Source organism: Pseudopodoces humilis, chromosome 2 (assembly GCF_049639895.1).
Source record: "Pseudopodoces humilis isolate 2021_Gansu_Grassland_sample_001 chromosome 2, ASM4963989v1, whole genome shotgun sequence".
NCBI lineage: Eukaryota > Metazoa > Chordata > Aves > Passeriformes > Paridae > Pseudopodoces > Pseudopodoces humilis.
In genome coordinates this window covers 89,726,489-89,798,084 of record NC_142201.1, presented here as the reverse complement: position 1 = coordinate 89,798,084, position 71,596 = coordinate 89,726,489, and the positions used below count along the sequence as shown (strand labels likewise).

The following is a 71,596-nucleotide window of genomic DNA, read 5'->3' as shown; positions in this document are numbered from 1 at the left end:
AAATCCATTTTCCTTCCCGTCTTCCCCTCTGGCTGCCCGTTATCCCAGAAGGACTTTCTGCATCCTGTGTGCAGCGACGCTGGCTTCATCCTCCGAGTCAGACTCACTCTGGGAAGTGGAGCTCTGGGAGGCAGAGCTGAAGGGAGTGGAGCACTCTGGGGAGCACAGGTAGTGCATCAGCGGGAGCCGATACTTCCCACAGAAGTCAACAAACTTGATCTGTCTGACGCAGCTGTCAAAGTACACACCTGTGAGGGAGAGGGAACGGAAAAACATGAGACCCTGTGCCCAGAGACCTGCAAACTACAGGGCTCTTGTGCCTGGAGCATATGGCTTGAATTAGAATTTAGCTGGCACTGCACTGGATGGAAGAGCACGAGGGCTATTGGTGGAAGGGACCAGGATACTTCTGAAAATGTGCAATTTCTTTTTCAGTAAAAAACTCCCGTGAAACTGTATTTGGTAGGTGATTCATAACAGCACACTCTTCACGTGAAGACACAGGGCAGTTACTTCCAAATAACACGGCAATTTCTTCTAACCATTAGGGAGAATGGCTGGGAATTTGCAAACTTCTTAAATGTCAAATGAATTAATGCACTCTATTTTCAAACTTGTAAAACCTCTTCTACCAGCTAGTAAAAACGCATTCACAAATAGACCTTCACAGCTCTACTTTTCTTCTGCTTGAGTGAAGCCACCATGCTGAGCTTGGATGCTACTTTCCATGGCAACAGTCTTGCTGTAACACACAATTATGTTCTCTTCCTGTCACAGCAAGTGATTTTAGATGCTGACATTTTCAGAAGTTTCCAGCAGTGTTTTAAGTCCTAGCTGGTCAGGAGTAAGCTTTTCTCCTGCAGTGCTAGAGCAATGCTGCAGTACTGTGCGAGTTCCTAAGGCATAGTGAAAAAGCAGAAAACCAATCCACTGTTATCCAAACTGTGCAATACTCTTAAAAAAAGAAACTTTTCTTTCCCTCCAAATCTATGTCCCAACCCTTCCATCTTTGTTTATGGAGAATGCTTTGATACTGTCCTGTAAGAAGGTAACAGCTTGCGTTATGACTACAGGGTAGATACTAATTAATAATTTTTTTTCCTCCTTAATCTTCTAAATGCTAAATGTGCAGGTAATTTACACTGGTTAAAGATTAAGCATTGAGCCAAATTAAACCCTATATATTCCAGGCTGTTTATTATAAAGTCCTCTCCTTCCAAGAACTACAGGCTAGTGGTCCCAAGCTAGAGCTAAACAAGTTGCTGTTGGTAACTGCTAAGCACTAGAGCCACTCACCTTTTTTCCACCCAGAAATGATGCTCACCATTTCAGCAAGAGTGTGGGCAAAAGTTCTGCTGTCCATTACTTGCTCTGAGCTATTTCAGGGCAAATGGATCGGAAACTTCAGATGATAAAACCACAGTGGAGTGCTGGGATGAGCTACAAAGACTCTGACACAAGTGCTGTCTTACATTCCCATGCAAATCCAGTAAACCAGTGCTACAACTCTGAATACTGTTCCTAACTGAACAAGGCTCCTTAAAGACAAGTTTCCAGGAGACCTGGAGCCAGGACAATACAGCCAGAATGTGGCTGCAGTAAATAACACTTTGAACCTGAGTGAGCTTATAAAGTCAGGGCAAGTCGGAGGGAAAGGAATCCATCAGGTAAGAGCAGGAAGCAGAGCTGTAAAGGTGAACTTACCCCCGCATTTAGGATTGGGGCAGTTGCTGGCCAAGCTCAGGTACCGGACAAGACTGTCTGGGAGATCGCTGGGAGCGTAGGGAACATTGCGAGTTTTCACTGTGCGTCCAGCCAGCTCCTGAAGGCTCGGGGGATTGTAGGTCAGGTCACGCACAAAGCGCACCACCAGCGGGTTCCCACGCAAGCTCAGCTCTTCGAGGTGAACCAAGTTAAGGATCTCTCGGGGAAGGTAAGTCAGCAGGTTATTGTGCAGGCTAAGGGAACGCAGGGAATGCAGCCTAAGGATGGAGATGGAGATCCTGTCAAGATGTGCGAGCAAAATTGCCCCACAGCTGCATTAAGCGGTACTCTCCCTGCTCCCACCAATTTTTTTTTCTTTGGCTTTTCTCCCTTTTAAAACATAAATTGATGATAAAAGAACTGCTCTTACTCCAGTACACACAATGCACTAAAAGTCAGCTCAGCACCAGAATACCTGCTAAAGAAACATAGTCTCAAACATGCCGCTATCCCTCCCGGTATTCCCCACACAGACCCCCCAAAAAAAGGTAGAACAAAAGTGTATAAAAACTGAGTGCTTTCAGGGGACATCACGTTTCCTTGTACGGAGGGCATGCATCAGGAACAGTCCCATGCAGTACTCTGAATAAGTCACCTGCTCTGCCTCATGCATTATAGATGATTGCTGGGAGGCAGCCAGCCCTGGAAAGCCCCATGTTTTCATTGCTTGCGGCTGCACCACCTCGCGCTGATACCACCAGATCTGAGTGAGGTCAGGCTAGGCCAGCAGCGGCACAGGGGACAAGCAATTTTTGCTTTTGGACGAGGCTTTCCCCTCTCAGGAAGCACAAAGAAATGCTCCAGCACAGCATCCAGGGCTGCTCCCAAACTTGTAAAAGTTACAAGACAACGTACTTTAAGAATAATCCCACTACACCATCAAATTCCAGCTTGGAGAACTCCATGCTCAGTTGTTTTTAGGGTTACAGCTACACCTCCCATGTTCCTTAGGTTACACATACAAAACTGCAGTGTCCTCTTTCCCCCCATTACGAACAGGTAAAGCAATAACCTAGCCATTAACACTGTACTGTAGGATCACACAAATACTCTGAGATCCTAAGGTAAGGAATGCCAAGGGAACGGTACCAGACAAAAGTACACATAAAAAGGTTTTGGGTGAAAGGCAAAACCCACCAAGCACTCATTACTAATAAAACAGTACCATTCTCACCTCTTAAGGTAGCAATTTATCTTTTCTGAGTTGCCCAGGTACTTTTCAGGGTCCTCTATACAAATCTAATAATTCACTCTAAGGTGCAATCTTAGTGATGGTTTTTAACATAACCCTTTCATTGAGTTTTCCAGATCATATATTCATGGTCTGCCTGCAGTGCACCATGCCAAGGACATTCTTTTTCAAATCCAGACACATTAACAAACTAAAGGACAAATAAGTCCTCCCTATTTTCTTCACAGAAGGAAAAGTTCAAAGAGTTAATTACAGCTGGTGGTTGATGACAGTAAATACTCACTGTGCCAGCTGAGGTGGAATGCTCTGGATCTTGTTGTCACACAGAACTAGATACCTTAGAGAAGGCAGTTTGGCTAATTCAGGTGGAATTGCTGTAATGAAATTCCCTCCAAGGTACAGAAACTCTAAACTGAAAAACAGAAGAGGAAAGAGTGCATTATTTCATTAATTTCAAGTTTCATTTAATACCTAGGTTTTCACAGCTGCTATATTTCTTAAAGGAAACTGACAGATGATTACCTATGAGATAATTTGCTGAGAGCAAGAAAAAAAAAGCTGAGTTGCACATCAAAATTACAACAGAGCTGCTGTTTCACAATAGATAATGTTGAGATTTTACCTCCAGACTCCTGCAGTCACCATTCCACCTGCAGGTAGGCACCAGACAACTGTGTATTCCTACACCAACCCCTTATGCAAAGCTCCTGCTCCTATTTCCAAGGATGTGCAGCCTGCACACACAGAGTCTGCCACAGATCCTGTTGCAGCCAGTGGAAGCTCTCAGTTTCAGCAGGAGTGAAGCACGAGCGCAGTGTTTCTCCCTGGAAATCCTGGCCCTGCACCAGCACTAGTCGCTCTTTGTGGAATCACCTGACTCCTCGGTGACTAACTGGAACCTTTCAGCATTAGTCAGAGGCAGCCAGTCCCCCTTTGATACAATTCACACACCAACACCACAGCTGCAACAGCACCGAGTGCACCTAAGTCACACGGGTACACACTTTCTCAAAGAGATTGATTTCACTGCTCTGAAGTCATGAAGCCCAAAGCTACCAGAAACCATAGCTGGGCTTCACTGCAGTTTGGGCCCAAATAAAAGAATCGCTGGATGTCCTGTGAAAAATCAGTGGATCGGAGGCAGGAACAGAGAGAGGCGCTAGATCCCTTCTGGCAGGTGGATGCTGTGCATCTCTGCCCTTCTAGGAAGAAAAATTGGCAAGCATTTGTCTCTGACATAATAGCCTCAAGTCCCCATTCCATAGATTCAAGTAGCTTTCTTTCCCTGTTCTCAGATGTTGTCTGAAAGAGGAACAAAGGCAGGCTCAGTTTGGGTACTTCTTGCTAATCACAGCCCAGCCAAGACGTTTTCCCATGTTTGAAAAAGGTGGATCCCATAGTCCTGGTTCAGTATCTCCAACACACTCTCAGGTTACCTAACTATAATGCACCTTGGCCTTCTCTAATCCAGCAAGCATTGCCCACAGGCCAGGGAAAGTGAACTCATCCAGGCTCCATCAGCCTTTCTTTAAGTATAGGTTATAACTTCCTTGGAGTAGGAGACACCTTCATCTCACCCCAGCAATGAGAAATGCCATGGATACAACTGGCACAGAAACACAGGAACAGAGCACCCAAGGGACACGGTGGTCCACCCAGACAAGGTCTGAGCCCTGAAACTGTGCCACAGCATACGTGGAGCACAGAGTAGTTCCCCCGAGACTTCCCCTGGGATGGAGCAGAACAGCAGAGAGAGTCTATTTCACTCAGTTCTTGAAAGAAACTTGAACCCCAGAGATCCAATGACAGCAACTGCTTGGGCTACAGAGGCCACTACTGCAGCACAAATGCACGTGCCCAACAGCAAAGGACAGAATGACAGACCTTTGCAACACACATGCTTGCAGGCTCAGCTTTCCCTGGATTCCCTTGTATTTCTGGAGTATGTCAAAGGCAAGCTAAATAATCGAAATTGGGCAAAGTGGACAGAAAATTAAGCCTTAAACTGAATTTGATTATATGGAAGGCAGTAACTACAGACCAAGTGGGACAGCACATTTGGAGGTTGCTCTGAATGTGCAAGAAAATGCACAGTGAAAAACCACCACAAATTGCCACAGCTTCAAAGTAACCTTAACCTCTCTTCTACTCAGACAACCTGTATGTTGAGGAGTGGGGGGAGGAGGAAGGCTGCTGTGCAGAGACCATGTCAAGGAGAGATTATTTTTAATTAACTTTTGATCCACTAACAAAGCCCTGAGTTTTTTAAATTCCTCCTTCAAACGTCCATTGTCTCCTGAGGTGGATTTAGGCTGCTTGGCTCTCCCTAGGGACTTAACTGCTAAGTATACAGTTCCATACAATTCCTAACTCCATACCATTGCTGGAGCCCACACCAAAAGCTGTTGGGCAAGGGAATTCTAGCAATGTGGATTTCAGTATTTAAACAAGGTTTAGATGTGTACAAGTTTGCACTTCTAGGAAAAGCGAGTAATTACCTCCTCATCCTTTGTGTTTGAGGACACTAATGCCTGCAAAGTGACATGGCATAAAAACACCTCCTAACATGGAAGAAGAGGGCAGGTGTTATACAGTAAAAATGTTTTGCAGTATCATTTCAAGCCATAAAATGCATATGTTTCAAGAGCAGCCTACTGTTCAAACTGTGTGTGCAAAAAAACTGCCTACAAACTTCTTACAGCTTCAAATCAGTTCTTTGTAAAGCCCATAATGAGAACACTTAGTCATACCAGGAAGGATATAAAGACCTAACATCAGAATACAAACTGTCTCTAACTAAAAACCCACTAAATAAGATAACTCCTTCACTGGCAACAAAATGCTTCTTAAAAAATGTTTTCTTTTTACTCATCTTCTGAATCACCTTTTTGGGGTCAGTAGACTAAAAATTCATGGGGCCCAGTCTAGTATAGCAAATTCAGAATTTACACATCAACTTATGGTATTAATTAGATGATTAATTTATTAAAAAACTACAGGGAGGAGGTTCTGAAGCTACAAAGGAACTTATTTAAAACATAGGCAAGATATTCTTATAGCTTCCACTGAAACATTGCTCAGCAGGAAAACAAAATCCGTAACTCCCATCCCTCAAAGTACAATTTGCTAGGAAGAAGGATCTAGCCTAGTCTTGGCTAAGCAAGGTGAAGAAATTAACAGCAGCCATTTCTGCATCAAAATAAAGCGCCAAGAACGGTATGAACAAAGCTAATCACAGTACAGGAAAGGATTTTCAAGAGGCACAACCCTTTTATCAAGAGCTCTGAGCACAGCACTGGGATGCAGTTTGCTCCCAGCTCATCTGCTGCTGGCCTGATTCTCATGTCACACTCATACTAAGCCTGTATCTGAAGGCAAAGCTGATGCTGGCTCTCGAGTTGTCCTACTCAGGGCAGGGCAGTTTGCTGCTTGGTAAGACAAGCAAAGGCACTGCTCAGCTCTGCCCTCTTCACACAAGAGCCTGCAAGTAAGGCAATCAACATTCACCCAGCACGAGGATCACAGCAAGGATGGCACTGAGCTTAGTGAATGCTTCTAACTAACCTTTCACACTTAGACCTAGTCCTTCTGACAATCATTAATCTGTACAGTCATTTTGATTGATCAGCTAAGGTCTTGTGAACTGCTGTGTACACAGAGGTAGAAGAGGATTTTTTTCCACACTTGCAAAAGTCCAGAATCTTCAAAAAGCCAGAGATCAACTATCATCAAACATAAGCTCAGTTCCAATTTTTTGAGTTAGAATGAGTGATTTACTTTCAACCTGCCACACAGACTCCAGCTGACTGAATTTCAAGAGGGGAAAAACACTAACAAAATCAATCTCAACAGAATCTGAAAAAAACCCCAACAACCATGTGACAGAGTTAATAATGAGGGTTGACACTTTCTTTCCTGCCTTTTAGCAATGTTGACAAATACACCTGTAAAAGGCCAGAACCCCTTTCAGCCTCACAACTAGCAGTCCTCTGCTCAGCATGACCAGTCTTAATCGCTGAGCCCATCATGTGGTGCTCCTCTCTCACACCACTGGGCTGTAGGGTGGCAATGAAAATAGGCAATACTTTTACGTACTAGGAAAGGAGTGGAGAAATGCTCAAACAACTATGATCAATTCAGGGAGTGGCAGCAAAGTTTAATATGCAAAGAGACTGTACCTTCTTGCTTGAGTATGTCCTTGATGTTTTCAGGTCATCATCTAGCACAAACCAAATCCAAAGCCCCCAAACACTGAGTAAATAAGAAGAGCCACTCTAAGCAGTAGAGGTACTTTTCATACCCTATCAATTACCACAGCACTGCTGCAGTCATATTTCAAGAGGATAATATCTTCAGGCATAGGAGATACTCAAATTTTCAATCCACCCTGTTTCCCCACAGATGCTTCTTTGGATAAAATTTAACAGCTGACATCAAACAGATGCATCTAAATAGGTAATATAAAAAAACCCAAACCAAAACGGTGCCTGAAATAGCTCCGGGTCTTTTTAAGATAAACTTTTTAGCAAGAAATTTCCAGGGCAGTTTTGAGGCTCATGCAAGGGAGGAATTTCAAAGCAGCCCACAATACACTCCTGTTAACCCTGTTCTACGATTTGCTAATTCCTGAGAGAACTGCATAGCCTTTGCTGACACGCAAATTTAAGATCAAACAGTCGTCTGAACACTATTTGCAAAACGTTTGAAGAGGGGAAGAAGAAGGGAGACAGCAAGCAGATTTCCTAATGCTGTATCTTTATCAAAGCTCTGCTTGCCCTTTTTCCCACACTAACAGCTGTCCTTAAGCGTATGCTTGTCTAACATGCTTAATACTACCCACGAATGAAAGCAATTGCTCTGGTTTTCAACACATCTAAGCCTTTACACAAACCTTGCATGAATCCAGTTAGTCGTTTGAGGTCTTTGATCCCAGCCCTCGTACAACCGGGCTTTATTAGAGGAATACCTGTAAGAAGGAAAGGAATACACACGGGTCTTTTCCAAGCTCTGCCTGCTCCTGGTGCTCTACAGAGCATGAGAGTATTCACTTAGGAGAGTATGACTAAACTCAAAATTCCCATGGGAAACTTGAAGTATCAGCTGCATTTAGTTAAGCCCTTGAGAATTATTCATTTTGCAGGACACTTACAGGACCTTTCCCCAGGCCTGCACACTGATCAGGGCAAACCTTGCACCCTTTAAGCCAAAACTCAGCTGAACTATGAAGATCAGAGCAATGTTCTACCAGATTTACACTAGAGATTTTGTGCCAGGATGGGCACAAGTAGATGGCCACATTTCTGGCTCACCAGCTGTAACACACCTTGCCCCACAGTGCATCCCCAGTTGGATCAGCAGAGGGAGGATATACAGAACCAATGCAGCAGTGGGATCTCTATGCAGATCACAGCTCAGGAGCTGCTGAGGGCTGTGAATTGAGTCTGAGAGAGAGTGACCGACCATAACATCTCCCACTGAAAACACAGCAAGGTCAGCAGGGAGAACTACAGAGAAGATAACACCTGTGTCTGCCTATGCTAAACTCGCATTTTATCTGGCAACAAACAGGAAAGCAATGCAAAGAAGGCTGCTCTCACACATCTGGTGCTTTCCTCACTCTAAATTCACAGCAAGAGCCAATGCTCAGGTCTTGCACTGTACTGACACACCAGCTGACAGGAACTGGGCATGTTGAGCATACAGAAGCACCTGGCACGGCCTCAACATGATCAAGAAAAAGCCCTCAGCATGGTCAATACATGCATTTCTCAGAAACACACGAGGCTATTGATGGTCACACTCGATGCTTACAGTGGAACTACAATGAAAGAGCACTGACTTTTCCTAATGGAAAACATGAAGCAAAAGCTATTCATCCCTGGTGCCAGCTTGCTATGATCAGCATCATCCTACTGCCATCACCAGAGCAATCAGGATCACACACTTATGAAGCCATGCAAAGGAAATGTCAAGTATATTAGTGGTCCTTCCACAGCAACAGCAGATAACAAATAAACAGGAACACAGCATTCACTTTTCACGCAGGATCTTACACTGCACACAAAACACTTGTGTGGGCAAGGATGGGGCAAATGGCTGAAGCCAGAAGGAGGAAGACAAGACTTCTTATCACCAAGTTCATTAACTTGCCACGTCACCAGGTACATGCCAGGGAAAAGTTTCTGCATAATATGCTTGACCCAAATACTGCCTGTGTGAAGTGGTGGATTTATTATATTCCTGTGAGTAACAACACATGGCACACACCTCCGGTTCCAGGACCTTTGCATTCGTAGTCACCAGCATGTTCCTTTCCCTTTGGCAGCACAGACCCATCAGCTTTTTATACTTTATAAAAAGCTATATACTATATACTGCTGAATTCCTGGCCTTCACTAAAATTGACATGCTGTCCCTTCAAAAACTAAACCAGGAAACTAAGGGGTGCAGAGGAAAGACATAAAGGTTAGTTATCAAGAGTATTTAAAAAAAAATAAATAAAATCTCATCACAGTTCAGACATTCCCTGGAAATCTAATAAGCATTTCTAGATTTCTGCTACTCTGGTCTGCTCTATAATCAGTGACTGGAGCAAATGGGAAGCTGCCAGGGTCACGTGAAGAGAACTGCTGGTCTCAGGAACTCTAGTAGCAGCAGGAGGAACTTGACCAGTCAGAGTGCTGTCTGCACTCCCCTGTGATCTCAGAGCCCCTAAGATAAAATTATTTTTATGAGATATTGTACATGGAAAAAGGGTCTTGGCTTGTCAGCAACAGCAAGACTGGCATTTGCAGACTGAGCTGTGAGGTCAATAGAAGCCACAACACCAGGTCCCACCTCCAACTTCTAGAGCTCAGAAACTAACAGAGGTCTCTGTGCTGCTGTGCTGTAACAGCTGGCTCTGCTCTGTCCTTGCTCAGGCTCATTTTACCCACTTCCACAATAAGCACACTCACACTGAGGACACCTCTCTCGTCAGCAGGTAGAAGCAGAGTCTGGCAGCAATTTCTCTCCAGAATGCACCTTCTATGTTTTTGGCAAGGGTCACTGCTTATCTGGGTCCCAATGAACAGATTCAGGATTCCCTCTGGAGGAACAACACATTATAAAGTGTTGTTTTCTCCCAGTGCTGGCAAAGCTGTGTGCAGTTCCCTTTTATTACTTAAGCAGACACAGATACAGAAGTCACTGAAGGCAGAGTGGTAAAGAAGCTGACATTCCTGGTGGGGCACAGATTTGCTATCTTGAGCTAAAGTTCAATTATATCATGTTGACATGTTAGCAGAAGTTCAGTGAGGTAGCAGTGGTGATGTAGGCAGCAGACAGAAGCTGTGTCAAAGTGTAACTTTTCCACCCAACACATCACTTCGCAATGAGGAACAGAGAGTTCGACAGCTTTGACTACATTTGCTCTCTCCAAATTCTCCCTCTGGGGGTTCGGGAATGACCAGTCCAAAAAAAGCTGCAGGACAGGACAACAAGGAGCCCTGCTTCAGGCCAGGTCAGAGGAACAAAGCAAGTGATAGAGATGCAGCATGGAGCACAGGTCACAGCCTGCTCAGGCACCATGCATGGTGCCACACAGCCCAGTACCTTCCTAGGGACATCACAGAAGACAAGCAGGGCTGAGGTTTGCTTTCTTGGGGAAAAATGAAAGAAAAGAGAGAGAAAAAACCACACAACCCACAGAGACCATATAAACAGCAGCAGGGAGCCTCTGACTAAGAGGTGGGAGCAATAATCAGATCCCAAACACATCCTGGATGCTATCAGACATGCTATGGAGACAGTGTGGATCATCTTCCTCATGCAACTACCCTCCTCCACTGGCCTCCTCTCCCTTGCCTCATTTCCTTTTTCATTCCTGAAGCATCTGTTCCCAGACAGAAAAAACCCTGAGCTTCCTCTTCCTTATGACAGCCCCAACCCAGGATATATCTCAACTCTGCCAAGAAGGATATGGACATTCTCCATCACTCAAAATGTCTCCTAGCATCTCTCAGCCCAGAGAGCTTAACCCAGCTTAACCCAGAATTGCTCCAAATCCTTAACAGGTACATGCTATGCCACCTGGACAAAAGCTGCAAACCCAACTGTATTATACTGCAGCAGACAAAACCGTTCCCCACCAGCACTCAAACTGTTCTGGTACCTTCCACCTACCCCCACGGGAGACATCACTCCACACAGAACTTGTGCTCTCCTCTGTGCTTCCACTGGATAGAGCTCTGCTGAGCCATCAGAGTGAATTCAGGTATTTAGGGTCAAGGGTGCTGGAATTTGCATAAGAGAGGCTCTCTGGCAAATCGCTTGGCAAAGAGCTGGAGCAAACAATGTTTAGATGTCTTAGCAGAGAGCCACACAGAGGCCAGCCTGAGGCTTGGGAATCCAGCAGAACACACTGAGGTGCCTGTGTCACTTCCTGCTTGCTCAGGAAGACAACAGGCCTCAGGAGTACCCAGCCCATGCAGGCAGCCAATACCCAGTGCTGTCTAGGGCCTGTTCCCACCTCATCACTGCTCCCCGTTGCTGTGATTGAGACCTAAGTTTCTGTATGACCGGCCCACGGTGGCCAGATACAGCCCCAGAGCCAGATGTACCACTGTACCTGAACACAGCCTGGGGATCCATGCTTCGGGTCTGTCGGTACCTGTCAAATCTACACGGGTCGGTGGGCTGAGAGAAACACCACAAAACCTCATCCACGACAGCAAGCCTCCAGTGAGACCACAGCTGTATGGGCAGAAAGGCCTTGTTGTTTGCACAAGCCACAAACACATCTTTTATCCTCCTGACCAACCCATGGCGCAGCCGTGAGCTGCAGGACACAGGGGGTTTATCTCGCTGTCACCCGGAGATGTGCATGAGAGGAAAACCATGGAGAGCCTTCCTCATGCCAACACTCAGACCAACCACACCACCACCAGGAGAGCAGCTCTGCACTAGGTGCACAGGGGCTGCCAGGGCAGTCCAGGGACTGGGCAGTGCCAAGAGTCACCCAGTTTGTGAGCACAGCAGGCCCGTCGTCACCTGAACAATACACCGGATTGGTTGGGTTGGAAGGGACCACAGCAGGGCCTCTGTTCCAACCTCCCTGCTCAAGCAGGGTCATCCTAGAGCACATGGCACAGAATTGTGCCCACTGGAACACCTCTGGTTAGGGAGACTCCACAACCACTCTGGGCAAGTCTGTTCCAGTGGTTGGTCACCTCCACAGAAAAGTTCTCCCTCCTGTTTAGGAGGAACTTCCTGTGCATCATCATTTTCTGCCTGCTGCCTCTTGTCCTATTGCGTGGCACCACCAAGAGCCTGCCTTTATCCTCAACACCCACCCTTTAGATATTTTTATATATGTGGATGAGGTAAATAGCATCCTGGAGTTTTGGTAACTCAACATGACGAAGAGGAAGAGCCACATTCGCGGCAGCAGTGCTTGGAGACTACCTGAGGCTGGAGAGAACTGACCCCCCGAGGAGGAACGTGGCAGAAAACCCTGCTGGGCTTGCCGGGGCGGTCCCTGTTCCCGCGGGGCCCGTCCCTCACCTGCGGAGCTCCTGGATGTCGGGCGGGATGCTGTGGAGCCGGTTGCCGCCGAGGCTGAGGCTGCGCAGCCCGCGGACCTGCAGCAGCTCGGGCGGCACCTCGGAGAAGTGGTTCCCGCTGAGGTTGAGGACGCGGAGGGAGCGGGCGAGCGGCGCCTGCCCCAACCCCTTGGGCAGCGAGCCGGGCCCGCCGAGCCGATTGTTCTTGGCCAGCAACGTGTGGAGGCACGGCAGGGACAGCAGCTCCGCGCCCATCTCCGCCAGCCCCGTCCCGCTCACGTCCAGCACCTCCAGCGCCGGGAACCACTGCGACAGCCCGGCGGGCAGCGGGCCCGACAGCCGCCGCGGCGACAGCACCAGCCGCCGGGCCTCCGCGCTGCGCCGCGCCGACAGCTCCGCCGCCAGCGCCGGCTCGGACTCGGGCTCCGGCTCGGGCTCCGGCTCGGGCTCCATCGCCAGCTCCGGTCCCGGCTCCAGCTCGGGGCCCTCCCCGCTCGCCGCCGCCGCCATCCCGCCCGCACGGACTGACGGCCCCGCGCGTCACCCCCAGCCCTGCGCGCCTCGCCCCGCCCCGGAACCTGCATAGCCCCGCCGCCCCCCGCGTCATGCTCGATCCCGGGCGCGCCCCCGGCCGAGGCCACAGCGGCCGGAGAGAGGCGAGCGCTTATGCAGGTTGCGGGGCTCCTGCGGGTGGGCGGCGGAGGGAGAGGGGGCGTTCGGCGGCCCCTGAACGAGCACGGGAGGGCGGCGTGCAGGCGGGGCTGGAGGCGGCCCCGCGGCTGCCCCGGTCCCGCTGCTCGCCCCGGGTACCGCCACAGTCCGAACCCGGTGGGCCTGATGCGGAACCGCCGGCTGGAAGTGCCACCTGCTCCGTGCCAAGTGTATTACACCGAGCTCGGGACACCGGAGCTGCTAAGTGTTAAATTAAACCATATCCTTTCCTCTGCCCCTTTTGGTCATCCTCGGAGCCCGAAGGAGGGGTGCTGCCTGAGCCCGTGTGCCCCATGGCTCTCTGTGGTTGGCAGCTGCTGGGCGAGCGTGGCCCAGCATCCCCTGTCAGCGGGTGTTTTGTCCAAGGGTTGATCTGCTTTGGTCCCTGCAGAACAGGGAGGCTGGAACTGAGCGATCTCTGAGGTCCCTTCCAACCCGAGCCGTGGAGCACCAGGACGGAGATATTCCCAGAAGTACCTCAGTGCGTGTCCTTGCCTGGGTGTGAAAAGACAGCCTTGGTCTCGAGCCAGGGCACTGGCAGGAGTTAATCAGTAAGGCACAAATACGTCAGGCAAAGCGGTCTGATGTCGGTCATTGATCGACATGGAGCTGACCCCTGTTGTGCCGTACATAGACAAACAGGCAAGTCAGGATCTGTGATTTCAGTTCATTGCTCTTTGAACATAGGTTAACATCAGTGTAGTCAGTAAGCATCAGAAGAAGCAGCAGCTATGTGTGATGTAACAATGAGAAGATTCACAACCCAAGGGAACTTCTGCCTTGACTAAGTCCAGGCTTAAGAAGCAGACTTGCTTCCTTATGATGCATAGAGAAGCCAAAAATAAGGGAATAGCAACCTCACACCTGTTTAAAACACTTCATGTACACAAAAGTCTCTGGTCATCTTAGACTGGAAGAAACACAAACAAAATCAGTTTGCGTGTACCAGCCAAGAGTTTAAAACAATGTGTGAAGTAGCAGCAGTGCTGAGTACAAAGGTGTCCAGAATACTGTGGACAAAACCCATGCTCCACATGTCCTTCCTTTGGCGCTCTTACAAACTCTGGATTTTAGCACCACAAATAACTTGAAGTGACAGCTCCCGTTGCTGAGAGGAAGAAGTTGTCAGGGCTATGCCCAGCCTTCAAGAAAGTGTGTTATAGTGGGTAGGAATGAACAGGTCAGTTTCCATCGGACTTGTTTAATTTGTTTTCCAAGAGTCTGTGGATACACAAATATAAGCCCTGATGTGAACCCAGAGATAGCTGCAGAACAGACACTGCACCAGTATCGTCAACTTCTTATCAACGTAATTTTTCCCACTCTACAAACATTGTGCTGTTCCAGAACAGTTTTAGGAGAGTTTATGTAAGCACAAGAGTAAGGTCACCTGGATTTTGCTTGTCTTCTGTAGTGCTTTAAGCTTGGTTCTCATTGGTGTGTCCTGTGACATGGTTCAGGAACCAAGTCTTATAGATCAGTCTGCTCCTGTCTTCAGAACTGAAGTTAATAAATACCTTACAAATGCAGTTCAGAGTCCTGATCAACCACTTAAATAGCCTACTTCTCAATCTGAAGCTTAACAGCACTGAAGAATTGTGATTAAGGTTGTGTAACTATAGTACAGCAATACCCAGATGTGCTTGACTCCATAAACAGGTCAGAGCTTTTCCCAGGCCTCTACATGCAGAGGGCAAAAGAAGTTTTGCATTTCCTCTTTCCCACCTCAAAACCACTTTGCTTCAGTAAATATGCATGGAGCACAAGGCAAAGTATTTGTAGTGCCACCTAGCAAAATTTGTGGCTGCCACTTCCATTAATTTCTTCTCAAAATCCTGAGAAATTCTAGCAGTAGAAATTGCAGTAATAAAGCAGCCTCACTTCGCAGTTAAGCAGTGAATGGGCAGGGAATTCCACAAAAAAGACTGCATGTGCAGCAGCTGGTACATGCTAAAGAGGCCATTTGGTGTGAAAAATAACATGGAAGAGTCAATGTTTGTGAGTCGTTTGGGGTTTTTTTAAAACAGCTTTGGAAGGAGCACAAAACATGGAGCAAAGCAAGGCCGCTTTCTCTTCTGTCAGACCATTTTCTGCACAGAAGCACTCACTGTAGTGGCATTACATTTACAGGGGAGATGAATAGTAGGATATTTCCTCCTGTCATCCAACACCATTGAACGCTATTTCACCATTCAGTCACATTTGCAAGGCCTTTAGTTATTGTTTTTACTTGCCTATGGGCTCTTTCCACCTGATTCCCCAGATATAAAACAGAAACAGTCATGCCTCACATTTGTCCAACACACTGAAATTTGTGTATGAACATGCAAAGACAGATGATTTTTTTGAAAACAAGTTGTGTGGCTTGTGAAAAATAAACCAAGCAAGCGTTATTTTTTAAATTTTGTTTCATTTATTTGGCAGTAATATCCAAAACCCCCTGCTTCAAAAAAAAATATTACAAAATCAAGTAAAATAAGTGCACTAAGGAAACCTACAGAATACTGATAAATTTCACACACGTACAGGAGGGAATATAAAGGGAGGAGTGGGACATTTTTCTTTGTTGCTTAAATTTGTTTTTTTGGGAAAAACAAAACAAAACAAAACACCTTCCCTGCCCCTTGTAGTCTGTACAGCAATCATCCCAGAGGGCAATGGCTGAAATTCAGCCCTTCCTTCCCCAGCAGCCAGGCCACCCTGCAGGAGTTACTGACTGACCAGCCTACAGAAGCCTGAGCATTGCTCAGTGTGGGCTGCCCTTCCCCTCTGTGCAGGGAGCCGAGATATTTTGGTCCCCTTTGAGAACTGCTGCCCTTAGAAAGGGCCCTGCCTTCCACCGGGTCCCTTAGTGGGAGCACAAGGAGAAGAGGCTCCGCAGGCAGCAGCCCTGTCCAGAGGCACTGTTGCTGCACTCCCAGCCTGCTGCCTGAGGCTACCCTGGGATCTGTTGTATGGCTTCTCGGAGAGCTCAGCTTGCCGGAGACCGCAGCCCGTCCCTCCGCCTTCAGTGCAAGAGCAAGCTCTGTAAACCTCAGCTGCCAGCACGCGTCTCTGGCTGCCCCAGCAGCCACCCCATCCACACGGCTGCACAGCCTCAGCAGGCAGGAGAGGACAGAGAACACATCACAGTGCAGCCTACAGAAGCCCTGAAGCTGTGCATTTGCCTCCCATTCCTGCACGTGCTCTGGTTTCCACAATTGGAGATATTCCTGACTGAACAAGATGTTATCCCCACCCAGGGAAAGCCTTTAAGGCAAGCTGTTGTGTTTTCTCTAAGGCACTTTAATAATCCAAGCTGTAAGGATTGATCACTATCTGGGAGGCACTAACTACCTTTTAGAGCAGGGCTGGAATAAAGCAAAACCTTTATTAACAATGTTCCTGTGACTCCAGATCCAGCACATGAAGCCCTTTCTCTCATACTCTTGGGAAGGAGCAAGCCTGTATCTAATGGGTTCTCCTATTTCACCAACCACTTCTTCCAGTGCCACCAGAACACAGACAATGACTCTGTCCCAGTGTAGCATTGTCCACATTAGTCTCAGCTCCTGTGGACTCATTCCTCTCACCTTCACAGGTGACAGCTGCTCAAATCCAGGCCCTCATGAGAAAAAACTGCCCAGTCTCCTTCTGTATTTATGATGCCAAAAGCTCCATGGCAGGGTACACTATAGTTGTCACTGGAAAAGTGGCACTATGCCAAAGTCAATGGAAATCCTCTGGCTTCACATCAGGAAAACAGCTCAAAGACTAAACAGCCTCTCACACATCTGGCTCATGGGGAAGAGCACAGGAGGGACCAAGCTTTCTTCTTTTCCTATACTTCTAGGTACCAGCTCATTCCTCTTCTGCAGGGAAAGCACTGTGCAAAAAGGGGAAGGTTGGGACAAAAGTACTGCTGATCTTCACTCAAACTGGACACACTTTTGCAGATGCAAGTGGAATTTTGCTTGAGTAAGCAATAGGGACTGCAAGATACACAGCAACAACTGCTAAAGTTGCTCACAAACAGAAAGATGGAAGTCACAAGCAGTCAATCAGGGCACATGCAACTGCTTGGGAAGCACAGCACAGGCATGAAGGGAACATGGATATTCAGGGGTACATGAAGTACATTTGACAACTGCATGAGAAAATCAGCTGGGCTTCAGGCTACAGAGGTGACTATCAAAAAAACAGCATTTCATTTATATCTAGGACCAGTGCTCTGAGAAATGTGTGGGATGAAACTGGCCCATGAAGGAATGTGAGAGTGGTCAAAGGTGGTCTGATCAATGACACTGAGGAATGTGTCAGTAATGAGGCTTCCAGCCTTGGCTCCAAATTCAGACCTGGAATCAAAGAATAATGCTGCTGCCTCACCCCAGAGGAAGATGAAAAGCCCAAGATGATGCCAACAGCTACAACAACTAAACAGTTTTCTACATAGTTAAGCTTTTTAAGATAATGTACTAATAGGATTGCCTGGTCCCTCTGTCTCTAGACAGCTTTGAGCAATTTAGAGAGACACGAGCACAGACTTTGAGCACATGGTCAATGCTAGCTAAGGGAGCGAGAGCTAGAGAGCTGCAGTGGCAATCTGTGTCTGGTGAAACTAATTACATCCAGCCCTGTCTCTTCTTCCCACGAGGGACACTGCTATCCCCAGCTGGGAAATACCCTGTAGTGCAAGGCTCACAATTCGCCTGTGGTGTTTGTGGCGGCTGAGTGCAGTGCGATACAAACTGTGCATGGGCATTACAGCACTGTCAACAACAAAAACCCACGCGCTGGGTTTTTTTGAAATATCTAGAGCTACAAAACATACAAAAGCTGAATCACTACCATAGGAAATAAAATAATAAAAAACCCAAAACAAAAAAAAAAAAAAAAGGGGGAGTCAGCATGTGAATGTGATAAGAAAAAAATACGATAGCACCTCTAAGGAGGGGGCAGGGAGAGTAAGAGTGAGACGAGGTCAAAAGGAACCATGTTGTGTTGGAGCCCACAATGTACTGGAGGAGCTGCTGGGGACAGTCTGGTGGAAAGCAAGGAGGAATGTGCTGGACTCATGCCAGCAGCATGGCACCGCATCTCCCAGGTGTCACACCAGGCAGACCAGCTTTGAGGAGCTCGAAGCAAAGGGTAAAGTCCTTGGATAATGATGCCCTGCAGCACACGTGTTCAGCCACAAAACTGCCAGGCCTGTATTTCTGCAGCCAAGGCTGGTGCTGACAACTGTATTTACTGAAGACCCCCTTTTCTATCCAGCATTGACCTCCATCCTTTCCCCAGATCCAGGGGAACGAGAAATCCCTGTTAGTTCTTGGAGGGAGCAGTGGTCTGCTCTGGGAAAGGGTCCCAGAGGCTGCTCTAAGTCCCTCCCAGCCTTCCAAGGTCCCAGCAATGAAGCTCCCTGAACGGTGGGCTCTGCTCCCCTATCCTGGCCCCATTCTTTGTGTATTACAAAACAAATAACCCATCGCTATACATGTAAATATCTGTGACTGGGCAACTGTAGCAGACACTTGTGCATACTGAGATCAGCACTGGAGGACAGGGTGGCAGGTTGGGCCCGTCCTCCTGGGCTCCTCCTCTGTGGAGGCCCCTTACATCTCCTTGGCGCTCATTCTCTTGGTCTTCTCAGCCGTCTCCTGGAGAAAGAGAGCACAGAAGTCAATCTCTGTGCTGACACAGAAATTGGTAGCACTCTGAAGTCTTTGGTCCATCCACAGGAAGTGCCAACACTGGCTTATATCTTAAAACCCCACAGCTGTATTTGTCCCCACAGTCAAGAGATTTCTACCTTCTCCCCCTTCTACCAGAAGTCTCCAAGTGACAGAAACAGAAGGAACCCATCTGGCAAGAGGAGGCTTAGTGCAAGCAGACCTTCCCAGCCTCATGCTAACCTGATGCTTCTGCAGTTCTTCAACATATCTGGCCATCTCCTCCTCAGTCAAATCTTGATCAGGTCGGTGTCTCTGAGCAGGCACCTTTTCATTCCTCCCTGGAAGCAGAAGTGGAGTTTAGTGTTTCACAAATAGGGGATGCCAATTCCAGATGCTGAACCATGAAGAACAAAGAGAGGCAGGTCAGTCACAGCATCCCTCAAGCTTAGGAAGCCTTTGCTGGATGATGGTATGGGTTGGCCTCTTAGAAAGAGAACAGGCCTTGTGGCTGCCTGGGACTTCACAACTTGGGTTTGGGTGTGTAGTCTGTCCCTGTCTCTCCCTCCCATGTGACTGATAATAAAGGCACATGGAAGAGGCTGCATATTATTCAAAAGAAACACCTATAATTAGTTCAAATATCTTGGCCTCTTGTAGGGAATAAATGGAAGCTCAGTGCTACCCAAGTAAATAACTGATATCTAATGAAGAGGTAATTTCGCTCAATGAAGCTGTAACTTGCTGATGTGTTTGATCTGATTCTTCAGTTTCATTATTCCTCTAACAATAGCCTCTAACCCCTCTGCTGCTCTGACATGGGCAGAAAGTCAAGCAATTGTGATCTTCTGTCATGGATGCAGGGAACAAAGTAGGCAGCAAGAAAAGGTGTTGCATAGCAACTTTGAAGGTTGTTTCTGGAGAGGCAACAAAAAGAGTCTCTCATTCTGTTGCTTAATCTATGACACCTACACACAGCTCCTCTGGCAGCTCTATTAATACTACAGTTCTCTTTTCTAAGGTGAGTTCCTGCTGCTACAGCTAAGTCTGAGCTGAGGTGATCCTGAAGCCTCTGCTGCAAAAGATCAGATAAACATGAAAAGCTCTGTACACACTGCTGCCGTTTCCCTCTCTCCTACTCTGCCCAAGCTACTGACTATAGATCTGAACCAGTGTACTCCTGGCAGGTCCCCCACAGCATTGAAACAAAGCTCCTGCAAGGGCCTGGTTTCTAGGGGAGAAGGATATAAGAATGCAGAAAGGGCTGGGTTTCTAGGGACAAAGGCCAGAAAAATGCAGCACCATGCTGGGAGGATGGATGTGGCTCCTTGGAAGAGCCCATACATTTGCTAGGACAGGGAAAAGGTGGCATTCCACTGGCCCTGGACTATGTGTGAGAAGATGAAACAGAGAGCTGTTGTTCACAACTGCACCATGACTTCTCACAATTGGCTGTGCGAGTTTAAGGGCCTTCCAAAGGAGGAACAAACAACCCTGCCTTACTATGAGCACCACCTCCCTTCATCACTATTATTCTGCAGTTTTGTGGCAAGAAGCTGAAGTGCTTTCTTGGCATTGGATGAAGGTTCTTATATCCCCTCTTGATCAAAACAGGATCCTAGATCCTGTTTTACAAATTCCATAAACACACATACAGTGAGGATATGGACACATATACAGAAAGCTGACTTGCTCACACCTACCCATACAGTAGCAGCCAGTGACCTATTTGGTCTGCACCAGCTGGATGCAGAGTAGATCTGGTCTGGAAGATTTAGTGCTGAATTTTCATGACACCAGATCCAAACTGCAAACCCCAGAAGTACTGCCCTGGGCCCAGTTACACACTTTCTGAATACTGGAACAGTACCAGCTTGGGTTTCGCTAACATGGAACATGTGAGGGTTATGCAGAAACTGCCCGTGAAGAAGCTGAGAAAAAGCTGGAGAGAGAAGAACCCTGGATAGCTGGTGCCTTTGGAATGACAAAGAGTGAGAATTCCTTTTGTCCAAACCCAAAGAGTAATTTTGTGGAGAGCATACGGACCCTCGCATGTCATTGCGGTGCACACCCAGTTTCCACAGGCACAGACGCAGCGGTTGCACTCCACCTCAGTCTCTGCTCCGTCCTCATAGGTCTCATCTTCCAGGGCACACTCTGAAGAGGCACAAAACAAGGGCAGTGCTTGTGAGAGAGAGAGAGAGCAGGCTAAAGACAACATACTTTGGAGATGCCTTGAGAGAGAATATGAGGTTTAAGGGGAAGCCTTCGTTCCCCCAACCACCAGAAGTTTCCTTATGACTAAAATATTAATGCTGAATTTGGTGAATGAAATCAGCCAAAAAATAATTTGGGAAAGTCAAATCCTTTGTTTTTCTTCCTCAGAAGAACACATTTCAATTTCTCAATTCCAAATGAAATCTCAATGTAGGATTTGTTTGAATTTTCTTATCTGTTATGCAAAGAAAAGAACCCCTGAAATGAAAGCTTGGGTAACTCTGATCCAGGTGGGGATAAACTGGGGAAACGATTTGGAAGGATAGTGAGATGGTAATCAGGCAGGCTCTCTGTGTGAAAGGCAGAACATAGCAGGACTTTGGTCTGGTCTGACTTTCGTAAGTTATCTGGCCATGAACTCCTCACATGATTGACCTCTGCACTGTTAAATACATGCCTTGACCTTACAAGCATACCATATCCATTCAACCTACGTCCTTGCTTCTAAAATCCAAACCTTTCTCATCACAAGAGCTGCAGGAGCTCTGAAACAGTAAAAGCAGTACTTTCAACAGTGCAGGGACAAAGGGTGCTGTTGGATGAGAGGCATGCATGTATTAAAATTATCTCTGGCAGTGGAGTTACAGCACCCAATGTCTGGCCTGAAGCTGATCTCTTTTCTTTCCTCCCTTCCCAGGACCCCTCTTGTTCCCCAAGATGAGTGAGGAGTTCCTACTTTTCTCAGGTGGGTTGAAGGATGGGCTGAGGCACTTGAGAAATTCATTGAAGCTGAGCTTCCAGTCAGCATTTTCATCTGACAGCTCGATGAGGGCATCTACGCAGAGTCCCCTGAAAGGAAACACAGAGGCTTGTTCGGCACAGGGCTGTGCTAGGCCAGTCCCTGCTCTACTGTCTTCAGAGTGCAGGTGAGTAAAACCAGTGATAACTAGGGAAACTCCAAGATGTCTGGCAGAGGTGGCTTCTCTAAGGAACCTCATGGGATACAGAGAAAAGAAAAACAGACACAAAATACTCTCTGTCTGGCAATGGGCTCGGCAGTGGGGGGATATTCACAACATCAGGAATGGGACATCCACATTTGTTGACATCTACATGCTGATAGAGATGCAAGGTAGAGATGCAAGCACAGCATAACCACAAACAGCCTTTTTTCACACAGTGGCAGACAAAGAAAGAGGGAAACCTCTCAAATTATGGACTGTGTATAGATGGTGTTTTCCCACCATCTTCCTTGCTCTGGATCTATTAGGAAAAAGGTGAGGGGAGTCCCCAGGCAAGCTAATTTATTAGGAAATAGAAGATAACAAACCTTCTATTACCCAACTCCCCTCTGGCTGCACAAGTGCTAGATTTAAGGCAAAAGAGGATTGGAATACATGCCTAACATGAAAAGTAGAGATAGGACTGCTCCTTTTGTGGTGTTCACACCTATTTAAGTAAGAAGCCACTTCATACACAGTTAACTCTGACACTGCAAGCCCTAACTGATACTTGCCATGAGTGAATTTCCATGTTCCAGTCTACCACATCTGCCCCCATGGCCCTCCCTCTTGCATCATGTCCAGTGCCCACCTGAGCAACTTGTTTGTCTCCTGGTCCATGTAGGTGGTGATGTTGATGGCAGTCTCATTCTGCTCCACAAATTTCAGGAATTCAGTGGAGTCCAAGCGAGAATCACCATCATCAAAGCTCTGTAGGGGAAGATGGGAAAATGTGAGAGGCTCTCATTTATCGGTTCAAAGTACGCCTTCCTTCTTCTTCTTCCATATGTACATAGCATTTTGAAACTTTAGTAAGACAAGTTCCATTATCCCTGTTTTTCACAAAGAAAGAGGCTCAGAGAAAAGCAGCAACATACCCACATTAGCCTCAGAGTGAGAGAGATATGATCCTAGCCTTGTTCTCACAGATAAGCTACACTGACTCTCATTCACCTCCTGCTGCTTGATTTATGGCTCTAACCCTATTTCTTCTCTTTGTTTCAGCCAGCTCTTAGCTTTCTTATATACCTCCTGCCAGAGGAGACCATATACCAGACTTATATACCAGACCAGCTGCATTCAAAGAGGTGTCAGCTTTCCAATATGTGTAAATCCAAAGCTGTGCCTGGACTCTGAGAGTGGCAAAAGGGAAAAATCACAGGAAGTAATTTTCTGCTGATACCAGGGAAAAAATTTAATGCAATAGCACAACATCTCACCATCAACTTCTTAAGTCCTGACAGGACTCCTGGCACTGAAGAGCAGCATTTTTAGCCCCAAAATCCTGGCTGTACTCCCAAAGAAGTAATTGCATTTTGCTTTTCTGTTTGGAGCTGTGACACCGTAGTGCTGGGCACTCAGCAGGAACTGCTGTGCCCCCTCAGAGACAGCTGCATTGCTGTGAGTGGAAAATTAATCCTGCACACAGACTGCTGCCACCTAATTTTTGCTGTGTGATTGAGGCAGGTCGCTGTGGCTCCTCGTGTAGTGCTCTCAGGAATGCTGGAATAGACACTGCCAGTTGTTACCTCTATGTGTTTCAGGAGAAACATCTAGGGCTAGGGAAATTATCCTGCACAACTGCTCCACATGTCAACTTCCACAAGACTTTGAAGCCTCTTGTCCTGCATTTTTTTGTGAAAATGACTGCAGTTCTCTTAATGGCCTAGTCTGTTAAGTGAGTTTTCTTGCCTATCAAAGCTATGGTCTATATTAAGGCACTCCCACAGAGATCCTCCAAAATGGAGCAGCTTCCCACTGCTGGCCTTGTTCCTCTTGATAAAATGTCCTTCAATGTCATGGCCTGCCTGATGAACAATGCACATCTCAGTGAGCCCCACAAGTCAAGCTTCCAGGAGGGAAATAGCTTAAAGCCACATCTACAAACCTCCCCATCAAGGAGAAAAGGGAAAAGCTTAATTTCAGCTATGCCTCCAGTGTTTCCTACATGCAGGACAGGAATCAGGCCATTTGCATGAATGCAGGGCATGAAGAGCACCACATCTTGGCATGACAAAATGCCTCCGGTGACAACAGACACTTGTTGCTGACACAAGTCTCTGTGTGTCTGAAGCCATTTAGTTTGCTTTGCCTTGATTTATCCCAAGTTGTTTCAAACTCTGAATTCTGCTTAAAAATGTTCCAAGGCTTTAAGAATAAGGTATTTTAAAAGGTGGATTACCACCTGACAGAGAATCACAGAATCATTAAGGTTGGAAAAGACCTCCAGGATCATCGAGTACAACCTCTGATGGAACACCACCTTAATCAACTAAACCACAGCACCAAGTGTCACATCTAGTTGTTTCTTGAACCCTTCCAGGCATAGTGACTCCACCACCTCCCTTGGCAGCCACTCCTTCCCCAGCCTGTAGCACTGCCTGGGATTGTTGTGACCCAAATGCAGGACCTGGCACTTGGCCTTACTGAACCTCATACTGTTGACCTTTGCCATGGAAATTCTCCTTTTGGTACAAGCAGAGGTACTTCTTTGCCATAAGAACTCTCACCCAGTGGCTGGAATCAGTGCTCCAGAAAAAGTGGGACAGTAAAGAGAACATGAGGCTGCCTGCATCTGAGCTGCAGCCTCAGGACATCACCAGCACACTGACAGGCGTGGGGACAGCAGGTGTGAATGGCTTGTGCTGTGACAGTGGAACAAGCTTGTGGCTGGCTCATGCATTTCACCAAAGCCCATGACCTGGGGAGACCCTGCAAAAGTGGCTGGGGACAGCACATTTGCAGGGAGAGGGACTGACACAGGACACTGCTACTTTTGGGTGCTGGAAGGCACTGACAGGAGTGCCCAGGGCAGTGGATTTTCACAGACAGAGCAGCATTAAAGGCTGCAAATGTGAGGATGCTCTGTGGAGAGAGGGGACCAGCTCCTCTGTCTCACCAGGGGGTGCCATTGCCATGGCAAATCTGCTTGCAGTGCTAACTCCTGTCAGGCACCATTAATCTCTTGCTGTCAACAGCTCATGATTTAAACACTCTCCCCTCTTCCCCACCTGCTCCTCCAGCTCTATCCTGAATGCTTTGAAGTCTCTGTCAGGAGCCAGGCATGAGGGGGAGGAACACAGCAGTGCATGTGGCAGGAGCATGGGAGAAGCTTGGGATCTGTTGATTACAGAAGGTGGTGTGGATGGGCTGAGCGACAGACTGGAACAGGATTATTTCAAGGCCCAAGACTCAAGTGGCTCCTTTCACTCTGCAGAGTACTAGGGAACTGCCAGCTCTCAGCCACAACTGGGACATATTCCTTGAAGCCCCCAAGTGCCCCCATACCCATCTCAGCATGGTCTTGGGACTATCTGGAACAAAAGACCCTGCCACAGCTTCCTGCATTTCCAGCACTTTCACCTTTTTTCCTCTGGCTTTTACCCCTGAGATTAGTTCTCTACTCTGCTACAGGTACATGGGGCTTGCCCTCCTCCTTTTCCCCAGGGCAGGTCAGACATCAGGAGCCAGAGATGCTCCACATCTGATCATCACAAGCTGTGTCAGTGGCTTATTCAGTGGCTGCTGCAGGCAGCCCATAACACATCAGGCTGTAGGACTTATCAGATCCCTCTGGTCCCCAGTTCCACAGGCATGTCACACACTGGAGCCTCTCAGCTGGGGGCACAGCAGCTGTTATGCAGTGACAAGGCAAGAAATGTTGTCTGGGCTCTGAGGCAGGTGCTGCTCTACTTGCCTTGAAATATTTATCCAGGACTTCACTGTAGTTACTGCCCTTGGAGAACCACCCATCTGGGATAATCTCAGCTTCCAGCCACTGGATGACCCGGCGACGAAGCTCGTCCCTGTCCGACTGGTAGCAGACAACTGTAATGGGAGACAGTGCAGTAGAAGGAAAAATAAGAGTGAGAGAAATCAAGCTGGCAGGGAGATCACAGAGAGGACTGGAGATAAAAGCCAGCCAGCCCACCCTGATGGCAGCTTGCAGCCCCACCGTCCGGTCCTTGGAGTTACATCACTGCCAGATCCATGCAGATGTGTCATGTGCTGAATAGTGGATGGGCTGTTGGTGACACCATGTGGCAAGGCCGGAAAACAACACTCCTGCCAAAGCTTTTCCTTCCCATTCCTGAAGCTTGTGGAAGAACAACCCGGAGCTGACTCATCTTGGTGTGAAGAGTCCCAGACTGAGGCAGAAAGGTAACTGACAATGTCCCCCGGCTTCCCAACACTGCGTAGAATTGTCATTCAGCTGTCAACCCTAAAGTACCAAAGCCTCTATCCTCTGCAAGGGTGAAGACCAGACTGAGCAAGGCTTTCTACCAATCTGTCTCCAAAATTTTAAGGCCTACTATCTCAGGAAATATTGTTTCTTCAAAGCCCTGATTTGTCCACTCTGACGAAACAAGAGGGGGTCAAGTTGGGCTTGTTCACTCACAGTGCTTGCCAGTGTCACAGGTTTCCCCAGGGTGGTTATCACTTCATGTGAAGTACAAACTGTGCATTTAGAAACAAAACTGAAAGCCTAGCTGTGAATTGTCACACCTGCCCAGTGGAAAGCGAAGCCAGAAAAGGCACCAGTGTGCATTCGCATCACACACACTAAGGATCTTCTGAATCCAGTGACTACTATCACAACCAGATGGAGAGATGAAAAAACCCCAGCTCTGTAGGGACTCTGCATGTTTAATTTTGTACTTCTTTAGAACTGCTTTAGGGTGGTGGCCGTGCTCTGACATGGCCCTTCCTCTTTAGTTTGTATGAGGCTTTGCTCTCATCTGTCCTAGGAAGTTGAAGTTGATGATTATACAGCTCCACTACTTAGAGGTCATGAATGGGAAAAGGCTCTCCTGAGCCATGACAAGCCATGGCCCTAAAATCCAGTGTTAAATACACACGACAATACATAAGGGGAATCACAGGGAATCAAAGAGACTTATAATTTAGGTGATCATAGAATCATTTAAGTCAGAAGAGACTCTCAAGATCATCCTGTTGGCTGATGGTAGAGGCAGTTCAGCTGTACCTCCTGACTCTGCCTCTGCACCTACTGGTTCATCACTCCTAAAGCAAAGTTTCCTTTTAAAATGAGTGCTCCTGGAATTGGGGACAACAGCTCCACAGTTATGATCTTAGATCCCCAATGAAGGAGGTAAAAGAGTGCTCCATCCCTCAGTCTGGGTGACGAGCACAGTTTGAGTCCCTGGGGGCAAACTGGGTTTCATTGCACCTTGTCTATGCTGAGTCCCTGAGATATTCCAGCACAGTGAAAAGCCCAGGAGATGTATGAGCTCTGAAAGGTTACCCAAGAGTAAAGAGTTGGGCAATCACATTTCAGCTTATTTATCAACTCAAACTCTTTAACAGCACATGCAGGATATGACTTTTACACAGAGCTCTGCACTCCCCCAGCACACCCTCCTGCCCTTCTCCCAGAGAACACAAATTCATACAGAGGCCTCAGCCAAACAGGAGACAGCTTCTTACCTGGACTTGCAGCTGGATTCTCAGACTTCTTCTCTGTTAATGGAAAGACAGAAGAGGACATTTCTGATGCAATGTGATACAAATCTCTTCCCACCAAGGGTAAAAGCAGTTTTTGGACACATGAGGGCCACATACATGATAGAGGGCCTGGAATCCCCTTGACCCCCTAGGAGATACTGAGGACAGTTTGGGCTGAAGAACTGAAGACTCAGGGACAATCTCATCAATGTTTATAAATTTAATGGAAGGAAATGAGGAAGACTGCACCAGACTTTTATCCATGGTATCCAGTGACAGGCCAAGAGACAGTGGGCACACATTTAAACACACAAAACTCTGAACACAAGAAAACCATACAGCTGTGTGTATGTGTGTGAGAGAGTTAAACAGCCCCACTTATGAGGCAAAATCCTTGCAAATCCTTGTTCAAAAGGAAACTGAGGTTCCTTTTGAACATGATGATAGTACTGGTTTTATGAGTTTATCCTCAGAGCATAACTTTTCCTCAGCAGTTAAACTGAGACACTTACCTGGCTGAATCCAAAAGCTTAAAGTGAGGCAGCAGAAGCAAAAATTTGCCCTGCTCTCCTGTGTGCCACACTCCCAGAAGCTTAGGGAGTCAATAGCTCTGAGGTCGCCCCATAGTCAAGATGTCAGGGCTCTGAGTGCACTAATAAAGGCCTTAACAACCCTGCTAGCCTCACCTAGAGCCTCCATCCATGCTCTCTAACCGTGAGCCATGAGGCTCCATTTCATATCTGATGCCTCAATTCCTAATCCTTGCCTGTGATTATTATGTTGTAGACAAGCCTGTCTCCAGCTCTTTGCAACCACTCTCTTCCATAGACTATTCATTCCCACCTTGATCTCTGCTACAGATTGCATCACTGTGAGCTCATCTGACTGTTGTCTGATTCTGGTTACCTGAATCACCAGCCCTCACTCATTACTTGATTTCAGGCTTACTTCATCACTGCCAGCTAAGCCTGATCATTTGGACTCTTGCTTGAATCTAGTTACTGTTCAGAGGCTTGCCTTGTTTACCCCACTCAGCAACTGTGGGACAAGGTCTTGGCTGGTGAGGCCTTGTTATCATGCTTCCCTTCCAACTCTTTGTCCTTGACTGTGCAGCCAGCCCTCCTTCCCAGGGTTACCTTTGCAGTGGCCATCGTAATCCACCTGGATCTTGGAGCCGGTGAGGCAGGCGTCACGGTGCAGCTCACAGTGGTTCAGGTACGTCTTGCCATTGCTCCCGCACACAGGCCTCTTGTGAGGTTTGCATTTCTGTGGGAGAGCCAGAGAAGACAGCATTTCACCTGCCTCCTTGGGACAGCTAGAGGGAGGCAGGTGAGTCCAGTCATCAGCCCAGCTCAAGAGAAGTCCTTGGCATAGTCCCCTTGGCCCTGTGTTTGGAACAGGCTAACTCAGCCATCATTACCCCAGAAAAACTCACACAGGGAAGTCTGTGGGTGTGAGTTCAAAGGCCTCACTTCATCCCAGTTTCCATCACCACCAGCATGTCAGGAGTCTTTCTGAAAGCAGACTCCTGCAGAGAAATCAGTGCTCAGCATAAATATGGAGCATCATCCTGCAACTGCTGCTCCATGTGCCACGGCCATGCCTGCCCAGAGGTGTTTCTGTGCCTCTGCTTTATGCACCTGCGCTTGCTTGGCCCTATTGCATCTCTCTGCAGACTGCTTCATCCTTCTGCATCCAAATGGCAGAAAAAGCCATCAGCCATGAATAGACAGCACAGCCTAAAGCGAAGAGAGAGTTTACCAGTACCACTGTTTAGACTATGAACTTCTTTCTTCTGCCCCTTTTGGTCTGGCCAAGCCTATCCAGAGTGACAGACTCTTTTCCTATTAACAGGGCATTTCACTCTCCAGTGCTCAGGCTGGTCATGCCAGAGTTGCAAGCTCTGAGGGAAGGGGGAACAAAGAGCCACATGGCCATTCCCAGGAGCCAGGCAGAAATGTTTTGAAGGCATGGGGCAGAGTGGAGTAAGGAGACACAGTGTCTCTACAGCTAGGAAAGACTCTTCTAATCATCTCTGACTCCTTGCTGGATAAAGCAATTCATCCTTACAGCACTCTACCACAATTATTTCCATTTTACAAAAGCTCATTTTTAGTAGGGTGCTTGTAACCTCCTCAAACAAGACGCTAGTGAGGGCAGGCTGCCTTGGAGCTCACAGACCACTCCCTAGAGTGCCCTTCAAAGCCAGCTGCATATCCACACCCCAGTGGACTTTCCCAACAAAAGACTTCCAGTCAAGTCTCCTGTGCGTGTAAAGACTCTAGGCAGTCCTGCAAGCAGCACAGCTGCGAGTCCCAGACTCTATTGACTCTTCGGGGCTCTTCCCCCACACAACACTGGAAACAGTCCTGCTGTTGAAGAGCCAATGTAAATTTGCAGCTGCTTCAAAACAGCCATAGCCTTATTCCATCATGGAATCCTTCCAGTGACAGAAGCCCATCTGGGGGGTGATGGTGGTGACACCTGTCCCAGACACAGAACCTGTGCTGCTCCCGTACCTCAATGCAGAGGCAGGTTGGCTCTCCCTTCTCTGTCACTGCACACTCACGCCCAGCTCCACAGAAAACATTGGCACAGATCTTAGATTTGCTCCTTGGCTCTTCCTGCAAGATACAAAGTCAGAGACACAAAATACATCATTACGAGTAACAATATGGTTTAAAGAAAAAATAACACATTTAACTGGTATCAGGATCAAAAGGTACCACAGTGTAAAGGTGGGGATGACAAAACGAGAGAGACATGACTTCAATAGATGGACAGCTCAGACAATAAGAAGGAACAGACACAAGAATAAGGGCTACAGTTCCAAGAATACAGTTCATTCCTGGAAAATCACCTGGGAGAACTGGAGCAAACATGAGCAAGAGGAAATCTAGCAAGAATGGCAAGAATAATTTGCTCATGTCGAGGACTGCTGTCTTTAAAATTTCTTTTCATGGAGGGTAGGGAGCAGAAACATCTTTGCTTGAGACACTTAGGAAGAAGAAGAACATATCCCTAGAGAAAGGTACAATACAAACAGGCAGAAGAAATTGCCATCAGGCACCAGATAATGTCCTTGTCACAAAAAAGTCACAAAACTACATGACCAATTCTCTTGCTTTCACTGGTCAAGATTAAACACTTTAAAGGAAGAACATTGTCATGGATGAGATAATTATCCAGTAATCCTCCCATAATGAAAATTCCTTCCTGGTTTCTGACAGAGTGCAGTTGACTTTTGCCCTGCAGCACAATTTATATGCTTTACAGTTCTCTCCTTGCCAAAGTCATCGCAAGTATTTGTTGTTCAAATAACTGTCAAATATTTATTTTTTTTTCTTGGAGTCCCACAGCATTCCTAAACTGATGACACCTAGCATGGAATATTTCCATAGTTTAATCATGCTTTTGATACAACTACCACTTATTTTTATCCATTTAATGCCTTTTTTAATAGACTTTTAAAAGAGAAGGTAGTTCCAAGGGTTCAGACTTTGAAAAGTCTGGCTTAATTCCCTGCTTTGTCATTAATTTCCTTTGTGATTCTCATTTCATCTAACATTTTCCACCTGTATGTTGAGTATCTGATTTATGCCAGCCAACTGGCTTCTGCAACAGTTTTGCATCAGAAAGACTGAGGAATGGAAAATAATCACTGAGATCAGTGTGATATCAATCACATCTGCTGTGTTTCTTCCTCCTAATACAGAAATGTTCTTTCACCTTCTCATCCGAGTATTCTTATTCTTATACTCTGCTCATTTGTGGCATCTTTGTACCTCCATCATATACTTTTGAAAAGAGGTGATGAAAAAGGAACAGAATTTGTCAGAAGAGTAAGCATTATTGACAAATGCTGAACACATTTTTCCTCCTGTTTCTTCTTTATCCTAATTTTTGTTTGTTTTGCTTTTAAACCACAATTTCACAGAGAGTTGCTGTCTTTACTGAACAGCCCACAGAGACAGCCAGATCATTTTCTGAATAACCTTGCCCTGGTCTTCAGAACAGTTTGTTTGCTGGCCCAGTACACAATTCATCAAACCCAAAAAGGTCTTTTCAAAGCACTGCAGGAATCCCCCATGTTCACATAGTGACAAACCTCTTTCATACTCTCTGCAGGTGTTCCTATTTTGCTGCTTATTCTGTCAAATACAGTATTTGGACATGCTTAGCTGAGAAATGTATCCCATGTCCCAGGCCTGTTCTCCCCATGAAGACAGTCCCCCTCCTCCTGCCTTTTCATCTCCTTTCACACATTGTTTCTGAGCTACAAGGGACACGCTATCCCTTCTGCTGCATCCACCTCTCTCTAAGTCACCTTCCAGTGGAGGGCTGGGGTAAACGACCTGGGCACTTCTGGGGTGGGATGGAACAACGGGGGTACTTCACTGCACAAAGCAACCTCAGGCAACTCAGGGCAGGGAAGGAAGAATAGCTCATTTTGCAAAATGCACAAAGGAAAACCCAAATTGTCCACGGCTGGAGTCTGACTTTGGGGCACTCATGCACCTAAAATGCACTGTAGCTACCAAAGTGCTGATCCATGTTAGGGGATATGAACAACTCGTCAATCCCTTCAAGCAGTCAAAGACAGAAAAAAACCAGATGGGCACAGCTTTGTATGGCCACCCAGCGAGGTCTGTAATCCAGGTGCCTGGCAATAGATGGCAGCACTCTGCCTCTCCCATGGACAGGCAGGACTGCCAGCAGCCACCTCCTGTCCAAGCCGACCAATGCCAAACCTGGCTTTTGACTCCTGGCTAGGACTTCAAGCACTGCTACAATGCAGCCGGCCTCAAGGAGCATCCACAGTGCCCAAGGTCAGCTTGCAGGACTCCTCTCCCCACTCACTTGGAAACCCAGCCTCCAACGTGGCCATCCCTCCCTGGTAGTGTTAAAGCCCAGGAACCATCCCTCTTCCAGTGGAACCTGGACTGGGGATGCTGGCAGGGTGACACTGCCAGAACAGCTTCTGAAGACACCCTGCCACCTGCCAGGCTAGAAGACCACATTACTCTGATTTTTCTTATTAATCAAAGCAATACAATTTAGTGGTTGCTTCTTCTTATTGCCTTAAGTTGCCCTAGGCTGGCAGGGGTTTGGAGTGGATTGCCACATTCCAACATGGCTTTCTCTACCTCAGGATTCAGCCAGAGGAAGAAAGGAAGCAAGCTGCTCTGCCTGCCTGCCCTCTCACTCTGGCACAGGGCTTCTCAAACCCAGCTGTGGCATACCACAGGGTGGGAGCTCTTTCTAGCAGCTCCTGGCTGCCTTCCCGGTAAATGTGGGAGTCTCCTGTGCACAAATGAGAGTGTAACAGGGACAGAGGTGGATGACTAGATGAGTACAGTGGGGGTCTGTGAATGAGGCTCTATAATCTCTCAGTTCTGTGGTGATTTCCCAGAAGCTACCAGTCAAACTGGTTCCTTGTGACAGATACTCTGATCTTACTTTGGACCTTGTCATGTTTGCTCTTTATAAAGCTTCACCTGCTGGAGTCATGGGAGTTAGGATGGCAGCTGCCACTTTAATATTAAATAGCTCATCCTTGCACCTGCCTTGTAAAAGCTTGAAAACGGGAACTGCAAATTTTTAACTTTTTAAATTTTTAATTTTACAAAAAGACTCCACAGTGTTTCAACATCATTGCCCTTAAATGAATGAATATCAGGATTTGGGGGCTGGAATCACAGCTTTTACACTGCTTTGTCCCTGAGAGCTACCACTGCCTTTTCTGTCATCCTGTGCTTGGGAAGTGTCACCCGTTCCGGTCCACAGCGTGCTCGGGCAGGCGGAAGGGAAAGGGCAGAGAGTTGTTATTAATTGCTGCACGGTGGCATTTCCACTGCAAGCCTTGGCAAGGCAGTTCCTCTCTTCTGCCTCGAGTGAGGTGCCCAAGCTCTCTTTCTGGGCAACACTTTACATACTCCTCTGCTGCCCAGAGAGCAAGTGGGAAGGTGTAAAAGCAGTGAGGATGAAGCCAGGGCAGGAGCGCCTGTGCCTTTGGAATGTCTGCCACAGTACAGGGGCATGACCTTCCCAGACATTTTCTCTGGCAAAGACCATGGAGAAAGCTGTTCCAAACAACTCAAGGGCCAGAAGTTCAGGGCAGCATCATGTAGGCATAGCCCAGCTTGCCTACTGAATGGGGATGGGAATGCACAATGCTTTTGGAGGGCTGGGAAGTGTAACCCCGTGGATGAAGGTTCTTGCATGTTAACAGGCAAACACTAAACAGAAGACCTGAGCTGACAGTGCAGAGAGTTGCATGCAATGCCTCTGCCTCAGCTGTTGCCTCCTGAGGAGGAAGGAGGAAAAAGACATTTCCAAGGCACCTGGAGGCAAGAAAGCCAGAGGCAATGCCAGCGGTGAAGGATCACCATGGCAACCAGCAATGCAGGGCCTCAAGGTGTAGAGCTAAAATTAGGAAATTAGGCAGTGGAAAGGGCTGCTTCTCATCTCTGGCAGCATCCGGTGCTGAGGAGTTGGACCCCAACACAGAGTAAGCACAGATGTCCGGAGCATTTCCAAGTCCCTGCCTGTGCCCGGATGTCCAGGACCGAGTGTGATTCGACACACCAACGCAGTACCACGTGCAGGTCTGCACGGGATCCCAAGGTCCTGCAAGGTGCTGTGCCTGCTCTGCACTGGTGGGACTGCATGGAAACAATGCAGTGTCTGCAGTGAGATATGAGTGATTGCACACCTGACAGAAAAGAGGTATCACAGCTCCTTGCCTTTGCAAGGGAACTGCCCACTGCATCTCTCCCTTGGCTGCCTCCTTCCCTGGCCCCTGTTGAGCCATGACTGTCTAGTGCCCCTTGGTGGGGATTGGGACTTTTCCAACCAGCCTGCAAAAGTTGAAAACACAAACAATTCAGTGACAAAATACCTTCGTAAGGAAAAACAAGCTTCCACCTGAAGAGAAGAGCTGTGCATGCAGCTCTACATCCACAGTGTCCTGCTGCCCAAAGAGAGCAGCAGGGATTACTGCCATTACACACATTCTGGGAAACGAGCAGAAAGATTGCCCTGCTACCAGGTCGGGAGTTAATGTGCTTCACAACAACCCCTCACATTGCCTTGTTTCTGCATATCTTTCCATACAAAATCTCCTCTTTGCTCTTTTTCTCAGCAGCCCACACTGCACTGGAGAAATACTACCTACAGTCCTGCTCCTATTGATATAAGTAACAACCTTTTCTGCTATCAGCAGCGAGGGCAGGTCTTCTCTTCTTTTGGCATCACTTTCTGGAAATCCATAAAATTACTTGACCCTCACATAATGCTCTGTGCTGTTTGCTGTAAAATCAAGGCTTTGTGGTTTTGCCTTGCGTGATTTGTGAGGAAATCAAAGTGCTCTGAAGCACTGAAAAATCAAAGTGCTGGAGCACTGAAAGCTCCTATGGGAGACAATCCCATGTATTATACAAACTTGAGTATTATACAGATAAGGCAAAACTAAAGGCCACCAAAATGATGTCTGGGATTGCAAGACATGCACAGATTCTCAAGCCTCAGGGAAGGCAGCAGCAAAAGCTGGGTGCAGGTTTTCGGGTATAATCAGTACAATTTGCAATGGACTCCCCTCCATGCAGTCAGAGAGAAATAAGCTATGCAGCTATGTATTTCTGCCAGTCCTCCCTACATCTTCCCATCCACATCCTTTTGCCTGTTCCCTGCCACAACTAACATGAGAGTAGGCATATAAGGGATCTCTGAACATGCCAAGGTGCCACCTATAAACTGCATAGCCTGCACATTTTTTAAAACAATTCAACATGCAGCCATGAAATCTAGTGCCTTCTCTAGCTGTTGTCTTGACAATGTTTGTTTCTGAATGCAGAAAGATATGGAAACACAGGGCAGTAGGTCAGCGATGCAAAAAGCTGAGATATGTCTCTTGACTCCCAAACCTCCCTCCCCTCCTGTTGTGGAGCTGAGAGGGAGAAGCACTACATTTGTGCTGCAACTTTCAGAAAGAGAGGGCTGGGCAGCAAAGCAGATCAGGGGGGAGTCAGGAAAATTTAGCAACTCCTGTGCAGTTATGGCACTGAGAAAGCATTTGGCTTGTGCATTTCATCCCATATCCGAAGAGTTTCTCCAGGCAGAACAGCTCTTTCAGCAGCAGTGTCCTCCTGCAGAGCTCCAGGGAGACCAGATCCCATGTTCCCTGGAGGGCACAAAGGGGCAGCCAGCTTGTCACCTCTGGTCATTTGTGCAGCTGGCTCTGACAGCACGTTTGTTCCGTTGTTCTGGTTTGCAACTAACAAGCAAAGCACTCGTTCCTCCCTGCAAACCTGACCCAATTCCTGTGGCAGCTCCCTGGATCCACTAACACTCTGGTGTGATGGTGCGGAAATTTGGCAGCAGCATAAACTGAGCAGATTAGTGTGAGACAAGCAGGCACCCCTGACACTGCATTTGCCATAAATAGATAGGTAAGGTGACTGTTACAGCTTTTCTTCCTTTGGCTCAGGTTGGAAGAAAATCCACACAAATTATCTTAAATTCTTACTTGGAAAACTTGAGTTTTTAGCAAAAAATAAGATGGAGATAAGCCCAGCAAGTGGGGATTGAATCATCCAATTCCCAGCTCAGTTCCCCAGTAAAACCAGACATCATCAGGATAATCCCATGACATCATTACTACTGGGATGGTACAGTAGGCTGTCGAATAATACATACTCTACTCTGTAAGGAAACCTGCTGCCAGAGGTTGCTGTATACACTGGTGCAGGGTCATCTCTTGCAGTCTTCTTTTGGTCTGGTGTTATCCGGACTCTAAGCGGCACCCTCTGGAGCTCCTCCCTGCCCTGCTGCAGGAGTTCCCCACCGGTCTCAGGGAGGCACATGGTACGTGTTCTGCTGCTCACACCAACAAAGGTATTGCTGGGGAGATGGAAAGGCTCAAAAACAGGCTATCCCCGAGTTACTTAGTTAAAAAAGAAGAGACGTTTGTCAGGCAAAGTCTGGACCAGCCTGGATTCCCCAAAGGACTGTGACCAGCTGCATTTGACAATGCTCCCGATGCTAAAAATATCCTGTTTGAAGGGTGTTGGTATGGGGTCCATGTTGGATGCAGAGGAGTCCAGTGCCATTTAAACAACAGGATTCCTCCTCCCCCAAATCCTGAAGTTATCCTGCAAGCAGCAGAACTAATGAAGGCCAGTTTCCAACAGCTCTCTCTGCATGGCCTGTCTGTCAGCTAGTTACTGGGCAGCTCATGGACTCCTTCCTCAGGGGAGGTCTTCGCGGGCCCCTCTCATTAAGGCAGTCACCTAGAGTCACAGAACCAGCTGGATCCCATTATCTTGGAGGCCTCCACCGCTTTATCAGCTGTGCCGGAAACAGGCTGATAGATTCAAGACTCGCTGGAGGCCAGAGACAGGCAGGCAGGCACAGACAGCCTGCTGACATAGCTTTGCTTCCTTAGGGAACCAGGCAGTAATTCCTTTGCAGAGCCCCACAGAACACTTCTCTGGCTCAGCCTCTCCTCTTGACAGACTCAGCGTCACTGCTGCTTGCAGTCCTGAGGACAGGTCCTCACTCCAGCCCCCTGCCATGAATCCAGGCCCCCTGCTATCTCTCTGCCACTGACCCTTGTGCTTCCCCTACAGCATTTTCTTTGTGTTGGAGGTCAGACCCCATCTCACTTCTGCCCCCTCAGAGCTCCCATCACTAGGATATTTCAGCCAGTTTCAATCAAGGGCTGTGAACAGCGATCTGGACACAGTGTCAGGAGCTACTGCACTCCCTGTGGGATGCCTACCGTGGAGGAGCGTGTGCCCCAATCCACACACCTACACATCAGCCAACCCCTCTTTCAAATACTTTGCCCATATCTCTTTCTATTCTCAACCGACAGCTAGGACTGGCTCTCTTAAAACATCAGGCCAAGTGCAACCCCTTAAAGGCTTTTGAATGCTTGCAAGATGAATATTTAATGGCAGCTGACTTTCACTAATGGGAAACAAGCCAGACCATACATCTCTGCACATGCTGGGAATCAGGGTGTGTTCCCAGAAAATCTGGATGCTGAGAAAAGAAGGCAATAGAGGAAAGGAACTGCAACTCCCAGAGCTCAGAGGAGGATCCCTCTCTGCAAACCCGTACCTCACCCATTTTTGTGAGACCCTCCCTGACTTGCTGGCTGCTCAGTCCATGATCCAGGGATCAGATGTGTCCATCATATGAGCACTGAGCAGGAGAGCAGCTGAGGCTCTGACTGACCTCTGTGATAAAGTGGGGCCATAAGGTCAGTGACCTCTACATGAGGCCATGGAAAAACAACATGGCTTGTGAAAACCTGCTTGTAGGAGTTTGTCTGTGACTCTGTCAGGGAGATGAAGATTAAGATGTCTAATGCTTGTACTGCTACTAAAAAAGACTGCCTGGGCAGCACTGCCTTGCAGACATTGGCAGGATCTACCTCCTCACTGATCCCTGTGGAGACATGGCCTGGACCTCTGGCAGGGACAGCAGCCCTCACATGCCAGCCGTGGCTTTCTCATGTCCCACTGGGAGCAAGCAGAAATTGGTGCCTGCACAGAAAGGGAAGCAAGAATTGGGAAGAAGGAGGGTTTTCTCCCCACAACCTGATCAAGAGCAGAAAGGCATTTGCCAGACAGCTGATGTATCTTACAGCATGAACTGCTAAAACAGTTACGGAGCCAGGCACACCTCTCAGGGACTCCGCTGCGCAAGGACTCTGTTTTCCCTTTTAAGCTGGAAGGAATGTCTGTGCTCTGGCCCCCACAACCTCATATTTTCCACCACAAGGCAATGACCGGTGAGGCCCCATTAGGGGAACAATGACAGAGTCTGGGGAAGAGGAAATCTCTCCTGCAAACAAGTCTGGAAAATGGCTGCTAGAAGGAAGGGAGCTTGCATTTGGCAGCACTTACTCCACTGTTCAGGCAAAAACACTCATATTCACAGCTTTCCAAAGTGTCATGGCCCAAAGCTGCACTGTCCCTCAGCACTATTGCCTCCACCTATCCCTACAGCACTTCTGGAAGAAGGAGCTTGATTCCCTTCTGCTCCATCATGTGGTGAAATTGCCAGCTTTTCCACAACCACCGGGATCTTTCTTGCTAGTGCTGGCTTTCAGCAAGGCATGGCGGCCGGGGTTCACAGACTGGCTGATTGGTGCGTACCAAACCCGCCGAAGAGGCTTCAGATGTAAGCAGGGCAGAATCAGTCCCACAGGAGGAGAGAACATGATGCTCTGCTGCACCACGGTTCTTAGAGGGAGGAATCAAGTTAATCACTTAGTATTTAGATAGAAAAATAACCTTTGTGCACAGGGAAGCATCTCAGTGTACATGGAAGGTCCTATTTGAAGTTAGTCCCACAGAGCCTTAGGGATGAGATTGGTATCATCCTCTCACAGGACAAGACTGGAAGAGGAAGGTCCAAGGAACAAGACTTGCTCAAGAATGACCAGAAGAAAGCAGCTCAGCTCCCTAGTCTAGAGCTAGGACCACTTCACTGTGTGACACACAAGTCACACTCCTCACTGGGGCATGATTCTTCTTCCCAGATCCTGAGTGCCCTGGGCCAGTGCCATGGCTGAGCTCCTAGGAATTACAATTCTCTGTCCTATTTTGTTTAAAACAAAAATTAGAACAAGACCAGCATTGACTCCTGAATTCCAACAGGAGGGTGATGTTCTGTATGTGGGTAGCACATGGGACAAGTCATAGCACTTAAGAGTGGTCAGAGGAAGCCCTTGACAACAGGAGGATGAGGAGTTCACCCTCAGGGCCTCCCCACCAGAGAAGAGCTGTGCACCACAAACTATTGCTGGCAACTAAACATAAGTGCCACCACCTCTCTCTCTCTCAGCACACCCAAGGCTCAACTGTAGAAGGGAGGTTTCTGCCAGATGGCATTTCTCCAAAGGTGTATGCTTCTTTCTTCATCTGCCCCATTCTGAGGTGCACTCCCACAGCTGCCTGTCCCCACACCCATTACCCAGTCTGAGGCAGTTTGTGCCATATACAACCTCAAATGTTCCCTTTTCAGCCCCTAAATCTGAGTTAACCCAAAGCTTTCTGTATCATGGCAGTCCCTCTTTTTTCATCCTTCATTCCACTAATTTCCCACACTCTGAAGTTCTGCAGGTTATACTGGTCCTGTCAGTAAGTTTTGTTGCCTCTTTTTTTCTGACCAGGGATGATTTTTTTCTGAACGGAATCCAAAACTGGCACATTTCTCAGCCATCACCTGGTTCCAACGGAGAGAAGGAAAGAGTGAGGTAAGCAATGGGAAGAATTTACAACCCTATGGTATATCCACACCCCTTCCAGTAACTGGATACACAGGAGGAATGTAGATTGCAGGAAATGCTGAGGTTTACCAGCAGCCTCCAGCTTCTTGTGCAAGAGTCCTCAGTGGTTTTGTTCCCCTCACTGGATGAGAATCCAATTGCAATGGATTTGATGATCCCTCTTCCCAGCTCTGTCCCTTAGTCCTTCTTTACTCGCCTTCTACCACAGCACATTGCAATTAAAGCAATGGAAATCACTGTGTGATTGGGGGGAAACACTGAGTCAGCCTCAGTGTGGGAGAGTGAGAACAGAGCTGGACATAAGCCAGTTCTGCACTTCCCATTTTCTAGCCTTGCTGAAGGATTTGCTCAGGTCCTTGTTAATGCAGAGCAGCTTTGGGTCTGCTCCATCCAATGGCTCTGCTGGAGGCAGCTCTGGAAGGGTGAATCCCCAGGGGACATTGTTCTGTCACAGTAATTTCTCTCCTTTGAAGCTCCTCTACTTCATGCAGTCATGAAATCCCCTTTACACAATAAGAACAGTGAAGAAGGCTCAGAAAACCCCTCATTATTAGGCATTACTTTGTGTAGACAACTTTTCTTGGTCTGTGGTACTGAGGGAGCATCCATCCTCTTCCTGAAATCATAAAGCTAGGAATGGTTATCAGACTAACTGGAACACCTGAAAATAGAAGTAAAGTAAGGCAAACCTGCAAGAGAGGAAAAATTTGAGTAGGCTGTGGAAGTAACCTGGGGTCTGCTCATCAGTGGTGCATCTGCCAAACAGGTAAGGTTCCATCCAAGGTTAAACTGTGTCCCTGGTAGGCAGAGGGAGCTGAAGGCAAGGCTGCCAAAGCTCTATCATACTGCAGCCTGCAAAATGCAAACTAGGATTTCAGAAGATGACCTGACAACTGGCAGGTGTGTGCACCTACTGATTAGTATTGGAAAGAGGAGAGAGAAAACTCCGCTGTAAAAAATAAGTGAAAATCCTTGCTGTAACTGGGACATTGGGAAGGCTTCAGAGGTACACAGGGAGAGACATGCATGTGTTCACTGCTCTCAGAAACATCACATCAGCAACAAGCAAATCCTATTAAACTGCAAGGGCAGTCACCCACACTGAGATCAGGAAGTAGCAATGTTGGGCCATGTGGAACCCAAGGGGAACTTTGACCCAAGTTATGATCAGCACATTCTTTTCAACTTCTGCTGCCCCTATTATCCTTCAGAAGGATCCAGTCAAGTCACCAGCACCTGAAACCATCCCCATGCAGTGCTAACACCATTTCATGCCTATTCTCAAGATACTTCCCTCTGTGGTAGGGAAAGCTCTGTAAGTCTCCCTGACTTGCACTTAATGACTGACCTCTTCACTGAGGCAGCCAAGAAGAAGCTTTGATAAGGCAAAAAGGCCATAAGAAAACTGGCAGCATCACTATGAAATAGGCTATAAAACACAGTCACTATGGAAACTGCCACAGCTGGAAGGACAGAAAAAAAGCTTCTGAGGGTTTCCGGCCTTCCCATGGATGCCCCAAGGATGGGTGTCTCTCCAGGCTATCAGCACCACAGCCAACAGTGGCCCCTTTGCCCTTGCACTGCTCCCTGCAGCTTCTGCTGGAGCCATTGTCACTCAAGAAGATGGGTCAAACATGGAGGCTTTTTCTTAGGCAAGCTGCTTGTGCTTACACTGGTGTGTCCTCGTGGGTCCCCTGCCTCATTTCTGATTTAACACAGCCTAAACAGAAAGGGAACAAGAGAGAACTATGTTGTGTGGACTATCAGTGAGGAAGTTGGATGGCATTTCCCCCAACAACCCCCCGACCTGTTAGCTTATGATGTGTTGCTTGGAAGATTCACCTATCACGACCACAATCCCTCTCCCAGCATTGGAGCAGTACAGAAAATGAAGGGGAAAATGAAGCAAATAACCTCTGCTGTGCTCATTAGAAATGGCACACCCCATACCCACATGTGTAGTCTCGGGGAGTCAGACTCAGTCACCACCACTTCTGCCAGAGCAGAGCTTCCCTTATGTCCCCATGGCTGACAGTACAGATTTGCCAGTATTTGCAGCCCAAAGGCAATTCTGTGATTAAGAAACAAGAGAAGTGACCATTGATTTCCTATAACTCCTAAATAAGGCAGGGTAACATTTTTCAGACAGAGATCTAATTCACTAGAAAATGCAATTTGAGGTAGACCAAAACTATTTGGAAATTTGTGCCTAGTTCAGGGAACAGCTTTGATTCCAAAATGATTTCTAAGATGAAGTGAACTGTTTTCCCTTCCTTTTTTTAAAATATATTTCACGAAGTTATGTATGTAAGCTTAAAGGTCAAAGAAAGCAAAATAAAACCAAGTTTTGGTAAGCTTAGCAACTTTGCTTGCTCAGTTTCTTTTTTTCCCATGTGAAATAAAACATGAATTTCAACTGACCTAAAATGCAATCTTTGTGTTAACTCTCTGATTCAGTTAGGAAATTAAAAAAAAACAAACCAAATAAGTTATTCCAATGGATTTATTCCTATAACATTGTTATTCGGTGTCTAAAGCAACCTATTATTCTAATTCTTTCATCTCCTTCCTTGTGGCTCTTTGTGACTGTGTCTGGAAATAAAGAAGAACTGCTGCAGACATCTCTCTCCCTCTCTCTCTGCAACCATGAAATTTCTTTCCTGTCTAGTTGGGAAGGCTTTGGATACCGACTCTCATGGCTTGACTTTCAAAAACAAACAAACAGAAAAATAAAGTCACGTCTCCATTTGGTGATTATGAAAACCCAGAGAGATGCTGCTTCAGGGAAAGCATCCCCTCTTCTGAGTCACTCCAGAAAAGCAGTGATTTAATGAGGCAGCTCCCAGTCTGAACTGCACCAGGATTGCAAATGCCGTTCCCGCTCTGCTCCCCTCTCAAACACTCGGTCCTGCTCCATTGCTCCCCATCCTTCAGATGCCTGTGCCTGCCTCCTGAGACACACAATGAGTGCTGCAGCTGTCAGCAGAGGAGAATATCATTGCCCTGCTGGCCCCATCCAAACCCAGCTAGGCAAGCTAATGGGCATCAGGAGGTTTGCATGCAGAAGCTTAAATGGGAGGCTGATATGTGCACTACAGAGATACACAGGCTTGCCTGGAGAAGCAGAGTGCACCCAGGACTCATACAGAGACAACACGACACTGCCTCCAGCAAGAGAGCAGGTGCCTGGGTCTTCCCAGCTCTCCTCCCATGATGGGTAATTGCAAGAGACACTGCCACCACCTCTACACACACCCAGAGGTGACTCAACCTGCAGAGACATAAAGGACCTGAGTACATCACTGCAGTCACTTAAACACGGGGCTTTTGAATTCCATTAGCCTATCTTGCCCCAAACCAGTAAGGGCAAGCAACAAGTGCCAGCCACATGTGATGAGGACAATCTGAGCACTTGCTCATCTCACTTCTCATCCTGCCCTGGAGACAGTGACAAGGCATCAGGGACTTGCTATGAGTTTCAGTAATGCCCTGGGCTAGAAGGAGAGGGCTCCAAGCCCTGCTAGTGACCCAGAGGCTCTCCACGCCTCCTGCAGCCTGCGTTCCTAGAAGAGGGATCACTGCTTAAATCACCTCCAGCAGCATGAACTATTCCCTAATACTTCCTGAGCCCTTCCCAGGACGTTTTTCTTTTTGCCCTGTGGCCTGGCTGGGCCGCATTTCAGAGATGAAAGGCTGTGAGCGCACACAGATGCTGGCATCCTTACGCATTCCTGGCTCGAAAGCTTTCCTCGAAGCAGCTGCACTGTCAGGGAGCAGCAGCTGCCTCCCAGCCCAGAAGAGAGGGCTGCAAACCCCAGCTTGCCAGGTATGCTGCAAGATCCCAGCACAAACCCCTCTGGCTTTGGGACCAGCTGTGACCCCCTCGGGCCCCCAAGTAGCCCAGCAGAAGCCAAGGCAGCTTTCTTGCTTTCCCTGAGAGTTACAACTGCCTTAAGGAGACACAGTGCAAAATGTAGAGGCCATGATGCTATCAGCACGCAAACTTGCTCAATATAAACATGTGTTTCTCATTGGTTTTGTCCTCATGGCTCCCAGAGCTCGTCACAGATCAAGCATGTGAAGCACCACTGCCCACAGCTGGGAAATGTGTGCTATAAGGGAGGGAACCCAAAGAGCACTTGAGGTCTTGGGCAGAAAAATCAGGATTTGTGCAACACCAAAGCAGTCAGTAGGGCAGGCACTTGGGGGGCTCCAATACAGACATCTGCATGCATCCATCTCCCCTGCCCAGTTCTAGCACAAACCAAACCAAATTCCCAACCTCAAATGCTCAAGGGAAGCTTTTTCACAGTCTCAGCATGCAGCTCAGCCCCATCACAATTTTACAGGGGGAGATCCTGCCAGTGGCCTTGCATAATTTCTGCCCAACATACTGTCCCCACAGTGGTTCCCACTTAAATTCAGCATTGGTGCAGGAGCTCAGCCTTGACCCTCCACAACCAGCAAGAAAAGGTGTCTCCCTGAATGATGGCCTCCTCTGTACTCCTCCAAATATAGCCCTTCACTCTGACAGGGTGAAGCTGGCACAGCTAGGAGATTGGAAGGGAGCTCTCAAGAAACACACCAGCCTGTGGCACCAGCTGCTGGCAGAGATAAGCTCAGAGCCTGGGTGGAAGATGCAGCCCTCTCTCACATAACCAAGATAGAGAATTATAAACACAACCCTATCAAAAAAAAAGAAAACAACACAAACCCACCAGAACCTGTGGAAGAGTAACCACTAAACCAGCTGGATCCAATGTCTTCAGGAGATCTTGATGCCCTCTGTTTTGTGCATACAAACCAGAGGTGCACCAACAGATGTGGGGCAAAGACCTCTTAGAAAATCCATGGTAGTCCCTTAGCTGGCCACTCAGCACATTCCTTTTTGCTCAGGAGTCCCTGTCACATGGGCTGTTGTGAATGCTCTGAAAAGCCATGTCCTTGCAGTTGTTGTGTATCATATAGTATGAGGCAAGTGCTTCCCTATTTCCCTCCCCTGTCATGTCTCAGAGGTGGCTGAATTAATTGCATGGGCTTTTTCTGTAAGTATCATATGCACACAAGACAATTTATCACCAGAGTAAAGAAGTGGCTCTTTTTGTGTGTCCTCTTTACACAGGTCCTTTCTCCTAATATTTCCCCAAGACAATTATTTTTTTCATACCACCCAGGCAGTCAAATGTGTGAATGGCCCCATTATCATACTGCTGCTGAACCTCTTGTCCCCTGGCACTGTCCTTTCCACCTCAGTCTTGTCCTGTACAAGGGAACCCCAGGCAGGAACAGCAAAAGCACCTTCCAGAGGAGAAATGTGTTTTTTCCTTCACACCACCACTGCAATGTGGGGCTTTCAGCAAGGATGCTCCTGGTAGCAAACTCAATCACCTGGAGTGTCTCTCTGCTACACAACCCTTTCTGCTGTCCACAGGCTGTTTAACTTCTCTCTCGAGTGCCAGAGCTTCTGTTCATTAGCACTGAACTCTCTCCAGTTGCCAGCAGCTCTCATTGCTCTGTGTTGTCAAACTGTAGACTGCTTCCTGTCCTTTGTCACCCCCTCTCATGATTGATTTTTACTCCTGTAACTTTGTCCTTGTGGAAACTTCATTTCCTCAAGGTGTTTGGGCAGTCACACAGTCTTTGATATCTTTCTGATGCTTCGGAGTAAGATGTAATTCAGCTCTCTACTCCCTGCTTGTCTAGATGACTTTCCTTGCCCACTTTCTCAGCACACTGGTCCTCCTGCCCTCCAGCAATAGTCCCTGTCACCAACTCTTACCTTGAATGGGATCACACAGTTGGGAACAACACAGGGCTGGGAGGCTCCTTGTGAGACACCAAGTCCATCTCCATGTTATGGGTGCTCCCTCTTTGCCCACCTCCATTTACATGGTACTTAATAAAGGCTGTTATTTTTGGCTGTCTCACACCCACGGAAAGCCTGGTCTCAAAACTGTCTTGCAGTTATAAACCTTCCCCTAATGTCAAGGCTGTCTGTATTCATGGCTGATTCATACATATTTATTCACACTGGCATAGGAATAAATTCTATGCTTTAGCTACTCTAAGCATATGACTTCTATACTTAAACTCAAACAACATATTTCCCTCCCTGGCATTTCATTCTCTTACTCAGCATAAGGGAGGAAAAGAGAGAGGAAAAACAGATGTCTGACTTAATAAATAATGCTCTTTTATAAAAGTAATCTCTGTTTTGATTATCAACAATAATTTTAAAAAAACATGAGATCCGAAAATCTCCTATTGCGTTAAAATCTGAGGGACAGGCCAAATCAGAGGTGAAAATATGCAGTTTAAAACCATTTCATGACCAGAAGAGGGCAAGGAAAGGTTACAAAACTGAATTTAATATTTTCACTACAGTGCAAGTTTAGCTAAGGTTCTAATCAGGACAGTAAACCATGATCATCAAATTCCTGTTCCTTCCGAGGAAAAAGAATCCTCTGTATAAGATGTGACATGCAAGATTAGGGATGGAGACAAAGTAGAATGGATTTACTCATGGTTACAATAGTTTGGGAATAAACAGAACAACATGAAGCAGCTCTAGTTTTGCTTCAGAGAGGGAACAGCCACCTCCAGAACTAAATCCCCTACTGTTTTGGAGCTGATATCCATTATTGGGCATGCTGTTACCTCAGTGGGCAGCTGAGAGACAAAAGACAGCATTTTCCCCACATTGTAAACCTTCTCCAATAAACCAGGGCTATGTTTCAAAGTATTTGTAATTGCCTCTAAACCTGCAATTAAAAATGCCATGCTACAGGCAACAATTGCCATGGATGCTTGCAATCTCAGCAGGTATCCAAGTGCCCATGCACCACAGATAGAGCATGCAGAGATTCCAGGAACAATTCCTAAGACCCAGGGAGGAGGAGGAGGGTAGAGATACTGCCACAGACCAGCTCTCCCACTTTTTCCCCCTAGCTTTAATTCCCACGGAAAGAAGCAAATTTTTTTTGTGCAGGCTTTTGCAAAATCTCTTCAGCAGGACCACACATTTGTCTTCCTTGTTCCTCGAACAGCCCTTGTGATGCTGCTTCCCAGAAAGCTGGTTACGCACAGATGGATTCAGACACCCTTGCCAGCCCTTTGCCTCCCACAGTCCAGGCAGGCATTCCACACTTCTCCCCAGCACGGGGACCTGACCCCGAGGAACTGGAGACCTCCAGCAAATCCTCTGCTGGCATCTCCAACAGAAGGCAGCAGACCACACAGACTTAGTTGTCCTCTCTTTGATGAAGAATGCTCCCTTCGGGGAAAAATTGAGGCTTGTTTTGGGAATGCAGGAGGGATGCAGAGGATAGAGAAAAAGGGAGGGAGGAAAGCTGCATTGTTGTCTCTCCATTCTCGGCTGCTCTTTGGGTAAATAATGGACTTCTGTCTCCAGGGCTGCTAATCAGCTCTAAATGCCCTCAAAGAAAGCAAACAACAGCACAATAGGAAAGCCCAGAAATAAATCCATTTCATTATAAATTCATTTTGTTTTCATTCCATTTTTCTTGCTAGCAAAAAATTTAGGTTAAGCTAAGCACTTTCTTTTCCCAGCAATCTCTGCTGGCTGTCGGCTAATGTAACAGAAAATTAGGCTTTTGACAGTATAATGGCTTTGTTATGAAAAAAATGCAATTATATTATTTCCCAAGACAAATTCTACAGCACTAAGTGTCTGTGCAATACAGTATTGTCCTTGAAGCTGTTGGTGAAGGAGTCTTACATGAAGAAATATCAGGACAAGCAGCCTTCACGGGAGATTCATTTTACTGCATAGCTCTCCACTGCTCAGAAACACAGACAAGATTTCATAGCAGGGACACAACCCATACACCAGAAAACTGTGTTACTCAAGTTTTTACCCCTATGCTACTTTCAGTTGTATCACCAGAACTGGAGATTGAAGACTCCTCCATGGCACACAGTAAATTATGTCAATTCATCGTGAGGTGTCGGCTCATCTCCGTGCTGGTGTTTCTAACAAACTCATAAGCAGTAGCTAAGGCTGATAATTCAGAAGTAAGGAGGAAGAGTTTAGAGCACTAAATGGAGTGAATTCATAACAGATATCACAGATATTTCAGTAATCCTCCATGTCTAGGCTAATCCCAGCAAAGCTGCTTGAAGTTCTGCTGTGGACAGGAATACCCCGAGGCAGTAGAAGCCACCAAGGGCTGACAGAACGCAATCCACTCCTGAAAACCACAAAGGGGAAAACTGAGGAACTCTATGGTTTTGGGAAGGGCACAGAGCACCAAGGCTCAGAGGCTGTGCTTACCTTGGGAAATCCAAGAGATCAGGCACTAGCAGGAAAATCCCAGACATCCAAGCTCAGAGAATAGGGCCAATGGTGTGGTCTGCAAGTTCTCAGACATGGTTTAGGGGTTAGCACAGACCCCCAGTAACCAAGAAGTAATTCACATGCATCTCTAAATAAGAGCTAAGACAGTCTAACAGCAGCACAGATGTTGGCCATTCAGTTTCCCTTGGCCCCACAGTTGGCGAACAATCCTGTGCAAGTTTAATTTAATAATGCAGACATTGCTAAAGCCATGGCAGAATCTCAGCCACAGCCTGTAAGGAGTGAAGTACCATGATGGGAAATGTAGTAAAGGCCAAGGTAAAGGCATAGCTTTCCACACATCTGGTATTTGCAAGACATCCTTGTGACTGGAAAATACAAAGACATGCCAAGCTGTGTATATGAAACAGCAGCTCTGATTCCCCTCCAACTCCAGTTTGTACTCCACAGCCTGACCTCCTCTAAAGGTCCTCTGAGAAATGGAGAGCAGCTGAGCCAGCAGGTTCACAGAATTCAAGGTGCCACCCACTGTTATGGGTGTCACAGGTAGCACCCTAATGCTTAAAAGCAGCCTGACACTTTCTCTTATGAAGACATCTTTTCCACTACTGAGAACTTTGCCAGCACTGAACTGCTCAGGTTGAAATGTTTCCATGTCAGAAGTTTGCCTCAGGGTGACTTTTCCTTTTCAAGTGTCAACAGAAAAAGGTCAATGGTTTCTAAGAACAAGATTAAGTTGTTTTGTCCCTGTTCAAGGAATTGTTAAAGTTGTGCTCAGAACACAGAGCAGACATCATCACCTCTGCAAGAGCCTGAATTTGGTGGGAGATTCACCCTGCTGCCTCTTGCTTGTGGGGAGATGGCTGCATCTCTCAAGGACTGTAGCAATTTAGTGTGCGTTTGTGGAAATCACCAATTTACACACAGTGAGCGTTTTAGCACCTTTTTACTTCTGTCTCTTCTTTTAACTTCAGTCTCTACTGAGAACATTTTTTCCCATTACAGCTCACAGATCCAAATCACATTGCTCAAACACGAACTAAACAGGAATGCCAAACAAGCTTTCTTCTGGGATTGAGGGTTTTGCAGGCATCTTCTGCTTGGGGGTACAGCATGAAGTGATGAAATGAAAGGCAGTGGGGCTACATCTCCCTTTCAGGTCATCCGTCATTACAGACAGCAAGGCTGAGGCCAGAAGAAAACAGGACAAATAGTACAAGGGTGAAGAACTGAATCAGCAGGAAGTTGTCATAGAAGGGGCAGGGGCAGGACATGACTGAGAGCACAGAGAAGAGGCAGGGCAGGTAGGACATGACCATCCCCTGGAGCTAGGGTCCCCTTGGAACCTGGATTGCGTGGCAGCAGATCCCAGTATGTGCTTTATATTCCTTCATCAAGCAACCACATCATGGGATGAAGTTCAGGACCTGAAAGAGTGCAGCAGCAGCCTGAATTCACAGGTACTACAAACCCTTTGCCTGTGAAGGTGGCTGAGCTACTGCTGCTCCACTCATGAAAATTCCCTCTTAGTTTACTGGGTAAGCAAGCACTGTGGGGCCGAGCACACAGGCAACTCACATCCCCATGTCTGGCCTTCATCTTTTCTTATTTATATTTTCTCAAAAGAGAAGCATAGCCCTGTGCTCTTAACAGTACAGAGTCAGTGGTTGCCACCACATCTCTCGACAAAGGATGAAAACCACCTGGATGTGATGACTTTATTTGCCTGTCTTTGGTTAAAGTAAGAAAGATGTAGCAACAGCCTACCTTACAGAGGTTTGACATCTGCTCAAGTAATTAAGCAGCAAATTAAGCAGTAAAAAGTCTGGTGACTAGTGATAGCACCTGAGGAAATGGCATGAAAATGCATCAGGGGAGGTTAAGGTTAGATATTTGGAAAAGGTTCTCACCCAGAAGGGTGGTTGGGCACTGGAACAGGCTCCCAGAAAAGTGGTCACAGCACCAAGCCTGACAGAGTTCAAGAAGTGTCTGGACAACGCTCTTGGGTGCAGGGTGTGACTCTTGAGTTGTCTTGTGCAGGGTCAGGAGTTGGACTTAATGATCCTTGTGGGTCCTTTCCAGCTCAGGGTATTCTATGATTTTAAATGCTCTAATGGGCTGAGATTGATGATGCAGCAGACAGCAAAATAAAATTATAGATACTCTGGACCGCATAAGAAAAAAACATTGAGAAATAACAAACCAACTGCAGCCAGAGCTCAGGACTACAGATTCTAGGTGTCTTCCTCCCCAATACCAGAACAACATTCACCTGCAGTAATTCACCCCTAGAAGGGCCAGGGTCCTTCTGGGCAGCCAGGTCTTGCCAACACAAGGCACCACCTTCAAAAGTGCCATTTGCCCTGATCACACAAACAGCAGCCACATAAGCAGCACGTATCTCCCCACCATGAAAAAACTAATTTTTAACAGCAGCTGGAGCTGCAGGTCAGGAGATTTACACTTTCCAGCTCAAGAACATGGGATAGGGGAGTATTCAAGGAAAAAAGAAGGTGGTAGAAAAAGATACATGACAATATATCTTGCAGTGGCCCCCACAGATGTGAGAGGTATTCACACAGCAGCAATTCCTCCCTAAGCAATGAAGGTGATTGTGCCAGACTTTGGGAAATGTCCCAGAAACCTAGAAGTTTATAGTGTCAGTGGAAGCCAAGATCTCTGCACAGACAACAGGTCTCTAATAACCAAAGCCAGGTCAGTTGGCTTAGCAACAGGTTATTTCCATGGAGTTTTTTGCTTGCTCATTTAATGGTAATATTTTTTATGTGTCTCTGTTTTCCCATACAACAGCAAAAAGCCAGACATTGTGAATTTTTGGTCTCCCTAATCAGAGTGAGTGTCTGTGATGCAACATGCAAACACAACCCTACCCATGCTTTGAACCATTGGGGCACCCAACTGCTACTCCATGAATCAGGTGACACCACTGATGATCTGAGCTTGGCTTTCCATCCTCCTGGGAACCATACTACAGAAGACTGACATTCACCTTTTTACCTTTTGTATCCAGCCCTGCATGCCTCCCTTTAACCTCCTCCCTCAAAGAGAAAATCATCTGATCTTCTTCAGTTCTTCAGCCAGGGGAGAACATTCCTCCAAACAGTGTGACATTCACAGATGTTGGAAATGCTTAGTGATACAGAAAGGAAACAAAAGCCTTCAGCCTCGCTGGAAACCCAGCCCAAAGCACCAGCCTAACACTGCCTGAAAATATCCCCTCTGATCTGAAGAGCTCAGCTCCACAAAAGTGAGGGCAGTGGCCATGTTCTCCCTTTGCAAAAATGCAGAAATGGCTGAGCTCATGTTTCTCCACAAATCTCCTTGTTTGTGGAACTATATAGACACCAGAGAGACATGTGTGGCAGGCTGAAACTTGGTGTTTTTCATGCTTTATGTCAAAATCAAATCAAAGGCAGGGGAGCACACTTAGTTTGGACATATTCTAAGTTAAACAAGCATAAAATATTTGGCAAACTTCCCTTGCTTAATGCAGTATAAACAATTTTGGTATTCCACAGAAAATTTCCCATTTAATGAATGCAGTGAATAACTAAAAAGAAGGTCACACTATTCTTGCAGTCTTCATTAAGCATGGGACAGCCCCAGCTTCTGCCACAACTTTAGCAAAGTCCATGTATGACATTAAATGTCTCATTTGCAGCCGGGGCTGCACTGGGGGGTGAAAGGAAATATCCCTGTAGGATGTTAGCTTCTCCTGCAGAACCCAAGTGAAGACGAGCCAATTTTTGCCATTACTTTCTAAGGGGAAAAAATAAACTCTGATAGACACAAAGCAGAGGCAGACTGAAGGTTTCAGAAGGCAGCATCTGGCAAACCCAACTGCAGCAGTTTAAGACATTAGCTTGCACAGCTGTCTGCCAGCCTTGGCTGTCCACCTTTTTGGCCAGCCAGAATTTATTGCTCCTCTAATAAAGTCAGCAGAAAGAAATACATGCTTGTGCCTCAGCCACTACAATTTGCAGCCCAGCATATTAGACTGTATTGCTGACAAGTGGTGAGATCCCAGACTGTATATTGAAGGAGGGAAAGAACAGATAAGAACAGAACAAAATGTCTTCCTTGCCATGAAAGGCCTAGAAGAGACTTGAAAAAAAAGAGGCAAATAAAGCGGCTACAGCGGTAATGAAAGATGTTTATTCTACAGAAATTGATGCAGTGTTCTTAGCTGTTGGAAAGGCTGGTTTGGCTAGCTACTGCTCCCCATGAGGGCAGGGAGCTGTAGGTGCAAAAGACAAAGCCAGGTCTGCCAGAGTTATCAGCACTGCTCATGCTCCCACTAGCTCAGAGCCTACTGTAAAAGTAGGAGCATCCTCCACCGCCTAACTGGGTATGAGGAAGCCCTCCTGACCCTAATACCTGCACTACTGACACCACCCTCCCCTTCTAGGAATGACATCACCTGAATGTAGAAGCAGTCTGCTTTTACAATTCCCAATGCAACCAGACCCTCTGCTCCTATGCAGAGCAGATTTCAGATATAAAATGCAATGTGTTGAAAGAAATTAAGATAGGAAACTTAGAAGGGACAATAGGTTTTCTTTTTTGGCAAAGATATAAGAAAACCCAGGAAATTCACACACCCAAAGCATTTATTAAAATACATCCCCAGAGCCAGCTTTGACTTAAGCATGCCAGGAAATCACTGGTAGCCTTTGAATACTGAGAAAAAACTTTAAAAGTACATATCATTGTGTATTGTAGACGTAAATCTCATGTACTAGATGTCCCATTTGCTTTGTTAAACAAAGCTACACTAGACACTACCTGTATTAATGTGCAGGGTGTAGGAAATCTATTAAGATAACACGATCAGTTTCACCCAAAACGATTTTAGAAATAGCATGTGATACTGCAGCAATGTATTGCACCACAGTTAACCAATGTAAGGTGCTGCAGGCCATCTGGAAATTTTGCAGTTACTGAAAGTCTAATGCTGTGCAATGAAAGGTTCAGGAACTCAACACAGAACTTTTTGAGTATTGGTTTGTTTTGCAAAGAAAGCCAATCTTACTGCTCAGTAACTTACTAACTTACTTAAGTTACTGTTCAGTAACTTGGGTTAGCTCCGTTTGAAATAACCTGAAAACAAGCAAACAAACAAAGCCAAAAATACCCTCTCAAAAAACCCCACTACCCCAAGAAGCCCCACAAGTTCCTTACTGAAGGTCTAACAGCGCTCCTAGAATAAAACTTGCAAACCAGTCCTTCCCTGCCAAACACCCAGACCCTCTGAGGGTGCAGGCACTTCAGGTCAGACACAGGCAAGACACCAGCCCTAGAAAGTTGTCTCACCAAGCTGAAGGGATGGTATGTGTCTGCTCCTTTAGTTTATGGCAAAAGCAAGATATGGTAAATAATTTTAGCTTGTAACGAAAGATTTACTGCAATCACAACACTGAACAACTTCATAACAGCCCAGGCAAATCCAGCTGCTGGCTCCATGTTCCTACTTGTGCTTTAAGTGCTCCAGCACTTCTAATTCCTGAGCCACTTCAATACAGTAACTCAGAAGGAAACAGTCCTCACCAAAGAGAGGCTAAATATCTTACTGTGAACGTGAATGTCTTCCATATTTGTGCTGATCTTTAAGGGCCTGTCACTCATGAGGCCTTGACACCAATTCTCACCTACTGGGTGAACCACAACCCCCTTACCCATGCATGTATTGCTTGCTCTTGCCCTTGGCAACCCTGACACTGTGAAACATATACACAAACAAAATCTTGTCCCAGCAGTGAACCTTAATACAAGAAGCCTTTAATGTTTCAGTCAGCAACATTAAGTCCAGGGTGTGGATGAAAATCAAGTCCCTAAAAGGGACACTGTGACTGCTTCCTTCTCTCCTTTAGCAATGAATTTGTGCTCTACAGCAAAGGTATCCCAACTTTGGTTGTGGAGCAGTTCCTGCTGAGGTGTTCCAGCTCACTGCTTCATCTCCCTTGATACAGCTGCCCCACACTTTACCAGTGCATTACCTGTGCACACTGTGCCATAAGCACTGCAGGACATGCTCACGACCTGTCCAGTCATCCCTGCTGCGTGACGGCAATCTCAGCCAAAGGCTGCCGCAGGTGGCTGTGGCCACACTGCACTTCAGCTGTCCAAGCCTAATCCTCCAAGTCCTTTGTTACAGCAAAACACAATTGACTTTCATGAGCCTCATATCCTCCAAAATGCCAGGATAGCCCTGCTCTAAGGGATGCTGTCCTTCCAGTCATATCAATGTTCCATTAAATCTTGTTCCTTCACCTTCTCGTATGTCATCAAAAACACCAAGCAACAGTTTGTGAAACACATGCTTTACACATCTGCATTCTCCATGCATGGACTTCACCATGTTTCTTCATCTTACCTAAGTTTTGTATCTTCATCTGAGCCAAGACATTTTAATTCCTCCCTTCCCCACTTCCCTGTCGGAAACCATTCAACTGCAAAGAGATCAGACTATACTAACACTGGGACAGCAGCCAGCAGTATGCAGTGTGCCTGGCTTTTAACAGCTAAATCCTATAAAAAATAATGATGCAAATATGGGCACTGCTCCCCGAGACATCCTAATGCTTTCAACAACCTCTTAGGAACACATAATGCTGCTGGATGGGACAGAGGCTGAAAGGAACTAATTTGGGGCTCCTGGTACTTACTGTGTGAACACCTGCTGGCTAAACAAACAGGCCTAGGTATGAAAGCTGAGATAGCTGTATGCACACTCTCCACTGCTGTATCAGATAGCTGCTTCCTGAAAGCAGGCATGAACTACACTGCATTATCACCTCAATGGGGTCATGGGGTAGAAAGCTCTCCTTTAAGAATCTTACACACTAACACAGGACCAGGAAAATTCTACCAAAACACCCATCTTGAAGTACTTGGGCTCAGACCACTATCATCATTTAAGAGACTAAATGAATGCTAGCTACATTATCTGTCTTCAGCGCTAATCCAATACCACACAGGAAGTCTGTGGGAAGCCTTGCAAGTCCTACCAGGTAAGCCCACCCTCACCTTCCACCAACAACTGCAGTTGTTCCCTGACACTATCCTGCCATGCACTGCATGAGTATGAGCAAGGACACAGAATTAAGCTGATGAAAGCTTCTGTATCCACCCTTCAGTCATGGTACCTTATGTCCTTGAGTAAATCACCTAGTGCCCTCCTGCAATAAATGAACACTTGACAAGTTCCCCATTCCAGCAGGAGACCATGGGTAAATGTCCTGTGGAGAGGTGGAAATCCCCCCTCACCTGTATGCTGCTGGAGGCTCCAAAGGAGAGGTTTTATGTGAGAGGAACCATGGGGACAGACCACAGCTTCTCTGAAAAAGCATTAATGTTCTCCTGCATCCAAAAGACAGAGCAGCCAACAAAGGGCTTCTGTCACAGGGGCTGTAGGGAACGTGATGGAGCAGAGAGGGAGGGCACCTCTTTCGCACTCTCTATGCTCTGTTTTGCAATGTTTTCACTCATGCCTGTAAAGATAAAAAATTAAAAACTATCTTCACCCTCATCGCAAACATCCAGAGTTATTCTGGGGGCAGAGTTCAGTTTTCAGCTGCCTAAGGGCAGAGGAAAAAGAAGAGGGAGCACAAAGACAAAGCAGCACAGATGCTCACCTTTCTTCAGGGCAGCTCACAGGCAGAGCAACTCACACACTCTGTAACCACTCCTTTAGATGCATGTCTTTAGGAAGCTTGGCTACAAGTCTAAAAATCACAGCCCTGAGAAACTGGGCTTCGTTGCATCTTGCCAGAATTTTATTGAAAATTATCTTCAAGCTTGCAGCAGAGCACAGGGTGAAAGCATCACCTCAGGAAAGGGAACTACCTCCTTTCACCTCTCATCACTGGCAAAAAAAGACTTCCAACTAGCTTGGCCACAAAAAAAGTGCATGAGCTCTCTTTATCTGAATGCCTCTGCTGCCGTGTAGAGACTGTCGTGCAGGAAGATGCCTTAAAGCTGTGAAAGCACAAACCTTCAGCCTTGCCCATTTAGTCTTTCCAAGATGTGAACCAGAAGGGACCTGAGGCCAAGAAACACAGACAGCCTCCTACTTTCTCTCAGAGGAGAAAAAAATCCAACATCCCTACTTAAAGACAAAGGGACACCATCCTCAGGGCTGGGGAGCACAGGAGCCCCAGCAAGCTTTAGCTGAGGCTGCCTGAGGACAGGCTCCAGCTGGCTGAAGAGATGCAGTTCGGCCGCTTGCCTGCTACAGGACACAAGCTGTGCTGAACCCACCTCCTGGCCCCCAGACCAGTCAAATCTCACCTGTGAAGTGAAGAGGGTCAGAAAGCCTCCAAATATTGACCTTTAACTTAAGCATGTATTTTAGGAAACTCAAAACCAAGGCTTTAGCTGGTAACAACAACAGCACATTTGTGTAGTAGGGGAGCAACCCCCCCTCCCAACCCCGGTTGGGAAAGCTTTACCAGCTGTGCTTCCTGATGGTGGGTGTGTTAATGTGTATCAACTCCCTAGCAGTAAATTAGGGCACATAGTGGTTTTGCCTTTCTTCTTTTCACAATTTATATTGCCCAGTATTTATGGATTCCCAGTAACATGGAGGTGCCCTGCCATCACAGAGGGAGCACTAGCACACTGGCAAAGGTGACGCATTGCGTGGAGACCCGGTACTCAGCAAGAGGTTAGGAAATTCACCTTGCCAGTGGATGGTTTGAGGAGCTCAGACTGTTCAGTTTGCCAAAGGCAAGTCTGGGAGCAGTCCTTGTGCAGACCACAGTTACAGCAGCAGGGAACAGACACATTGGACTAAAGGTTCTTCTGTTTAGTGGATTAAACAGAAGATTCAACATCTACACATCAAGACTAGACAAATGCAAGCCAGAAATTAGGTGTAACAGCATGTGGGTAATTAACCACTGCAGCAACATACCAAACACAGTGGTATTTTCCATTTGTAGTAATTACTTAATCAAGACTAGATGTTTTTAAATCACATTGTAGAGTCCAGAGCAAATGGAATTAATAAAAACCTAGATATTTGGGCTGTATTAGGCAAGAGGACAGAACTAAAGCACAATAGCTCCTTCTGGCCTCTCCATCTACTAATCTATGGGGAAAATTGCCCCTTCTAGTGTCAGTGGAGTTGGTAGACAGCCATATTTTTAGCAACAAGACATCCTGATGTTTACATGAAATAGTAATAATAATATGTTGTGTTACACCCACACCTCTAATCTGAAATTCTCTAAGCTCTTCACCATCACTATGTCAGCAAGCCTGACAAATCACTGGCTGATAAATTGGCATTATCATCCCCCTTTTATCCAGCCAGTGCTTTTTCAGAGTAGCTAATCATCTGCAAATAGTCACATGGGTACCTTGCAGAAGCCGTCAGGGTGGAAAGCAGCTCAGCACACAAAACTGCCCAGCAGCTGCCCTACTTCAGATGCTCATCCCCAATACAAACTTTACAGCATTCAAAAACTGTATACAAACTTCCCTAGGAAAATTCTGCTGACAAAGTACTTTTGAAGAGCAGAAGTCAGCAGTTAATGTGTTAAAAACAAAACAGAGAGAAAAAGAATGCTTCCTAGTTGTTTTAACAAAATCTTCATATACGATAGACAGAAAAGAGTAATTTCCATTAGTTTCCATGACAACCAATGGAAATCACTAACCCATCTTCTCTGCCTTGTCAACCTCTGGCAGACCTGTCAGGGAAAACAAGGGGCTATGCCCTGTGTAAGGTTCTCCACTTAACCAGAACACTGGGAAACCTACATTGCCATAATGTCAAGTGCTGCCCTTACAGCACAGCTCTAGTTTTTTTCCTCTGAGATACTAGGGGATGGAGAGGTACTTACAGCTTTCCTGAGAGAGCAAATGCACCCCAGAAATGCAATCCCCTCTGAGACACCCCAGCTCTCCCACTTTACAATCTGCTTCTTTCTCTCTCTGGCTTCATCAAAACATTCAACCACCTCTTTTTCAGCTGTGAGCCATTGGTTCACACCTTCATGGTGGCCCATATTAAGCCCTTTTTGCACATCTTTACTGGCTGGCAAGAAATTGCTGTATCACCCAGTAACTCTGGTCTACATTTTGTCTCCATTTTTCTTACTATTGTTATTGTTGCTGGCAAGGAGAATGAACCTCTGCAATGCCTGCTGCATCTTCTACATGAGAGCTTTTAAACTTTTCTTAACAGGAATGCATTTGGCTTTATAAACCCAGCTATGAGGCACAGAATCATTGTTATCCTTGTTTTACAGATGTGAGCACCACAGCTTAGAGGAATAAGGTACCTTGCCCAAAGCCTACATACAAATCACTGCATCATGCTAAGAGTGAGGACAAATTGGTCTGCAAAGAGTCTGTTTGAATTTTCTTGATGCCCACAGGCTCTAAAGTGTTTGAACCACAGATGCTTAGAGTCTGCTGTAGTCCCTCCACCCTGCCAAAACCCCACAGCAAATAAATACTAACCTGAAACAAAACCAAAACACCCAAACCTCAAATAGTTGTCTCTGTTTAATCCTGGTTTACTGTTGACCTTGCATCTGCAGCCAGGATGGCCTAACTCACCCCAGCCTCTGGATGTGAGCCACTGCACTGCAGAAAAGTTTGGCAGTGATTTGCGAGGAGGTGTTGACATCCAGCTGTTCTCCCATCTCTTTCAGTTTTCACGTGCACAGTCAGGAGTGGCCCAGGCACGGTGCTGGCACTGTGTAAGTTCAAGCTTTTCACATACCACAGTGAGATTTAACACTCACTCGGCAAGATAGGAAATCCACAAATAATCCACATTGACTGGAAATTTTGCTACATCCTCCATTCTCCCATCCCAGGCCTGGGTTGCAGGAGTTACTGGCAAGTAATACGACTGAGCACAGTGGCTCTGTGTGCACGGGTGTGGGTGCACAGGAGGTGTAACAAACCATATTTTGTGCCCCCTGATTAGCTATGCTTTGGCTCGGTTTCCTCCACAACACCCTCCTGGTGGACTGCACACAGGTCTGAGCGCCAAAGAGGAGAAGACAAAGCACTGAGTTCCAAGTTGAGCAACAATAAGTTGTTCTACAAACTGCTTCCCGCAGATTGCTGTCTTGAGGCTGATGGCATTTAGTGGCTATAAAGGTATGAACCAAAATCGCTGGGGAATGCTCATAAATTGCTTCTCTGGCCAGCAGTAGAAGCTGATCTCACGCTCAAGCTTTTCCCTCTGGTAAGGCAGTAGTAAGTGCACCTACTTGTATAAAACTTAGAGCAACATTGTATCCTACAGGAAATTAACACTCTTCACTAAACACGGCTGAAACTGGCTTTTTGATTCAAAAGTTGTTTGAGAAGGTTCAAAGGTAACACCAAACAGAGAACAAGATCACATACATCTCTGTTTCCTTTCCTGCACTGACAGGAGGAAGGGAGCTACAAGGAGATTAAAAGAGGCATGCTAAGCACTGAGCTGAGGGGGTCCCATAAACTGGCTACATGTACAAGGTGGAGATAATGGCATGGGGGAGGCACTGATTATCATTGAACACCGGGGTGTAATTAGGACGGTTGGGAGAGAATAAAAAGATTAATGGACTACTTGCTCACAGGAAAGGACTGTGAAGATAAACTTACTAACTCTGAGATATTCCAGAGCATGGTATCATTTTTCATAGAACAGGAAGGGGGCATCACTTATCAGGGATGTGTAAAACTGGATTTGACAAGACACTAATGGCTATGGTTTGTACAAGCAGCTACTAATCCCAAAGCATGAAGTGATAACTTGTAGAAAACCAGTCTGTTTTTTTTGAACAGGCAAAGAATAAAAAAGTACTCCCTTCTTAACCTGCTTCTCCTTACTCTTACACATCACCCTCTACAATCAGGTCCAAGCCCCGATCCTGGGGATGACAGAAAAAGAGCTTTGTGAAAAACTGAGCCTTTGCTGCAACCTGACTTCTCCATCATCCATCCACAGGGCAATTGGAGAGGGAGAGCATTGCAAGAACATTAGGCTGACACTACTCATGTGGCATTCATTGTCTTAGGACTGGAATACCCCAGAGCTTGCATCATGTGGAGCAAACACGCTGTCCTCAGACAAGAACACTGCAGCTTTTCTGCCAAGCTGAAGGCGATGCCTCCGACATGAATGCTTGGTCCCTTGCCACCTTCATCTTCCAGAGCCCTGGGTCTGAATGCATGAACTGCAGACCAGAGCTCGGTCACAACCTTTACAGTTATCCCTGAGGAATTTTACTCACCCAGACAACTAAATGATCCAGACATTGCAAAAATTCCCCAATGAAATCGCTTCCTCCTACATATAGGAAACGAGACAACAATTCCAATCCCTCATACTTAAGCTTCCTTGAACATAAACATGAAAAAGCAGCCAAAACCGGGAGGGGAAAGAAAGTCCCAGAGCAGCAAGAAGTACATATGCAAGGAGTTACATCATGCAGAAGGAAAGCTCTTGGCTTCAGGCTAAAATTACCAGTGCTTAAATGGCAGGGGCTACTCTAACATGGAGGGGCACCTTCCTAGGAACAGTCCTCCAGATCAACTCATTATCAGGAAAACAGCAACAGGCTTTGCTGTCAAATCCATCCCTGGACAACACAGCACTGGAGGCCAACGTATCAGCTGGCCAGTGCCTGCCAAAACCCATCCTGGTGGATGGATGGAAATTCCATGTTCTGCCTCTCTGACACTCAAGCCCCAAAATACCTCACCACAGCAGCAGGGTAACAAAGAAAAGGCAGACAAAGATAGCATTTCTGATGTCAGGAAGTACACACAGGCCCTGAGCTCTTTCATTAGGACACAGTTCACCAATTCATCTCTCCATCAGAAGCAGGTACCTTTGCCATCCCACTCCAGTCACCCCACTCTTGCTTTCCTCTTATTGAAGACTTTAACGTCCTCCGCTCCCCTCCCATGACTTGGAAGACTTTCAGGTTTGAGTAATACTACTGCCATAGATAACTCCATAGCAAGTCTTTCCACGACCTCTCTAGGTCTCCTCACAGATACACAACTAAAAAATTTGTTTCTGTCTATAAACCAATCTTCAAATCACTGTTTCTTGAAAACTTTAATTGTTGGGGAAAAGCTGATTAAGCACTGGAAGCTCCACCAGCATTCATATTCCCAAGGTCTCTTGATCCTACCTCAGGACTCTAAGCAAGAAGCAGGGATGGGATCAGAAGGAACATGTACTGGCTAGGGACAGCCAGCAGTGGATAACAAATAGCTGTCAAAACAGCTCTCCTATGCTTGGAGCATAAGGTGTGCAAATCCTCTCCTCCTGCTAATGAAACACAGAGGCTCTGTCTTGGTGGGTTTTTATCTGCTTCTCTCCATTATTCCTTCAGGCTGGTTTGCTGCTCTTTGCAGTGCAAAAGGGAAGGACTAAGAACAAGAACTATGGGGTCCATTACACAGCATTGAGGTATTTTGAGAAAGTGGTTAGAGGTCCATCTCTGGGACAGCAGTTGAGAGGGTACAGCCAAGGAAAACACTGTTTAGCTGTCTAACTCTGGAAATATAGGATTCACTTCCAGCTGAAGTTAACAAGATACTAAACTCCTCCCCAGTCATCCACCCCAAATCCTTTGCTCTTTCCAAGGTATTTGTCCAAGAAGAGCCTCCAATTTGTTTCTAGCTTATAGGCCTCCTGATGTACTCCAAACAAGGTGCAGACATCTGCAAGAAATTCCACATTTGCAGACTGGAGCATGAATTTGCTTTTCTTCAACTCTTACAGGCAGCCTTCATCTAAACCACTGCCCCAAGCAACCATAGGGCCCATGCCAAAACAAAGAGGTACACTGTAATAAGTGACAAAAGTACAGCACAGTAGTGAAATTTCACAGCAGCTTATATGAACTTCACTTCTGGGTAGCTGCTTTGCAAGGTAGAGAAAGGACAGCCACTCATTGCTGCAGCCTGGTGTCTTCAGCCCAGATCAGTACTGAAGCACACTTGAGAAAAAGTAGCAAGAAAATGTCACACAATCGCTGCTTGTGCTACAGTTATCTATGCTTTAATGGAACACTGAAGCCTCCAGACTTGTTTATTTGCCATTTGTTTATTTACTCCTGAGGAGTTGAAATCAGAACCTCACAGTTGAGAGCAAATACACCCCTGCTCTAACCAGCTCACATCTAACTGTACACAGTTGTGGCAAAACCTACAAACCCTGGTAAAATCCAGATGTGTATAACCCCTTGTCTACCATCCAGATGCAGCTGTGGAAGGAAGTACGCTTCACAGCACAACAGCATGCTGCTCTTTTTGCTTGCTAAACTCAGAGACAATGCTGTGAGAGAAATCTCTCCAAGGAAATGCTGGTTATTCACAGATTAGCATAGCTATCACAGTAAAGCAGAAGCCAACCTCCCTGCAATGGTAGATGCAACCCAGGTAAACAAGGCATTTCTGGGAACCAATCTCATCTAGCTCACAGGATATCTGGTGGAAACACATATGGTTAATGGGAGTCTCATCAGTCTGGAAAGAGACATCTGGCCGAGACTTGTGACAAAATATCTTCTGTACAAAGAGAAACACTCCTCAGCTCATGTAACAGCACACAAGAAAGATCAAAGGTGCCCCGAAGCCTCCCGATGGGTAAGCAGCTGTACCAATAACAGCAGCTGGAAAATGCAACAGGAGACTCAGCCAGTCCCTTCCTCCTGTGCTGGGAGCAGAGCTGCCTCCTGGGCAGCCCCCAGCAGCAGCCCCCTGTTAATTACCGGCAAGGAATTTGCACTCTGGCAGATAAAGTCATTCACTCAGCCACTGGCGCGTTTGCACAAAGCAGCTCGGCTCTGTCAGCAGCTCCATCTGAGAAGCAACATTTGGGTGCCACGCACATATAAGTGCTACACGACATCACGTCTGCTGCAGAGCTTGTGCCGAGCTTGTGCCACACATGCTGCAGCTCAGAGGTTACAGCCCCTTCAGAACAGCCGGGGAGGTTGTTTAAACACTCCTACACGGGGCATTTGGACAGTGACATCAGCACAATGAGGTGCCTTGGACAGAACCGCTTGGTCCCTCTCCCTGACTCCAATTCCTGGAACATCTGCAGCACAGCAGCTGCCTGGTGGCACAACACGCACTTTAAAAAATAGGCTTTGCATGGATGAGCCTTTGCTGTGCTCCCAGGGAAGAATTACTTCTTTCCTGCCCCCCAACTTAAAAGGTGCTTATTGTCTTGAGATGCAACTCCAGCAACACTTGCTCTGGCACTCAAGGGAAGGATTTCAAGAAGGAAGACACCTATCATTCCAAAACAAGCTCAAGGAGAAAAAATGGATGCAATCTTTCCTTCCACTGAAGATGTGCTTGCTAGACTATACCTAGGAAGTCATTTTTATTATATTATTTTATGAATGTGTTACTGGTGGGTTTTATTGCACAAAGCCAGCACATATAAAAAACAGCCTGAGCTACCCACACGATTGCCACCATGAAGCCTTTTCTGTCCACTGTCCTGGATAAATTATCAGTGAAAGCAGGACTGAACTACTCATAAAGTCTCTATAATTTAATTTCAAAAGGCAAACTTATTAAAATGATGGCTTCAGGGCCAAATACAGCTATGCAATGCATAAAGATCTCAATTTAAATTCAATCCTTTTCATTTACTAAGACATCAGTTTTTAGGTTTTATCTATTGCAAAAACATGGGAAAAGTTTGACCAAGGCAAGCTCCTGATGCTGGCCACACTATGTGAACAGCCCAGTGGGAGGAAGTACACCAAGTCCTGTGAAGACTGTCTGAATTCCCAGCTCCGAATCCCCTGGTGCACACAAGTACTCTGCTGGCAAAGGGCACAAGTCTTGGAAAGCGTGAAGAGCTGCTCTCCTTACATGAAAAAGTAGCCAAGTCAGATCAAGAGGAAGCACTTAGGTGAGTTAAGCAAACAGAAACCTCTGCCTTTTCTCTCCCCTTTCACATCCCTTTTCAGCTTTTCATATAGAAAAATTACACAGAGGGAAACGGAGGTCAGGTGAAAAAAAAAAATCATCCCAAGGTTACAAAAGATGTAGACACTGCAAACACCATGCTTTTAGAAAAGGTTATAAATCTGCCTCCAGATATTTGTCACCACTGTTGCTGCTCAGGATTTATAGTGCCTCAGACCTGTCTGTACATCTCCTCACAAGAGGGGAGTCACTGGCCTTCCTCTGCTTGCCCTTTTTAGCCAAAATGAGACAAGTCAGATTAAACCATTTACACATAACTCCTTCCACAGGCTGGCTCATTTGGCCAGAAATGGGTTAAGGATAGTTCAGAAGAACAGCTACAGGCCCCAGAGATTATTCTGAATGGCCAGAAAACTTGCAAGGAGCAGAAGGCAGGCCAGGTCAGTGACCTCTCCTTTTGGCAAGGCTGTATTCAAGAGAAGACTTGTGTCCACAGCTCACACCAATATACTCATGCTGGCATAAACCTCTTTGCTAATATCTAAAATTCAGGGTGAAAATAACTTTCTCAAAGATTCTAAATGAGGTTTAAGCGAAAATAAAAACAAGAAAATCCCTCACTCTTATTGTGAAACAAGTATCCTGGTGGGACACAGACTGATACTGCTATAGAAGTGGTCCCACACACCACCCTTCAGCCCTCAATGGGCAGAATCAAATAGCAACTGGATTCCTCTCCAGTGTTAACTAGGTAACTTACTCCAGCAGGATGTGAACTACTGATTGACTTTTAATACATTCAACAGACATTTCAAGCCTCTCCCTTTTCCTCTATCATGATGGATGTTTCCCAAAAACCACTCCATATGCTTTGGGAGCCCTAGCTGAGAATATGAGTAACTTCACATCTGTAGCATCCCTGTTAATATGAGTGAACAGCCACCTCATTGAGTCTGACCCAGGAAGAGAGAGATAAAAGGGGCTGGCTGAAGCTGGTGGCTGGCCTCCATCCGAGGAGTACAGTTCACCGTCTATTGCTCTTGTGACTATTACTGAACCAGGCCAAGAAAAGCTCCCAAGTTCTGGCATGCCTCAGATTTTCCAGTCTGCACAAAGTTATGCCAGGAACATTTACTGAAGCAATTTCTTTCTTTCTTTCAAGACTCTAATTATGCACCTAACAATGCTGTAGAAATGAATGTTGTACAAGAACCCCAGTACAACTCAGAGTTTTGCTAACAAAAGGATTAGAAGCTTAAGTCTCAGTGTTAATATTCCAAATGTACTGAAAGGGACAAAGTGCAAGCTGCAGCAAAAACAGAAGGCATAGAGAGGGTTATCGCTTCCAAAATCTGGAAAGGGAAAACCACACAGGAAAATGACACACTAATCTTACTGAATGCCAGTGATGCAGTAAAGTAGTAACAAGTTACATTTAGAAGTGGGCAGCCATCAAAGCGGTCTCTGAATTACTGAGCATTGCTGAATTACAAGCAGCTCACCTTCAAGCACACCCCACTCCCTAGAAAATGAGAAGGTCTAAATATCCCTGAGGGTGGATGCTACCTGTGACTGAAATGATATTGGCAGCTACCAGCAAAGAGGAATTAAACAGAACCCCAAAACAAAGTTGCCTGAAGTGTCCATTTTCCCTGAAACCAGACCCAGAACTCAGTCATCAGTCTCAAGTTTTGCTGAACTTAGACTGGAATCAAACCAAAATGTTCACTGGTTTGCCATTTGGACCATTATCTCTGAAGCCAGTCATAATAATTAATTTATTCACTCAAGCAGGAACTGGCCTTTAAAACCAAGTTTTGAACATGATGACTGTACATTTTTCTTACTTTCAGTTTGCAGGTGAGACACAGAGACATGACAGTACTTACATCTGGGAAGCTATCCAGGTACTACAAATTAGAAAACATTCGGCAAAAAGCAGGATTTAGCACTTCGGCAATCTTAGTGACACCAATGAAATCACAAATGCAGGGCCAAACATATTTTGGTTGTTTCTCTGGGTTACTGAACCCAGAAGGCTTTACTCAGACCAGTGTCATCATTATTTAGCTGTTAATGTAATTTTTCTTATGGATGCTGGACACCGCCTTCCCACAGAGGTGTTGGTGTACATTGGTTAAGGTTTATTTAGGCTTTCTAAGAAAATGAATAAACATGATTTGGCTTATTCAGGACAGTGTTGGAGAGGACGCATGGAAACGCTCACTACACGAGTATGTCATGCTTTGAGAAGAATGTGTATTACAGTATTACCATGTACAGGCAGATGTGAAATGCTGGTCCATACTACAGCTCAGTCCCGCTCCCCTTGGTTTTAATGACAGCAGCGACCAGAGCCCAACAGCGCTGGCTAACAACCACCCCGTCTCAATTTTGCTCCTCACCTGGCTGTTGCAGGGAATTCACAAAGAGCTTTGCCCGAGGAGAGAGAGCAACAGCGATGGGCTCCATCCTAAACCCCACTCTTTACCATAACCCGGTTAGCACAGTCCACGGATGGGAGGCAGAAAAAGAGGGAACCAGACGTGTTTATGTTTTGCTGGTTTTTTTTAATGGAGCCAAACTGCAATGCTCTAGGGTGGGTCTCGCCATCTGGGAGAAATATGTAGGGAGAAAAAATGCAGAGAGGGAGGACGAGCTGCCCCCCGAGCGGGACCGCTTTCCTCCGAAGGCAGGCTCGGCCTCCCTTCCCAGCCCAGCTTGAGTTCATTTTCCTCAAATCACTTCCACATTTCCCCTGCCGTAATTATCAAATATTTTGTTTCTGACTTCACTTTTTAGGGAGGCCGCCGCAACCGGGAATGCAGGCACCGTTTGTTTTCTGTCAACAGAGCTGGGGGGGTTGCAGCTGGGGGCTTTCAAAGGTTTTCAATGTCATTGCAATGAAAGAAAGGAAGAAAAGAAGAGCGAGGGAAAGAGCGCGCGGGAGAGAGGAAGGGAGGGATGGTGAAAAGGAGGGAGGGGAGGAAAGGGGGTTGCCCCGGGGAGCCCATCCCGGAGGCGGGATGCAGGGGTCCGGCCCCGGAGCGGACACAGCCCCTCGGCCCCACCGAGGCGCCCGTCGGCCCCGCAACTTCCCTCTCCGCCCCGGCTGCCACTTTCCCCGGTCCCGACTGCTCCCCGGCGGGCGCCGCGGCGCCCCCGCTGTCCCCACCCCGTCCCGTCCCCTTCCCCGTCCCGCCCCCGGGGCCCCGCGCCTACCCCGGCTCGCAGGCGGGCGGCGGCCAGCAGGGCGCAGAGCAACGGGAGAGTTTTCCAGATCTGCAAGAGAGGGAGCGGGGAGGCGGTGAGCGCGGCCCGGGCCGGGGCCGGCGGGGCGGCCCCCGCCGCCGAACTCCCCGCCCGGAGACCCCTCTCACCATGCTGCGGGCGGCGGGCGGCACCGGTGGGGCAGGAGGAGTTGCGGAGGCGCCTTCCCCGGCTCCGGCTCGGTCGTGAAGGGAAGGGGAGGGCTCCCCCTCGCCCCGACCCGCCAGTCCGCGGCTCCACCCCCGCCCCGGCCCGACCCCCGCCCCGGGGCCGACTCCTCCCCGGCCCCCGCCCGCTCCCCGCCGCCCCTCGGCGGTGCCCCCGTCCCTCCCGCCGCCGGCCCCTCGGCGCCCCACGGCGACCTCGGCGGCCTTTGAAGGCAGCGGGAGGCTGAGGGGCGTCCAGGGGACTCGGCTGCCGCCCCACAACGCCCGGCTTCACACCCCCGCCGCGCGGAACCCGGGGCCGGGGAGGCTCCCCGAGCCCTGCCCCGGTGGGGGCTCGGGACTGGCGACAGCCGTGCCGGGGCGCGGATGCCCGCCAGCCCGGCCAAGAGCATCTCGCCGAGGGGTCACAGCCGCCCCCTACGTTATCACAAAAATGGGGAAACTGAGGCACGAGGTGGCTACTCCACAGGCGGGACTCACTCACCGACTCAACCCACTGTCCCCCCACTCTCCAGCCCTGAGGCCACTGAAATGCTGGCCACAGCTACAGGTGTCACTCAGGTCGGGATGTGGGCAGGTTTAAAAATAAGGGTTTAAACCCATATATCTTAGGATCCAAATGTCCTCTGAGCAAAACAGGCAGCCAGGGCTTCGTGCCAGGCACAGGGGCTCAAAATTCCACCTGAAATGCCTGGTGGTGCTCATTTGTGTATAAATACTTGTGATCTTGTTTTATCTCTTCATCTCTGAATTTCAGTAGCCTCCAGTAGCTTGAAGGATCTGACAATGCAAAGAGACCCATTGCCTTGGGCATGTACAGAAATCTCTGTCGCAGCAAGCAACACTATGACACCGTTTGTCAAAGGCATTTTCTTGAGTTTTGAGGTTTGTTGTAACCAAAAACAGCACCCCTGGCTTTAAAATACCATCTCACTCTGACCAAGCATGCCCATAAACTGTCTTCTTCTCCTGCTTTATTTTGTGCCCTCAATGCAGACAGGCACCAAGGGAGATGCTGGCACGTGTACCCTCATTCACAAAGAGTATTCCAGCATGCTGCTGCAAGGAGAAAACTATGGGAAGAGTTACCCTAGATCAGCCCTCATCTGGTCTGTTCACGGCAGCTGTGCCATTTTTCTGTGCTTCCTCAGGCTTTGCTTCCCTACTCAATTTTGTTTTTAGGACTACTGTTACTAATTTTGCATTTCTAAAGCATCCTCCCCAGCAAGTTCTGCTTCTGCCTGTGAACGGTACTAGTCTATAAATCCATCCTGAAGAGATGTCTAATTATTTCACTGCTGATGCTGAGCAATGTGGCTTTCATTGCTTGGTTTTGTTTTTCGTTTTTTTTTAAACCCACCTTTCATGATGTACCTCTCTGTTCTGGAGTCATTGATTGCCCTGCCTCATGATACAGGACAGGCATAGTTATGGCTCAAATCAGCTGGCCTCTAGTTTGCAGAAGCTTACCCTGAGTCACCCTGAAGTGAGTGCCACCGTAAGAAAAAACAAATGGCAAATGATAAATACATTTTAAAAGATTCATCAGTTTCTGTGCCCTTGATGTTCAGCTCTGTGGAAGCTGTGTTACATGAGGAGGCTCCCTTTTTCCATAGAGCAAAAGTGACTCATATCAGTCTTCAGAGCAGGGCTCTAGCAGGGGTCTCCCAGAGCCCGCATTCCCTCCCTGATACCACTGGCAGCCTCCTCATGCAGGTGTGATTAGGCACTGTGCTGGATTATGTAGGTCACTGTGAGCATGGGTTTTTCTTCTGTGTACTCAAAGGACTAAATATGGAACAGAAAGTAGAGGATTAAATCTCCCATTCTGTGTTGACATTCAGGTACATGAAAATGTATTTCTTCAGGTTAGTTTCTATCATGTGGAAATGGGTAGAAGTAAAAACCAAAAAGCATCTCTCATAAAAGCATCAGAAAGCGTGAGCACAAGACAAAACAATCTCATTGCAGACACTAGATCCTTATTGCTGTACAAAGGCACACATTTTATAACCAAATACATGGTATCCAACAATCTTTCACCATTTAAAACTGAAAACTGCAAAGGAACAGTTTGTACAACCTGAGTGCATGACAAATAAATCTGATGGGAATCTTTGCTCTTTTGTGATGGACCCAAAACATGCAGCTTGAATCAGAAGCAGTAGAATAAGGGGAAAGAAAATGCATTTATGGTTGTGTTTTCAAGCTGTGGCCATAATGGATAAGGTAATTCATCATTTCTGGCTACACAACGAAAGTATCATAAAAATGCTTTCAGCTAAAAGCTTCATTATAAGAGTGAATGATGTTTGCTTGAAATTTTGAAGGCTGCAATGCTCTGGTGGGCCAAAGAAATTGGGAATCATTGCTCTACAGAGAAGATGTTGTTCTGTTACATACACCAGTATTTCATTTCTGCTGATGCTTACTTTCCAGTCACTGGTATTTCTAAAACAAACATTTTGTTATACATTTGGGATTGCAAATTTTGAGATACATGCTTATCCCCAGGTGGCTGCACAACTGAAATTCAGTAACAAGTTGCCTGAGAAACAGATCAAGGGAAGCCTGGACACATGGCAATTGTACATCTCATGGGTGGATACATTCTCCTGTGTTTAATAAAATGCAGGCTTCAACAGAGGTTTTCTCCATTCTTGGGGCACTGTCAAGATCACTCGCCTGGATCTCTGGCACCTCATGAGGGTTACTCTGAAGGCTCAGCCTCTCCCTTATTACAGCATGTGCACACATATACACCCAAAATGATACTGTAAGCCTTGTATCCCAGGGAAATGAGGCTAAACATGCCAAAATTTACTTCTTTAGGCCCCATCCAACCCTTGTGGCTGTACCATGATATCACCCTCTCCACATTACCTCACTCCTATCCACCACCCACATCCTTCATGCCTCCCCATTTCCCCTGCTGTATGAAACATCTGCCCTAAGGGATGGGGTTGTGTTCACACTGCTGTGATGAAGTCAGTGATTTCCCTACCTGCACTATGTTTTAGGTTACAATTCAAGAAACCAACTTGTTTGGCAAGTGGCCTTTGTGACAGGACAATAGTTGCCTGAGTGGTGGGACAACAGTCTGTCCCACTGAAGAGTAAGAAATTTGCAGCAACATTATTTGCTGGAATTAGGAAGCAGGGTATTATTTTTGAGTAGCAAACCTGTTAGAGTTGCAGCTAGGAAGGTTCAGCTTGTGTGGCACTGGAGACATCTGTGTTGTCTTGAGCTGTGTGAGCAGTAACTCCTCATGGACCAGACTGCTAGCACCTGAGGAAGGGCCAAGGGATACCTGGGTTTTCACAGCAGACAAAGGCCAAGACTGAAAGACATGAGGGGAAAGCCTGGTGCAGGGTTATATCCTCAAAGATGTGGGCATCAGACCCAAATGAACTCTAGGATGACTGCAAGGCCAGCGTGAGGGTCCCCAGAGCTGTAACACATGGAACACATGGACACCTCACCACCTTCTTTGAGAACTTCGGCCCGCAGCAGCCTTTTCCAGGTGTCTCCCTGACCTGGCAGTGCTGACTCGAGTCCATAACTACTTTTCTGGAGTTTGGTTACTTTGTAGACTGCACTTTGTTAAATACAGATCTTTATTTATTTATTTTCTATTCTTCTGGCTTTGTTTTGTTTTGTTTTGGTTTGGTTTGTTTTGGTTGGTTTGTTTTGTTTTATTCCCTTGTTCTTGTCATTTTCTTTCTCATTGTGGTTTCCTCATTTCTTGCTCCTGCTCCAGCTTCAGTATTTATACTAACCATAATTCCTTAAAACTCTATTTCAGACCTGATGCAATGAAGTGCTATACCTTCCCCTCTTTATCTCCCCTAGTAGGTATCTTTATTTTCCAGGTAGTGCTGAGGACCTTGCTGACCAAAGGGCATACAAGTTTGGCACTAGCAGACTATGTGGTTTGTATAAAACGCATTCTCTAATGGTTAATGCATTTGATAGGCTTTTGGATATTCCATTATCTATAGCAATAAAATGCCTAAATACTTTGACAAGTTGGCCCTTAAACTTTATCCTTGGTA

The 71,596-nt window shown here is 46.8% G+C and overlaps 2 protein-coding genes across 2 annotated transcripts in view; both read right to left on the bottom strand.

Annotated features, from left to right (window-relative positions):
• LRRC58 (leucine rich repeat containing 58) overlaps positions 1-12,966 on the bottom strand; it is a 17,045-nt gene extending 4,079 nt beyond the window's left edge. Inside the window, exons 1-4 of the mRNA XM_005524025.3 lie at positions 12,500-12,966; positions 3,240-3,368; positions 1,705-1,982; positions 1-248 (exon numbers count right to left, since the gene is read on the bottom strand). The exon at positions 1-248 is cut by the window's left edge and continues 4,079 nt beyond it. Coding sequence (XP_005524082.2) covers positions 40-248; positions 1,705-1,982; positions 3,240-3,368; positions 12,500-12,951 — 1,068 coding nt within the window. The 5' untranslated portion in view covers positions 12,952-12,966 and the 3' untranslated portion in view covers positions 1-39. The remainder of the gene's footprint in view (positions 249-1,704; positions 1,983-3,239; positions 3,369-12,499) is intronic.
• Positions 12,967-15,599: 2,633 nt separating this feature from the next.
• FSTL1 (follistatin like 1) lies at positions 15,600-67,933 on the bottom strand. Its single transcript, XM_005523883.3, has 12 exons — positions 67,883-67,933; positions 67,485-67,745; positions 67,327-67,386; positions 30,061-30,165; positions 28,678-28,807; positions 27,524-27,556; positions 25,773-25,903; positions 22,668-22,786; positions 21,811-21,923; positions 20,904-21,014; positions 19,101-19,198; positions 15,600-18,845 (listed from the first exon to the last, which is right to left on the bottom strand). The coding sequence occupies exons 1-12, from the start codon at positions 67,931-67,933 to the stop codon at positions 18,801-18,803; spliced, it is 1,257 nt and encodes a 418-aa protein (XP_005523940.2). The 3' UTR covers positions 15,600-18,800.
• Between the last annotated feature and the right edge of the window lie 3,663 nt (positions 67,934-71,596).

Coding starts and splice junctions, on each gene's coding strand:
- FSTL1 (XM_005523883.3), bottom strand. CDS start 67,933: ATGCTCTTGGCCGGGCTGGCGGGCATCCGCGCCCCGGCACGGCTGTCG. Junction 67,746..67,882: donor CCCCGGCACGGCTGTCGCCA/GTCCCGAGCCCC, acceptor CTGCCTTCAAAG/GCCGCCGAGGTCGCCGTGGG. Junction 21,924..22,667: donor GAGACAAACAAGTTGCTCAG/GTGGGCACTGGA, acceptor GTTTCCTTTCAG/GGGACTCTGCGTAGATGCCC.